Source organism: Lichenostomus cassidix, chromosome 6, assembly GCF_008360975.1.
Source record: "Lichenostomus cassidix isolate B80296 chromosome 6, HeHo_3.0, whole genome shotgun sequence".
In the NCBI taxonomy this organism is placed as follows: Eukaryota; Metazoa; Chordata; class Aves; order Passeriformes; family Meliphagidae; genus Lichenostomus; species Lichenostomus cassidix.
In genome coordinates, this window is record NC_139487.1 from 24,916,961 (window position 1) to 24,989,049 (window position 72,089).

General features: G+C 37.0%; 1 long non-coding RNA gene across 4 annotated transcripts; it reads left to right on the forward strand.

The window, feature by feature from the left end:
* The first annotated feature begins 15,482 nt into the window (after nucleotides 1-15,482).
* On the forward strand, nucleotides 15,483-37,261 carry LOC146435502 (uncharacterized). Of its 4 annotated transcripts, none has more exons than XR_014852968.1 (5): nucleotides 15,483-15,531; nucleotides 15,820-15,900; nucleotides 16,791-16,854; nucleotides 35,298-35,363; nucleotides 35,787-37,261. It is a non-coding gene; the product is annotated as an uncharacterized LOC146435502 (long non-coding RNA). The 4 variants fall into 4 exon arrangements; XR_014852969.1 differs by having other exon boundaries at nucleotides 15,484-15,531; nucleotides 15,820-15,863; XR_014852970.1 differs by lacking the exons at nucleotides 35,298-35,363; nucleotides 35,787-37,261 and adding an exon at nucleotides 17,723-18,095.
* Nucleotides 37,262-72,089: the final 34,828 nt, after the last annotated feature.

Consider the following 72,089-nt stretch of genomic DNA (forward strand, 5'->3'; position numbering starts at 1 on the left):
AAGGTAGTAGGTTTTGAAAAAAGGTTGAGTTTTCAGATGCAGAATGTGCATCACTTTCACTTTTTGGTTTAAATGGTGAAGCAGCACCTGTAGCTGATAGTTCTGAGATATTTCATAAACTGCAAGACATAGAATAGAATAGAACTAGGACTAGTGGTGTTTCAAATTTGCTCTGCCTACTTTCAGCTATCTAACATTTTAGATCTAAAATTATGTTCTGCATGAATACTAAATACTCATAGCAGTGGGATCTACAAGATGTGGCTAAAAGCCTCTAAAATGTTTCTGTTTCTTCCTCTGTTAAGAACAAAAAGCTAAAGAAACCCCAACCTTCTAAACACAGCCTCCCTCCTGCTTCCCCACAATTACTTAGGACTTCCCATTTTGTTTCCAGGAGTACTGTAAAATTCAGTTCTTAACAATATTGTGCTTGCTCTCTCTACTGCAGTCTTGGTCAAACTCAGTTTTAACTCACAGAATTTAGTCAGAAAATTGTGTTGAAGATTGCATTAGTATGTGCTAGAGTCAGAAGAAAAGGAAATTCTAGCCTTTGTTTTCAAATCTTGCTGGGGTGACTTTGACTATGAAGACTGCACGTTGTTTAAGCCTGTTGATAGACTGTTAATGTAGCTCCCAGACTAAGGGAATCACAATGTTTCCTTCTGAAAAGCACTGCATTGCAGAGATGTGAGAATAAATATTTGTGGATGGTGATTTGCAGGTGCTATTAAAGAGATCTATTCAACATTACAGTTGCCATATACTTCTAAACTACCTTAGATTCCCAATGCCTGTTCTATTAATTTTATGTTAATCATGGAAACACTGTCTTCTGAAAGCTTTCCTGTTAGAATGGGATCAGCATAGACAGGACCATACTAATAGCTGTGACAGTGAGCAATTAGCACACAGGTATTTAGGTTTCCAGGCCCCTCTCTCTGCTTTGTTTCAGGAAGGTAGGGATGGAGGACATCCATGCGATCTGTTTTGGCCTTCATCCTTGACAATTGTGTGAAAATTTTGTCAGTGTGAGAGATAATTCATGAATAATAGGGAAGATGTTTGTTTATTAATATCCTTCTAAACAATTCTAGGGGGGAAGGAATGGGTGTTAATGCATTTGAAATAGGTCTTACTGTCTCTATTAACTTCGAGCAGCAGGTTTGTTACCAAGACCAGCGAGCCTAACTCCTGAAACAGACAAGTGGGTCTGCACAAGCCTGAGGTCCTGAGCTTTGTGGTAAAATGACAGCTTCAAGGGGGAATATGTGCTAGGCTGTTCGGGAAGGCTGTACCTTTCTAGTACCTCAGCCAGTGGGGAAAGGAAGAGGGCAACATGTGGCCTGGAATTTAGGATAAAAGGAGGCTGTGCCCTCCAAAACCTCAAGAGAGAAAACCCTGCGGGTTGGGGCCCCAGTGGACTCTCTCCCCTTATTCGAATAAAGTTGCAGGACTCTGTCTCCTTTATGGACACTGGCTCTTCATAGCATGATTTTCTGTACACATATATATAAACTTTGTCCAGCTGATATGTGAAATTATATTTCACAGAAATAAGATCTCATATTTCAAAGCAAATCAGGTTCAAAACACTTTATTGAATACTTAGCAATGTGTAATTAACAATCAGTGAACTATATACTAAGAATCAATATCAGATAAGCCACAAAACTAGGCACTTACAAAATGTTAACAAATGCCCACAAATTTTGAAACACCCTTTGTAACTAATCCTACACCCAGTGATGGGCTCAGAGCCCCTTGCCCCACAAGCTTCCCACCCTCCCTGAGTGATGTGTACCCCTTCCAGGTTTGGGTGCCTACTTGGGGCACCCCAAGGTCTCAGCCTCCTGGTTGGAGTGTGAGTGCTCATCATGTCTGATGATGAAGATGCTCTGTGAGATCTTGACAGAAGCTGTGACGCTTGTGCAACAACTTGCGACACCATCAAAATCCATTTTGACCACCTCTGTGTCAACCTCCAGGTCTCCCCTCTCTTACAAATGTTTGTGCTTCAATAATTCTTTTCAGGCTGGCCTCTTTGTTTCAGCAGTCTCTAATTTCTCAGTTATTTAATCCGAATGATGATTCTCTTTCATTTTAACATGAACAATTTGGGGCAAATGTCCTCCCATATAGTTCTGTGTAATTTGATTCACTCACGCTGTTTACACTTGCTTTTATGTCATTGCAAGTGTTATTCAGGCCATTTGCCAAAGGTGGACCATGTAGCACTCACATATCATGGAGTTGAAAAGAAATATTTACAGTAAGTGTTTTGAAAGCTTTTGGTTAGTTTTCAGCTGTGGGTGGATGGAAACATTGGTGTTGAAAATGTAAATTTAGATGTTAAAAAACAAATGCGAACGCTTTGGAAATTTTCACCCTGTGTCAGAGCTTTGTCGTGCACTTGCCCGTGCTTGTCTGTCTGTTGGCGCAGTTCATCTTTCTGCCCTTAATAGAACAGAACCATATTGAAAAATCAAGGATAGATCTAAGTGATTTTGTGTGTCCTTGATTACAAATACATATATATGGCTCCCCTCATAACTATTATGCTAGATCTTATGTAACATACTTCCTTCCCAGTTTGGTCTTTATATTCATTTATATTTTACAGTGCATTAGGGCACTTCAAGTCTTGCATTATGCTCACATAATAAGCTGCTGATAAGATGAATTATGCTCCATTCTTTGGCTTATATGAATTAATGAACATTGTGTTTTCTGCTGGAAAGGACATTTGCTCCCTGTTCTATTATATCCTTGCTGTGTCTGATTTGTAGTGATATTTTGTAAAAGCTTGAAAATTGAATCTTACCTATATGTTCAGACATAGGTGTTATGGTGATATCAAAGTCTTTTTCCACCTCTCAGTGGGGTTCCTCTTAAATCACATTTGAATTAGTGAAGGCAGATGAGGGTATTTTAATGCTTGGTCAAGATAACTTTGCACTTCTGTTTTACAATTTTGTTTATATGTAAATGTTAAATGGTAAATAGAAAAGAGCAAGTAAAAATCACGAGAACATTGCTTTCTTTCTAGCTTACCTGCAGTGAACACTTTAAAGGGTATAAACACATGAACAGAAATTCCATTTCTGTGGAGTTTTTATCTCCAAGCCTTTACTGCTTTACGTAGAGGAGAATTTAGGTTATTTGCACTGTCAGTATTCTGTAGGAGTGAACAAACTTCTCATGTTTAACACAAGGCTGAGTACATTCAACACTCATGACAATGTTATAGCTAAAAGTATTACAGGACTTGATGAAAGTGATTTGCAGTGTTTCAGTTGAAGACTGAAAAATTGTGCCTGGAAAGATATTGGCTCCAAATTCATGTGGAGAGGAAAACATAGTCATGGTCTCCACAATCCAGGGCAGTGATCCTTTCTCTTCTCTATAGCCAAAAAAGCAGAGCATAAGAGGAATGTATTTGTTCTGCAAAAGTAATTGAAGTACCTTGGTATTAAAGAAAACTGCTCTCTCCAGTCCTGTCAGAAGAGGGAATCATTAACCTTGCTACAACAAGGTAAGTACTTCTTTCCTTTTCCTTCATGGCTGGCATTTTTCAGCAGTGTGTATATCATTGACAGAGACTTGATTATGGTACCAAAGCAGATTCACACATTCTAGCAGGAATGATAACTTTCTGGCTTCTGGAGGCCAGTCACTATTATTGCTGTGTATTTCTTGTTTTACTGTAGGTAAAGCCACTGTTATCTTTATACCTCATTCTGTAAAAGAGATTTTACAGTATGTCTTTTGTCCTTTTATGTTATTAACTGGTATACATGTACAGGTGAGCTGTTTGGTTTGGATTCTGATCTTTATTTTAGTTAATATAATTAATATAATTTTATAAATTATATTAAAAACCCAGGAGGAAAGGAACAATCTTTATTACTTTGATTTAGATTTTTTTTAATACAGCAAATCTTTGGGGACCAAAGGTTGTCTTCATCAGCTTCTAGAAAATGTAATGCAGTGGGTCTCTATGCATCACTGCCCAGCACTGGGCTCATTATAAAGTCTTTTTATAGAAAATAGCTTATCTTTAACAAGGAAATCCGCTAGAGTTCACCGAGTATATACATGATTGCAGCAGGAGTTACAGTAGATATTAAAAGCTGAGGTAGATAATACCAATACTATACTCTTGCATTACCAATCTAAAAATGATAATCCAAGAGGTATAGCTCAAAATGCTATTGCAATCCTCATACTGCAATTGGAGTTGATACAGGAAGAACTTACCCTTTGTCACAGGAACAAGCACTGACAAAGATATGTTTGTCAAATTTTCTTCTTTAAAAAAATATGATCTATGACAGCTAACAATCACAGGTGCAAAAGTTTCCGTGATCTAAAGTGAATACAAAATATCTCCTCAGAAATTATGGAGAAGAGTAAGTACAGTAAATAGTAATCTGAGCAGGACATAACTGAGAAAAGAATTTTTTAAGTATTGTGTGAGCCAAGGAGATGTTGCATAGTTTTCACTATTGTATGTACACTTGCAATCCAGTACTGCATTCTGTATGTCCCAAATTCTTGTTCAGAATGCCCACAATCATAGATTAGTTTGGGGTGGAAGTGACCTTTTGAGGTGATCTATCTTTTACCACACATACAGTAATTGATTTTGTTAAGCTTCTGTTTGGGATGTATACTTGAAAGCTCAAACAACATCAAAATGCTCCATTTATTTTAATGTTTTGAAATGTATTTTTATGTTCTTTATTTTTGGTATTAGATATTAACAATCCTATGTAAACACAGGGTTTTTTATTGCTTCAAGAATTCTGAAGATTTCAGTCCTCACAATTTGAATGAATATGTATTTTTAAATCTCACTTTTTTAGTGAAACTGCCATTTTACCTCCTGTACATTTCTAGTTATGCTCCTCTCGAGGCTATGAAGTGCAGAGTGGTTCTTGATTATACTGTTTGAAACAGTGCTTAGTTTGTATACAGAGGTCTGTAAATGTGGCAGTTTCAGCCCTTGTAACTGCTGAAATTAAAGAACTCCTTTCTTCTTGCTTGTGAACCTCTTTTTCTTTCATCAAGCATCATTACTTTTTCCATGACCATGTATTAACTTTCTCGGATCCATTTTTTTTTCTCCACACTTTTTCTGTACTTCCTGATTGTACTATAACCATGGCAATTTGCTCCAGTGTAAACAGAACATGTACAGGCAGTTTATATTTTGGAGCCACTAAAATTCAAGGCCGCTCCAAAGACAATGTCAGATATGAGCAATGTATTCAAGACAAAACCGTGAATCATTGCAACTGGAGGAATGGCCCATTTTCAGAGCTCACCACTCTTTTCTTCCCTGTTATTATTGCTCTGGAGATGTGGGATGTATTTTGGATGATGGTGTTTATTCAAAAGCCTCATCTCCTTGTTCAGGATGGAGTCTGAATTTCAATTCTGGTACACTGGCTGACAATAGAAACAGATGGCTGTGAAGCCACTGGAGTAAAATAGCTGCTGAGAGAGGTTAACTGAGTTTGTGTCATGTGTTTTGAAAACAGAAATGTCAAGAGCCGAGGAGATTTATATCTATTTCCTAAACTGAAAGATCTAGTATCTTGCATTGCTTGTTTTGATCACAATCTACATTTTAAAGTCATTTAGACAATTCCTTCTAGTGGCATTTCTCTAAGTAACAGTCTGGAAGAGGTGGAAAACTGATGCCTTGTCTTATGGCAATCAATACATCCTCAGAATTTTCAGAATGGTTTGAATTTAAAAGCTCTGACTTAAATCTAATTTGAATCAGAAAAAAGAATGTGATGTCATTTCAATATAGATAGTGATAAACATTGGGAATTCAGCAATATAAATAATACAGCAACTAAACTGGAGGTCAAGGACCGGAAAACCTTGATTTATACCATAAATCTTTGTAAAGTGTTATTGGGTAATTTTTCTATGTTCAACATTTATATATTTATTTAATAATTTGTTGTTAAAAGGAACTAGGATGTATTTGAAACACACAGTGCAAAACTCATTTCCAGGGACAAAATGATACTGGGAATTTATACCAGGGCAATAATCATTTTTCAGAACTGTCTGTAAGCCTCACCTACCATCAAGATTTCAGCACCTATGAAAAAAAGTATAATAAGAAGGAGTCTCTCCCTCAAAAACTGCATGTCCTACAGAAACACAGAGAACCCTGTTAGGATACTCCTATCTCAGCCTTAGTCTCCAATGGAAGTAAAGTTAACATCCTGTAGGAGACCTTGCTAGCTAAGAAACTTGCTGCTAATGGCCTTGCTAGGCTGCACAATTTATTAACAACAGAGCGGATTATGTAAAGGGAGTGGATTCTTTGTAAAAGGATGTGCTGTCTGGAGGTTTTCAGTTGCTCATGTCAATTATCATACTCAGTTTATCTGACTGAATTTTGGTGAGGGTGTTGAAGACTTCTATAAATTCTGCAACTGCCCCATTTTGGCAGAATTCTAATCATCAGAGTCTGTCACTCTGTTTCCCAGTGTTCTCTTCTATGGCTATAGTGATAAGCTGCTTATTTTTTGACCTGATCTTAATTGTAATTCTGGTTACTTTTTTTATGACACCACTACGAAAAAAAAGGTGAGACTGTGCGTCAGTGGAAATTCATTGAGTTTCTTCCAGTTTTGTTACTTGCCTCTGTTGAAATGATCATGCTAACTGGATTGAAATGAAGTTCCAAATATGTCTTCCAAATATGTCCAAATATGGATGTGCTTCCAAGTACCTGCAAAGCTCCAGCATTCACTGCTGTCTGTTGGCCACAAAGTCCCAGTGAGCCCTTACTGCCAGAGTGCAAATAACACACCTACCCTGGTTATTTCCTTCTTGAAGGCATGTGCTTACTGAATGTATGTTGCCATGTATTAAATAAAGCCCTCCAAAATACTGAAATGGAAATAAAAAGGGCTAAAACCAAAATGAAAAGTGGCTTAAGTATAAAAGAATTCAGCAGCGACTGTATTAATTCCCAAGGAATGTACTGTTTTTCTACAGGTCCTAATAACAGTTAAACAGTGGTAAAAGCACAACCTTGTTTCATACAATCATGCCTTTAACAAGGTTATTCTTCTCCTTTATCTTTATTTAACAGAGCCTATTGTGTTCTTATGTATGGTTTGATGCAAAACCAATGTATTCTTTAATAGCTTTTGAAGGAAATTTCTTTAACAGCTTTTCAAGAAAATTTCTTTAACAGGTGTCCACAGAAACACTTGTGGAATCAATATATTTGCATTTCAATACAACTCTGTTTAACTGGCTCGAGATGAGGTTGACTGTCCCACAACTTGTATCTCTGTAGAAAGGCTATTTTTAATTGCTTCTTTGGGCAATTCTTTCTACTTTGCAGTGCATGAACACTCTTAGACGCTGACCCATGGCTGTGTATACATTATGTTATTAATTTTATGAGGGAAATGGACATTAGTGAGAAGCAAAGGATGATGAAAACATTAGTGTAAGTCTCTGAAAATATTTTATTCTTTTTTAAGACATTTTTGATTCAGAAAATCTTAAAAGCTCTAATTTTCATAAAGGCATTAGAATGCTTTATTATTTCTTCACACACATGTGCACAAGTGCACACCACACACACATTACACAGAGTAATATCAGTAGCAGCAGTTGCCTCACATAACTAGTACCTGCTTTAGTGTTGGCAGAAGGAGCAGAAAATGTGGGGCTTGTGAGAGCAAGGAGTGATGATACCAGAATGTCTTGTCAGCCCTAGGCAACTGCTTATTTCTCTTAGAACTAGACACAGCAAAAACCAGACAGTGCTGCAATGCTGCTTGGTGGATATTTACCTCCTCTGATAATTTTTTAGATGGTAACATAACTTTCTCTACATTTGGTCTGTTAGATATGCAGGCAGTCTTCCCACAAGTGTTGGGTGGTTTGGGGGTTTTTGAGGGAGCGTTTTTAGTTTGTTTTTTTAATCTATGTCTATTCTTGAGTTTAGAAATTCAGAAAATACTCCCTGTCCTTTCCAGAAGCTTTTTTAGTTATGGAAACACTACAGTTCTGGTATAAGGAATCATTGAAACATTGCTTTACTTTAATCATGCATGGGAACAACAACGGGGATTTGAAACCCTCATGGTAGTTTTTCAGAAGTAAAAATCACTCTGCAAAAAAAAATTACTAGCTTTGTACTACATTTAGAAGGACTCCAACCTGTTAGGCCTTGTAGTAATGGAACATTTGATTCAAAGTTGCTAAACTTCAGCTTTTGTTTTATGGAAAGTTTATAACCTAGGCATGGCTTAAATGATAAAAGTGATAAAATGATGAAGAGACACCTTTGTTCATGTGCTTATATAAACAAAAAAACACCTTAAAAGGAATGTGAGCTGACAAATCAAAGCTAAAGAAAAAAATTAGCATCACATTGGCTTTGGATGGAAAGAAAAACACCAGGTATAAATTTAATGGTGCAGAGATACATGCGTGTTTGAGTTTTGTACAAGTGGTTATAGCAGATTAAAGAAAAAGATCAAAAGGAATTAAGACAAAAAGTAGGCAATTTGAGCCGAATGCTGAGTGCTTCCTCTATTTATAGTTTGTAATGCCGGAGAGATCATTGCAGTTGCCCAGTCTAACTACTTGTGGAACTTCCAGTTTGAAACTTTGTGAATGGAAGGAATTGTTACAGACCTGACTGACTGTAAATTGTCCCTTCCTGGGACTAGCAGTGCTCTCACTCACTTGCTGTTCCACTGAACATGTCAGGGTGTACAGGGACCTCTCCATTCGAGTACATCAGCATTACCCAGCTGCTTATTCCTGGTTGTGACAGGCAGCTGAACTCATGTTTGTATGTTTTCATGAATGTTATTTAATCCAAAAAGCTTTTACCTGATTTAAAATGAGCTATACCTGTCAGAGATACTGGAAACTTTTGCGAATGAGTTTCTTTTTTTTTATAACAGAAAGTTGCCTTTGATTTATAAGCACATATAAGTATATGCATACATGTGGACACAAATGAGAAGCATTAACTCAGCTGGTCAGAGCGTGGTGCTGGTAATACCAATCACACTCTAAGTAGCTTTACTTTTTATCTCAGCCTGAAATTGTATGGATGCGTGGTTCAATCCAGTTCAAGTTTTATGGAACTTTAAAGGAAAAATACTTCTCCATGAGCATTTAAAAATAGTTTTCTCCTTTAAAGTGTTTCCTTACTATTGAATTTGCATAGCATATAGGCATCTCGATGTGTACCATTCCCCCTTTTCTTTCCTAGTGCTTCACACTTCTGATCTTCTAGTCTAAATTTTCTTGCAGTTCCTACCCTTGAGAATCCCATGTTATTGTGTAGTATCTTTGTTGAATGTTTCTCTCTCTTGTTCTGAGCATACCTTTCTCCTCATCACTTAAAGAGCAGGACAAAGCGTAGCTTCTCCCAGAGCTCCTAGCTCACAAGAGATCAAATCTCAGCATTACAGGAGAAGAATACAATATCTGTTCTCTGTGGCAAAGTGTTCACAGGCCAAAGTCCATATGTTGTCCTTTTTTAATTTCAGAGTGTTTAGAAAGAGCATCCAGCAGTTTGTGCTTGCAGGCCTTGCTCTTGTATTTGGCCCTGCTAAAAATGGCAAGTGAGGGAGAGAAGTGTCTGTGGTCATCCTCTCAGAGCCTTGTTCTGCTTTGCAATTCATCCCAGTGCTGGGCAGCCTGTTTGGCTGGTTCTGGTGTAGGTATCATAACCTGGCACTCTGCAAGTGAGCATGATCTGTGCCCCACGGTGAAGGCAAGGGGTTTTCTTTTCATGCCTCATTTATCTATGTGTCACTGTGCCTGTGATGTAGAAGCAGATACTTAGAAAATGAAACACAGTTAATGAGCAGAAGAACCTTTATCTATTTATTTTGGGTTCTCAGTACAAGGAAACACACAGGGAAGTATGTTCACTTTTGTATATTTTTTTGACTCTTTTAATGAAGACAACAAAAACATGAAAGTTACAGGCTGTAGCCTGTGATGAAGATGACTGAATTTTTCAAATAAAAGTATGATCAATGTGCACTTCAGGACTTGTCTAATGAAGTGTTACTTGTATCACTGGGTAAGTATTCTTATTATATTCTTAGCTGAGCTATGATTGGCACTGCTGCCATCACTGGGAATTCTGCTGATGGCCTGATTGGGAACAAGACTCTCCTTTTGCTCCTTGCATCCTGTGATGTGCTGCAGACGGATCACATCCTGTGTGCAGACAGCAGCACATTTTCTCTGACTGCAGAGATTGCCTCTATTCTGCTCCAGGGCAACAACAATTTGCAGATTAAAATGCCCAAAAGTTGCACTTGTATCTTATCAGCGATAGGAAGATCAGCATACTCAAGGCAAAGCCAGTGACATTTTTGTGCTGTTTTGTGAATTGCTGTGATATGTGGCAAAACACAGACTAGTAGGCTTGAGCTGCTCTACAGCCTCTAATTACACCCATTTTTAATGGTCACTTTCCATAAAACAATTCATTTGAAGAAATCAGAAGGTACAACTCAAGGTTTCCCTTCTAGAAAATGTTCCCTAACCATGACCCTGGCTTCATTAACCCTCCTGACCTCCTCAATACACACCTCATCTTCTGTCTCTGTTTTATAAAAGTGGAGGGAGAAACTGACTTTCAGAAGAGGATTCTGTGCTCTGATTCTGTGTTGGAGGAAGCATCTGCTTTCGGCCCTCAATTAGCCTTTATCAATGGCCTCACTGGAGAATTTTCAGCAGAATAAGTAGGAAAAAGGTCAAACTGTTTTGTGATTACTATGTGTATAGATCTTTACATTTCTGGCACAGAGTCCCATTCAGTTGTTACTTTTTAAAAGAAGTGGCTGTGCTATGCTTTCCATGGAAGTTCACTGTTGTTCAGATAATGCAGGAAGAAATCCCTTCTAAAATGTCATACCTCTCCCCCATAATAAAGTGCAAGTCTGCTGTTTAGTTTTAGATAAGTAAACTAGTAGAAAAAATGTATGTAGAGAAGGCAAGACAAAACGATTTAACTATGAAAGTTACCCTTTTAAATTAAGGTCTGTTTTCCTAGAAAATGAAAAAAAAAAAATACTGCCCCATGGATTTGTTTCTAAAAGTCTTCTATCTCCTGTTATTGTAATCTATATTTTCCTTCAGTAGTGTGTGTAAGGGAAAATAAAACTGAGCATCTTTCAGATACCCATTAGAAGCAGCAATCACTTTTTTAACCTTTGACAGTTAAAGCTGTGGGATTTCATCTCAGATGTGGGCTTTAGAACAATAAAGGTTAATAAAACCTTATTGTCAAGGCTGTATTATTTTCTGTGGTGAAATCATTGGAACTTGAAAATTGAGTTCTACAACAGAAGGAAAGTAAGGGAGGGAGAAAAACATTACATCCAGATGAAACATAATTCAAAGGCAAGAGCAATTTATAAAGTCATACCCAGTTGAGCTGTCCTAGTCTATTTATTGATTTATTAGGCAAAATAGTTAACTTGGAAATGGTTATGGAAGATGTAATTTTTACAGATATTCTCAGTCATGAGTAAACATTTGTTATGCTCAGCTCTCAAAAGCCAAATCTCTAATACAATGCAAACATTTTGAGGAAGAGGAATATCTTAGCATTTAATATATTTAGTCCAACAGCTCAGAGCTTTTGTATTTTCTGTGTGTATATGTAAATATGCAAACTAATATACAAACTTTGTAATTTATGTGTTGTGCAATGCAAAACTTGTGTGGTCACAAAGTCACTAATTTTGAAGAAAGCTGAAAAACCTTTCTAAGTGATGAATGAGATGATATGAATGAGACACTTGTAATAGCAGAGAAAACCAACTGACATGGGAAAGATTGTTCCATCCTTAAATTTGCAGTGAGATAACACAGCTTTACAGTTTCTGAACAGAGTTACATTGTGACTGTAATAATGTCAGAGCTGTGCTGTGACACTGATTCCTGAAAAACTGTACAGGGTGTAAACAAACATGAAAGTCTGAACCATCAAATTAGACACCTATATTAGTGTTTCCATGGAGAATTGAAATACATTTACACAAACTAGAACTCTTGGGATGGTTAGTTACAAAATCATAATATAATTAATTGCATGTATTTATGTTATGTTCTGTGTATCCATATCTGTCTTTTTGAAGATAGCCTAAGACTGAAGTACCAGGGTTTTGACTAATGGGATATCATTGCTGCTACTGGCAGCAGAGGTTATCTTTTTACATAAATGTAGGATGATATTTTGATAAATATATTTGCAAACACAGAACAAATGTATGCAGTTGTGGTCAAGACCTTTGCTCAGGGAGCAATTTCACCTACTCCATTTTCTTAACCACTCCTTGGAAAATTTTCTGTTTCCTTTTTTTTCTCCCTCCATTCATTCAAGGGCTGTTATAATTTTTTTTTCCTTATTACATGCCTGCTAATCATGAAAAATATGTAAATAAGACACAATTAATATTCAGATGCACTCTATGAGCTAAATTAACCTATTTTGTTTTGAAGATGAAATTGATTATCTTTTAGCAATGGTTAAAATCAAGGTTAGCTAATTAAGAGTTTCCTGTAGACTCAGGAAATAATTTTAGTAAAACCCTCATGAAAACAGTCCCCTGAGTGAAGAAAGCTGGAGTTAAAAACACAGACAACCTGAAGATGATTACTGCATTGCTAATAGTACAGCTTGTTTTTCAAGTTTTAATTAAAACATTTACTGTGATGGTTCAACTACATGCCACAGTCAGTGATGCAATAGAGCTGATATTTATTTCCTCATTTTAAGTCAATTTTAAAAGGTAGAGAGAAGTATAGCTCAGTTAAAACAAACAATTGATAATTGTAGTAAATCTGGTCGTTTCGATACTGTATAGCAATAAGGAATAAAACAAGGTTCCTACTGAGAGCTCATCATGGGGACTTGTTTACTACAAGAAGAGAATATTTATTGTTCTTGGGTTTTTTTCCCCAAAAACCTCCCCTTTTTGAAAAAAAACCTAACCACCTTCTTTTTTTGTGCCCTTTCCCCCATCCTAGTTTTATAATTTTCTTTTTTTTTTCTTTATACTCTTTTTTTCCTGGAAGGGATCCCCAGATCCTTAATAGGGGAATTAAAAGAACTGGTAAAACTGTGCTCAACTTTCCATATTAGAGCAGATGGGACTCACACGGCTCTTGCATCTAAGTGTAAATAGGAGTAATCACCAACATAAGATCATCTACCTTCACTATAGGATCTGTACTCTTTTTATGGTGATAATCAGAATTTTAGCAAACATTTTCGTTCACATTTCTGAAATCAAGTGTCTTTGAAGCACAAGAAAAGCCTTGATTTTCAGAAGCCTTCAGAAGATCATAGTGCAGCTTGTTGTTTGCTTGAAAAGTGGAAATTTCTTTCTAATAACAAAAGGTAACTTACCAGTTTTCCCAGAGTAGGATATTCAGTTTTGGTTGTGTTACAATGAAAGGTAAAAGAAGCATTCCATGACAATTTTTTGTATATATGATAGAGATTACACAGCATTTCTTTCCTAAAATATATATGTCTTCTTAAGATGCAACAATGTGTCAGCTGCTAAAGGTAGTAGAGGTGAAATTAATGTTAAATTCTATATGTCCCAAGAGTGCTCAAGTGCCATGGGATCATTTAATATCACCTCCTATGAGTTAATTAGACCTCCAGTTAGAGAAACATTCTGCAGTTCAGTGTTCATTAGCCTGACAGCTGCAAATGAAGTGCTTACAGTTTATGCACTGTTTAATCCCAGAGCTATGAAAATGTAGGAGAACGTGGAGGAAGGCTCTTTGCCTGTATGTGTTTAGAACTTTGATACAGAAACAGTACTGTAGGAATATTTTTACTTTAGTAACAAAAGTTGCCAAATCTTGCTTTTCTGCAGTGAATAAGGTTACTTGATTTGTGGACATTTAATTGAACTTTTTATTTATTTTGTACAAAATATAATATATATTCCAGGAAGATCATTAATACCCTTGCTTCCAAGTTATTTTCCTGATAAATGAGGTATCTTTCTTCCCTTCAGGAGTAAGCTACAGTTTGGATCCTAAAAGAGCAAAAGTGTAAGCTTTGAAAAGTTGATGCTATGTCTTGGGAACTGTATTGGGATTTGAAATGTCCAAATGTCCCTTCCGAATTCAGTCACACCTGATCACATGTTATGACCTTGGGAAAAGACATTTCAGTCTCCTTTATTTGAAAATGCAGGAATATTTTAGTTTCAATACTTAGATGAGTCAAGCCATTATTGTTTCAGCTGAATTTCTCACAAGGTCATTGACACAATGAAGGTCAGCATATTGCCTGCTGTCAGACATGCCAAGTGTAGTACTTTGACAGAGCAGTTGACATTGACAGTATCTCTGAATGGGTTTTTGCTGGGGAATTCATAAAAGATAACGGTGGTGAGCAGATGTCAGAAGCATATAGGCTTTCCTGGGAAAGGAAGAAGAAATGCTAGGAGAAATGAGGAATACATGAGAACAGGTGATCACGAAATTAGAATGTCTGCAGGCTGACAGTCACGGGAACAGATGGAAACCTTGTTCAGACTGAAGTTGAAAGGAAATGCAGAAAAAGCACAGAGATTCTTAGAGTATAGCACATATATGATCTGCTGTACTATACATATGTAGGTATGAATGCAAAAATAAAAGGCAAAACCATGCTCTATACATGTGAATAAACCTGTGGATTTAAATGTTGAAGAGCTCTACAATGCTAAAGTCAATTGGCCCAATTCTTACCTGTTTCCCACTTTCCAAAGTGAAGCTAAAGCATTACTATACTGATTTGATCCAGAAAAAAAATTACTTCCAAAAGGGCAAACAACGGAGCAATAAAAAATTCAACAAAATGACAACATGAGTGAGATTTGCATAATTAGAATTTTGTACAGTTCCTAGTTCTGTGAGGAAAGTTCTCTTGAGCTGAAAAGTTACGTTTCAGGGATGTTAAATGATGTAACTAAGGAGGAGGAAGGGAGAGGTTTGCCATCCTCCTTACAGTAATGGTTGTGTGGGTATGAAACATTGGCCGAGTTGCTGTGTTAGTGGACTCAGCTGTAAGAAGAGAGCTGAAGGATGCAGGCTATCAGAAAGACTTCACTGCCACAACGTTCTGATTCTCCATGAGAAAGTCTCCCAGCTCAGCTAAATTTGTGATATCAGTGCCTAACTGATATAGGTGCCCAACTGCCTCTGGATCTGCAGGATAGCAGGATGAGAAAAATGGGCTCTTCTGGTAAATGAAAAGCATGGGGAGGTTATGTTCATTACAGGCTGCAAGGTGTGGGGACAATCTGGTAATGGGAGCCATGTGAGTGCTTTTCTTACACAGATTGTTACCACCTGGAAATTAAGAGGGGAACTCATGATCCTCTGATTTCTCATGGCCTATTTAAGTGAGTTTGCAGCTCCTAGTGCATACTATTACAAAACCTTGTAATAATTAGTGAGTGGCTACCCTGAAGACTCAACAGAAAGGTAAGGCTTCTTGTTTCTCACATTAAAATAATCTACTTTTTTTTTTCTGCTAGAAGTGTACTAACATTGAATTCTGTGAGCAGATTTAGTTTCACTAATCCAGTATGAAAATGTCTCTGTGTTAGCTGATTTTATGTGTGTCTCCAAAACTGTTCTTCCCCATTGTCCCCCCTCTCCCCCTGAATCTTTGAGTCTCTGTTAGCACAATATGACTAATCCTATGTAGGTCATCGGTGTTTCAGCCAGTTGTTCTCAGCACAAGCACATGGATATTTTATATTGTTACAGAAAATGGGTTTTGCTATCCCCTTCAACACAGGCACAGGAAAACGGTGAGGACACATCTTTGGCTATGTCTGCAATATTCAGGTTAATAACCTATTAATAAAACCCATTCAGGCTGGTGTGCTGCCTCTGAGACAGCAGAGTGTGATATTTAATAGCAGTTACTCTTACTGGCAGATATGATCAAATTCCAGGATGTTCCTTTGTTAGTGACTGTCTCTTTCACACAGCCCCTTTCCTGATCTACTGCATCTGCTTACTAAAAGTAGCTATTTATAACTTTGCATTTCAAGGTTAAAACAATTCACAAAGGTCCCTGTATTTTCTACATAAGGCGGGACTGAAGACAGGTACATCCTGAGTACCCTCTTTTCTTGTATTTAATATTACAGTGCAGTGTGAAAAGTACACTATTGTTGCATGAATGTTATGTGCATAGAACTAACTAAAAACACAGAGAATGAGAAAGATTTTAAGGACAGTTATTGGGGGTGGATGTCTTTTGTGGTTTGTGCTTATGAGACAGTATTTAATTTTATTTTATTGTTACAAGGATCACCTGAAATTTCTGCAAAACTTCTATAGTAGCAGATACATCATGCTTATTTGAAATTACAATTAAATGTGTCCAGTATTATTTTGTTGTGAGATGAAAATGGAGGAGTTTATTGCAATTATTCAGCATTTTCCTACCTAAATAGTGGCAGTACAAATTGCTTCTGTGAATGAAATCAAGGTACACACACACATATCAGTTATAGCAACTACTTACAAAGCAAGGGAGACAACTTTTTTTTCTCTCTAGTAAAACAAACTACATTGAATACTGCATGGGAATTCATTCAATTCCTGCAGTTCTGTGCTTTGGTGTGAGCGTGGTTAGTGGTAGAAGCTGCAGAGCCAGATTGTTCCACGTTGTAGTCAAAGTGTACATTAAATACAGAGGGTTATAATATATATCTAAAATCTTCCAGGATAAAGTTGGCAAATGTAATTCTCTCACCTAGGGAATGGTGTATTCAGAAAGAGACTTTTAAGGTATGTAGCAGAATATATATATTTTTGCCACTTGACAGTAGCATTGTTTTCCTGTGTGAGTTCTCTTATATCATGGGTTCCTTGCAGTGTTTTTCATTATCTCAGAATGTTATCAGATGAGGAAAGAGACACCTTATTTTAGCATGTGTCTTTTGGGGAAAAGGATAGTGACAGAACTAACTTCCTGTACAGGGAGTAGAATAGCCTTCCTCAGCCTTTCTCAAAATTTACAGGCCATTTTCTAAAGGGATCTTTAAAGTAGCTAGAGAATAAAAAGCAGATTTTCAGGGGCACTTTGAAGGGCATACGTGCTTATATTCTATATTGTACTGTTCACTGTTACTGCTCTGATTTCTGGTATCTGGCACTCTGAATTGACTGCTACCCAAATTCCTTTTTCACAAAAAGAATGCCTACAGTCATACCTGCCAATATAAAATGCTCCTTGCTAATGGCCCTCCAGAAACCCTTCTCCACCTGGTTGCTGATAATCCAGACAAGGAAATATCAACCTTTAGTTTTTCACGAGCTATGGTGTCAGTCTACTGCCCCTACCGCCTCCTAGTTTTCTGCCTTTATTTTTCTGACTGCTCTCCACCACTGCTCTATAAACTTGGTAGGTTAAAAAAGCTCTTAGATACCAACTTTTCCTTTAATTTGTTAAATATAATCTGTATTAGACTATGGAATTGTATTAGGGAGAAATCAGATGAGCAGATCTGTGTGGGCAGCAGCCTTCAGGAGATGCAAAGGCTCCCAGGATGAAGACATTGTCAACCAGATTAGCTACACGTGAAATGAATTTCTTTACTGTGTCATATCTGTTTCTAAAGATTTAGCTACCCTCTCCTGCTTTTTACAATTCCAGCCCACCTCTGGCTGCTCTTGCAGCACATGTAGCACTGCTTTCTGCATAGACACCCAAGTAGCAGATGATTATTTGGATGGAAAGGTAAAAAATGAGGGAGTAAGCAGGAGGAGAGAGAGAGTTTGGGGGAAGGGAAGGAATCACAGTGGATCAAGTGAAGATGCAGTGAAGGATGATGAAAGAGGAGGAAACAGCAGGGAGAAAATCCTCACAGAATGAATTAGCCACTCCACACCATGGCAATCCCAGGAATGCCATTAGATTGCTGTGCAAGTGAAACACTTCTGTCAGAGTGGGTGGGACAGCCATGATCCACAGTGATCTAAGAGTCAGGACATCTCACGCAACTACTGTGTCAGCTTACTTTAGACTAAATGCCACTGAAAGTATTGGGGAAAAACCACAAAAAAATTAAAGTCAGATTTATTTATTTTTTTAAATGACAGGATGTGAATACATTATAAAACTAACTTAACTGTAACTGAGGGATAGAAGTCTTGCTGCCGAGCATGCTGGCATCCAGTCAGTTTAATTAGGCCTGTTTAATATTGTTTGGAATTCCCAGTTGGATGATAAGTACTGCATGAAAATCACTGTTCTTTACATCTTGTATAGGTACCCAAAATTCAGTTACCATTGGAGTTCTGTAGAAAAAGTAATGAAAACAAAGCAGAAAGAAAATGTAGTCTATGAAAGGATGTTTAACAATGGAAAGAAATATCCCTTAGAACTTTTTTTAAATACTCACTTGCTCATTTAGATTATCCAGTTTCTTGAAAGTGTTTGCCAATATATTTTTCATAAAAGAAATGGGAAACAAGCACATTAAATGAATCTATGTATATTAGTGAAGGGATGTGTAATATATCCTATATAATTATGTATAATAATATGCATATATTAATACCAGTATATTTAAAATATTGAACAACTGTATGTGAGTCTCACTGATGCAGGGAGGAAGTTTAGAGAGTTGTTCCAAGAAGGAAATGTGCCTTTTTTATGTGTCAAGATGATTTAAAGAATGTGGTTTATTACTAAAGTATGGTTGTCTACAATGCTGAAAATGCACAGGCGTCTCCATACCAAAATTAATATTAAAGTTATAACAAATACAGTTGTGGCAAGGCTGTCAAATAATATTTAATTTATCTGATAAAATGTGAATGCAGATTTTCAGGGACTGAAAAGTACCACTTTTAATATATGTGTGTGATTTGGGTTTTTTGTTTTGGTTCTGCTTTTTCCTCCTAATTGGTACTTGTAAAAGATCTACTGCATTAAGAGACAAGGCATGGATGATACACTGAATTTCCCTTGGTAAAGATCATGCAAAATGTATCTAAGTTTTAATCAGCTTTATTCAGGGAAAGAGTTGTGCTAGCCTGGAGAAATGACATAACTTGGTCTAGATATTGACATTCTGTTTTCCAGTATCTCTGCACTCATTAAGAACCAAAATGCAACAAAACCCACATATACAAAACCCTTCACTCTAAATTCATAAATAAAACCGTCAAGAAAACCTGTCCAGTGCTGGCAGTCTCACCCTGCAGATTTTCCTGAAAAAAATAAACCCCTTCATTTTGATGTTGTCTCATTCCGTGATATTTATGGAATTTGTATGGTCCCGAAGATGACTGGGTAAATGGCAGCAGATGCAGTCTTTTGCTGATAGTTGGTCCTCTTACATTTTTTTACCCTCAGTGGAAAATTGGGGAAAAATGGGGAAAGGATGATTTCTGTAACTAATGCTACAAAATATTCAGTAAATTACCTTCTTTTTGCCCTGATTTTTGGAAAAAGACATTTTTGATAACTGGAAATGACAGACATCTTCCCCAAAACTTCCATGGGAATTTGAATACATTATACGATTAAGTTCTCATCCCACATTTTCCTATGGATTTTCAAAGAAATTAAACTAATCTATACCCTGACAGCTACTTTTGAGATAAGCTGATTCTCTGAGGTTAGGAGTATTTGGGTTGTCTTTTCTTGTATCTACTGGACCTGCCATGCAATTCACCTACAGTTTTAATCCATATTTGAATAATGTATTTTGTTTTTCACTTGTAAAATGCATTCTGTTGCATCATGAGAACTGAGTTAATACTGTTTCCATAGTCCGTAACCACTTTTCAAGAATAAAGTATCTTGAATAAGTATAAAAAAGAGTCAGAGCCTCCTAGGGTGTTCTCAGTCATATTGTGAGTGAAATGCTGGAATGCAATTCCTGTCTATTCTAGGGAGTGTTTTTTGCAAATGGGTCTTGGGTTGTGTGGGAATGTGTGTTTTGTATAGTTAAACAATGGGAAATGATATTAAAAAGTGTGTTTATGGTTTTTAGATTAGGATCTCTCTATGTTCTGAAATTTAAGGACACATTTCTGCAGCTGTTTAGTCTTGAAGAATACAAATACATCTCTTTATGCATTCTCCAAAGCTTATTTGCATCTAACTATGTTTGACTTCTCACTGAGCATTGAGAATGTTTTCATTCTACTTACCAGCTCTGTAAACTGTCAGGCATGCATACACTTTAAAGTACACAGACCAAATATTTTTCAGGGAGAGATATTAATTGAAATTTAGAGGAAAAGAATGAACAAAGAAATGAGTGCCTGTACTGGAAAAAAAATGCAATATGAATTTCAGGGGTTTGAAGCATACACAGGTTTGTTTGGTATCAGTGGTAGCTGAGGTTCCTCAGCATCTCTAAAAATGAAGCAAAAGAACAGTTACCATGGAAATGTTATTTTTGAAAGTGCTAACTTAGGTGGAAGACAAGTCAAGATAAAATGTTTTGGAAAAAAAGCAAGGTGAGTTTTCCTTTATAAAAATTTTTTTAAAGCCAATTTTTGCTCTAAAGTAGTCCTTGTGTGTAATTTGAGTTGAAAACACCCCACTTTTGCATTAATCACAATCATTCTACGTGTTCAGGTAGTTTTTGGACTGATCTGGAGGCACACCTATTTTAAAAGCAAATGGTACATGGTAGTTTCTTAATTAAAGAGAAGATATCACGAATGAACTAGAAATGAAAAATGGAAGTAATTTTAATTGGAAATATATCTGCCATGAAGGGTGACCTTGAGCTGTGTTTCTAATTACTTGTGTTTTATATATACACAGATAAGATATTAATATAAAACATGTAAAGCATCCTATTTACATGAACTTTTGTGAATGCTTTTTACAGATGTGTAAATTGCCTAAAGTGTAAATGGAGAAAAATACCCCAGTAATTAACATAGAATACTTGTGTGACTCTTTCTTGTTTTGGATATGTTTATACAATCTATATCTGTTAAGGGGAAAAGAAACTTAGTCAGATGAACAATATAAAAGAATTGTTTGGTGGGCACCTACCTCAGGAATTGTCTTTATCAGCTAATAAAGAACAGATTACAGAATTTAGGGGGAAGTGCACAGGAGGCTCCCAGAATCTCGTGTCCAGTCTGAAGTCAGTGAGGCTGGGAAGTCACTGCTGCCCAGCCCTGCTGTGAGCTGTGCCTGCCTCAAGCACTCATTGCCTTTTGCTTCCTTAAACTGGTCTGAGTGGGGAGCATCACAGGAGCATTGCAGATTTACCCAGTGTTAAATCACAGCCTGTGACAGAACTGGGGCTGCTTTGTCAGAGAGGGCCTGCAAATTACAAAGCTAACAGTGGGAACACTTCTAGGATGGACAACTTAGTAGAGAGTCCCATTTCTCTTTGTATATTCAGAAGTTCAGATTGTTATCTTTTTCATTTCTGGGGGAAACTGGAAAGCTTTATTTTCAGTAAGTTTATTATAGTGTCACAAAGGATATGCCTGAAGTTTCTTCAGTAGCTGGGCTTGAGTTCAGAGGGTGAATATCTCAAGCTGGCTGAGTTGATGCTCTTGCTAGTGTGGCTTATGGCAGAGTTTGTGAATGAGCCTCATGTTTGCTGCTGACAAATTGGAGTGAGAGTCAAACTGTAGGCAGCAGGAGCCATCAAGAGGATTGGGGTTCAATAGAAAGCAACTCTCATGGTGAAAATGAAATTATGAGGGTACCAATGCCACATCTGTCCTGCAGGAAGGAAGAACAAACAGGAGTTTACTGTCTCCCCCAGTTTTGTGATCTAATTTTCTTGCCAAGGTTACTTGCTAATTTATGACAGCTTGAAAAGCAACCATAACTAGTACATTATGGATGGCAGGAATCTGGAATGTGATAGGAGCTACAAAACTGTCAATACAGATTAATATGCAAAACAGAGGGACCCAGGAGCATCAAGCAGTACAGAAGATTCACCATTTTCATGAATTCAGTTCTTTGCTCTTTGAGCAACCTGTTTTTGCTACCAGCCAAGTTTCTAGAGCTTGTTGGCAGCTTGTGTGCACCAGGCAGGCATTGGCTTCTGCCAGGACTTGCTATGCCAGGAGATTATTCCCACATGTTGCAAGGAGAAGGAAGACAAAGAAGCATCTTGTTCTGTATACATTGTGGTGTGTTCTTCATCCACAATGAAGAGCTAAAACTTTAGCCTCTATTTGCTTACACTATCAACTTGGCAATGCATGTTTGAACAGATGAAAAAAGGACGTGATTGCAGCAGGAGAGCCTATCTGTGCAGGCACTCAAGAAACCACTGGCAATTTATAGTCCCATTAATAAAGTCCCATTTCCCAAATATTCCTCATGCAAACTCACATTTGTAAAAGGAAGCCACGATTCCTCTCCAGCTGACCTACAAATCTGCCTCTTCTTTTCTGTTCTCTTTTCATTAGGCTTTTTTCTTTTTTTTTGCTGTTGTTTCAGTGCTGCTTTGTCACATATAGAAAAAGGCATTTGAATAATATTTTGCAGTGCATCTATCCATCAGCTCCCTTTTTGCTTGTAAAGGGAAGTAAACATGACACAAAAGGGATTCTGGTTGCATTTTAAAAAGCTAAGGCTTTGTGGGATTCTGCTACTCAGATGCAGCCTACATAATGTGCTGGAGAGGTTGCAGAAATAAATGTTCTCTCTCATTAAACATGTAACTTGTTGGGGAGATTCTTTTCCTAAGTAAAAGCTTCCTAGCCAACAAACATGGAGAAAAAGAACTTTCTTTAATCTTTTAACTTGACAAATAAGATGAATCAGCTGTCATTGTATAGTGACAAAAGAGGTTTCCCACTAATAAAGAGCATTTGTATGACACAAAATATTTAAAAAGTGCTTCAGTAAAGTAGGTGAGGATATAATTCCAGACCCTGAGTATTTTTCTTGCTTTGAAAGACAGAAGAAACAAACAGGTAGAAAGCCCAGGGACAGCACCAGTTAGCAAGGCTTGGGTGTGTGCTCCTGTCTAATCCTGGCACCCTGCTCTGGCAGTACTAATTCCTGGGCAGGCAGGTGCACACTTGCTCAGTGTGCCTGGTGTTCAGGATCTTCTGCTATTCTTGCCACTCCGCTCTTCCTAGAGTCTACTATATAGATTTGAAATAAGGATTTGTGGAGAGCTTAGTTGGAGCAAGGCAGTGCCTGGGATACAGAGGGCAGCATTATATGAGCAGCTCATTTCAGGGAGGATGAGGAGAAGATCTGATGAAGCTGTTTACGGAAAACATGATTCTTGTTTTAAGCTGTAAATGTGTCAAGTGATAGATTTAGGAGGAAGGGGTTTGTTTAGAGGAATAAATAAGATTTGGACAGCCTCAAGCAGAGGCAAGAGGGGAGTTTAGAGAAATCAGTCTGTTGAAAAATATGTGCAAACTACCCAGGAAAAATATTTCTTTATCATATTTTTTAATTCCCTATTTCAACTATACCTGTAAGAAACATGCTATTTAATGTGCACATGTTCTCCCAAAACTGTAGTTGGAAGCTACCTCTGCAAGGGAAGGCTGTGACGGGTTCCTTCCACTGCTAGTCATTGCCATGTCTAAAATTAGTTCTGGCAGAGTACCAGTTTGTGTTCTGTTTTGGGGAGGGGAGCATGGTAAGCTCAGTTTTGGGTGCTGTTGAATAAATAAGAATACATCAAATAATAAACCACTAATTCTAATTAGTATTATTTTACCTACAATTCTGTTTAATTACAACTGGAGGAAAAGACTGTTTTGCAGCCATAAATTATAGGAGTTCCTGGGTTGCCCCAATGTACTCCAAAATATTAAAAATTGTTCTTTTGGCTGTGAAATTATTACCAGAGTATTTCTGCAGTACTTCATACTGTCAATAGGAGTATTTAGAATCAAAACAAAACAAACATTCAAAAGGCTCAAGTGGGGCTACAGTTAAAGTTTTATCATTTTTCTTTCTAGTTAATTGCAATATATATATCTGCAAATTATTGTGTAAACACTTTCTCTTCATTTTTTCAGGAAACTTAACACCTCGTGCCTTGAGTCTGTGAATTTCCATCATTCTTACATGTCATAGCACAATAAAAGCAAAGTTTGTCAATAGAGAATCCCTATTGAAATAATTTGCTCCTTGTACAATGCACTTATTCTGCCATGTAAATAATATTAAAGGAGTTTTGCCTGCTAATTCTTTAATCTGCTAAGTTAATTGTGTGATCATCTAATCAAAAACCAGCACAACAAATCAAACCACAAACTCAGTCTATGTACAAGCAATGTAAGCTATATCTGCAAAAGCCTGGCATCACTCTGTAGGGTGTAATTTTTAGAAATGCCCAACTGATTTCAGGAGCACAAGTTTCCATGAAAGAATTAAGCATATGCAAGAGTAGTATCTTCAAAATGTGTTAAATATTTCAGTCTTGCTGAAATATAACAAAAATAATGCTTTTGATGCAAGGCCAGTTGTATTAATGAGACTTTACATAATCTTTTGAAAACTTGACTTTCACTATTTCTGTGGGAATTTCATGTAGGTCTGAATTCAATAAGTTGTGAGAGGAAGATTGGATTCAGGGCACTATATCCTTTTCTGAGCATCTCCTGCAGTCCCTTTTGTAGGTGCAAAGTGTGTGTCAAGTACAAGTAGATTAGGATTGGAATGAAATAACTTTCTGCAGAGTCAGTAACAATATTTCGGAGAAAGACACCAACATCTAAGATATAAAATAATATTTAATATTGTCCTAAGCAATAGGCTCTGAGGTAGACATTTACTCCAGGCTCAGACTGTGGGATCCAAATTATGTGAAAAAATCAAATTTTGCATGTCTAAAGTGGGGGGATCACCAGTAAGTCCAATAAGGGTTTTTTTTTTCCTCTGATTTTCAATGCATTACTATAGTATTTCAGTAGTTTTTATGACTTTATTAGTTTTTAGCAGTTTCCAACAACCTGCTCTGGATTTTCCTTTGGAGTATTACGATGTAGTACTTCTGAAATATATAGAGACAAGCTAGGCTTGGGATACGTAAGAAGGAACATCCATACCATTAGAAAAAAATTACACAACTGCTTTTTCTCTGGCATCTTGTGTTTTCCCAGTGTCTGGTACTTACTTGGCCTAGGAAATAGTAGGAACTCTATAATTTAGCATATTCATTCTAGTATATCAGTCATGGGCACATCAGAATCTTGAATGAGGAGTATCAAAAGCAATTTTCAAATGACTGCAGGATAAAATGCTGATTCAGAGCAGCTACACCAGACATCCTGTTCCCTCAAGTCGAGATTTCTTTCTCATTGCTTTTTGTTTCTGTAAGACCTATAAAAACAGTGCTGGCAAATCTGCAAACAAAGAATTGCTGTAATCCGATCTGGACACAACAAAAAACCCCAATCTGGCTGTAAGAAAGCATTGCCTAAATCCTCTGAGGTTGAGCAAGATGTAATCCTTGTTATTTTTGTCAGATGACAAGATGTTTTAAAATGCAATTGCAATGAGATAGCGGCTGGCAAAGTTGGAATGGGTGCGTTTGTTTTTGAATCCTTGCATAACAGAACAAGGCGCTGCTTTTAGGCAATGAAACTACAGGCACTGAGAATCTTTAGGTTTCTCTGGATTAGTGTTTCCTTCCATATATTTTCCAGCAAAAGGGCACATGTGCGCCTTGATTTGTGTGGGGTGCTTTATTTGCATGGAACCTCTCTCTTTTTACCAGCCCTATATATAAAATAGAATTACCTGTTATAAAAGCAAATTCACGACTGTTTGCTGTCATTGGCATCTGAGAAGCTGGGGGAATTTATATATCAGTTATTACGAATGAATTCAAGGGAGAGCATGTGCATATATAGAGAAGAGCATAAACAGAAGGAGGCTGGAGCCTTGTGGCATTGATTTGCAAAAATGCTTTCACCAAGGGTCATCAAAATTGAAATGGTCACATTCATACTCAGACTAAAACAGCAAGTTCAGGTCCTTCAGTATTCAGTGAGTAAGCATTGCAAGGCAGACTATTGTTCTTACTCGCGGAGCTGGGATGAAGAAAACCCTTATCTCAAGTGACCAGGAAGGCACTTCCTCCAACACAAGCTTGGTACCTGCTCTTGAATAGAGTACAAAGAGGAGACTGCACCTCATCTATTCCTTTATATATGAAAAATTCAAAACCTGAACATTTGTAGAGAAAGTCCATAGCCTTAGTTTTCACATAATCACTTTTTTTTATGACTAAGAATTTTTGTGTTTGATTTTGTGGTTGCTGGTTGCGGTTAGTTTGTTTGCTTTGTCTTGGGGTGGGTTTTTGGGGTTTAGTTGGTTTTTGGTTGGTGGGGTTTTTGTTTAGTTTTTTTGGTTTGTTTTTTTTTTTTTTAGCACAAGAATTTAATTCAGAGAAGCAGTCTTGGTGAAAAGACAAACTTGCAAAAAGCCCTCCATCAGATTACTTGCAGTGCATTTTTGTTCTTCCCCTCCAACCCCACCCCCATCTTCTGCCCTTCTCTTAGAATCTAAAAAACCCCACTCATATTTTAGGTTTATGGGTTTGTAATTCTCTGTCCCTGACCCCACCCTTTTCTAACTTCTTCCTTTTCTGTTAGGATACAAGATCAACACATACTGTTTGGAATGGTTACTGAGTGTAGTAGTTCTGAAATACAGACAAGACATGACATGGTGTGTTATGTGCAGCTTTGTCATCACTGCCTATTGGGTGTTACAGCAAACTAAGAAAGCCATTGGTATCGTTATGGAAGGAGACTGCAACACATTTGGTGTAAATGTGTATGGGTTAATGAAATCCTAATTATAGTAAATGGAAGGAACATTCGCAGCCTTCGCTGGAGGAAATGAATTAGAAATGACCAGCTAGAGGAGGCTATAAAGAAAACAATCAATAGTATTAAAGTGGAGAAAATGGCTAATTCTGATTCTTAAAAGAGCAAAAAAAGAAAAAAAGTTATGTTACTGTTGGAAATTACATGCTAGTCAGATGATAAATTCTATTTTCAAACTTTATAGTGGACAACAAGATCTGAGTCCTCATTTAGTTTCTAATCTTTGACGTAAAGATTTCAGTTTAGCAGTGTACTAGTGACCCACAGTGATCTAATTTAAGTGTTATTAGAATTACAGCACTGTAACGTGGGAGTATAAATAATACAAGAAAGAGAACAATTACAGAAATTAACCATGGCATGCACCACAGAAAAAAATCACCCTGCAGCAACTTAGAATTCATTAAAGTAGCAGAGAAATTACTGAGTTCTCAAAACCTGGTACTGTACTGCTATAGAGGAGAAGTCCTGATAGATTTAGATGAAAGCTATCAGAATCTTTTGTGATCAGAGAGAGGGGCATAAAAAAATTAAAAAAGGCATTTGGCAAGAATAAAATTAAGTCTGTGGAAAATGTAATAATATTTTCATGGACTCAAGTAAGTAATAACATGCAGATTCTGAATTGGAGACCTCTTGATGCAAAGGTGAGACTAGATAAGCCAAATGTAATGGAAGATTGTGAATGAGTCTGACATTTCTGGTGACTTATGATGCAGTGAAAGTAAATACTGTCTGAAAAGAAATCTCACAGACAGCGTGCAGATTGGGTTTGGTTTTGTTTTTTGCAGAATCTGTCACAAGACAACTTTCTAGTATAGCAGATTTTAACTACAGTTAGACTGGTACCTGCTAATGATGGGGAAAAATAAGCAGGAAATAAAATTGTCCACATCACCTTCCCTGGAGTCAGATCAGAATTAACTCAATGGGTACAGCCTTGATCTTTTTTATGGAATCAGGAAACTCCCATGTGGATGATAAAGATGACCATGCGGGTATTTCAAAAGGTGCCGTTTCCCTCAGGATCAAGGAGCTCCTCAGTGGATGGTTATTGTACCTGTTTTAACCAGGTCTTAGTAACAGAATGATTAAAAAATTGCTTGTGTCCTAGTTGAAGCTGTGTTGCACTTTTCCTCCTGCCCTCTTGATGCCGTTTTAGAATTTCACTGAGCCAGCATGGCAGAAGTAAGGCTCAGGAAACAGATCAGTGATAGGAGACTGTGAATATGAAAAGTATGCTCCAAAGTCATGTTAGGCATTCCAAACGGAACTACTGGTTTGGGACTAGGGCAAGGACAAAATAAAAATTAATATGGTAATAAGCTGTTCCAGTGAATTCACTATGTGTGCTGAATGCAGCTGGTTAATACCCTGTGGAAACACATTAAGTGATGCTTTAGACAGCAAGAAAACCATGATGTAGAATGTATATTAAATAGTGAGGGAAGCAATGTATGGACAGGCACTCCTTTGTATTAGCAATAGTGGTGGTAAAGACAGGGAAGCAGACCTGTGTGTGGCAGGAAGGTCAAAACATGGAACACTTGGCTGCGGGGCTGATGTGATTTCACTGCTGTTACTCCATTCATATAATGCCATTGCCTGAGACCAACACACAGTTTTTATACCCCCTGGGTACAAAGTGGGATATAACCCTTCCAGACAGGTGAATGTTTGGCCAGAGCCTTCATTTCCTTACCACCCAAAAAAGAAAATATGCACTTGGAGAGGTTTGTAAGTTTTATTAAAACAGAGCAACCTAGGCTTTAGTATGTAAGAATATCTAAAAAATACAGGGCTGCTAACCAGAGACATCGTTTCAGTGGGGCTACTCAAGTGTGCTAGAAGATCTGTTTGTTTCAGTGCTGTTATAGGTTGAGGTGTAAAACCAATAAGCTTTAATGTCTCTTCAAATAATGCTATTAAGGTCAGACTGCTCTAAGTTACATAAGATTCTTTCCCTGATGATGTTTCAGCCCTTGTTTCCTCTATGACATTTTTGGCATCTCACCTCCCTGTGGGCCTTCTCTTAATTTTTCCCTTACCAAGATCATTTGGGTTGACAATTCTTTTATAATAAAACTCACAATTATGGGCTGTTTTTCTTAACTCTTCAGGTCTCAGAAGAAGGGGATGACTTGAGAACCTTACTTCCTCTTAGAAAACCACAAATAGTTGAAATTTTAGCCTAGATGATTTCAAAGTGAGGCTTTAAATTTTAAGGAGGAGATTCAATAACTGGAAAAATCAATAGAACCATTTTAAAAGTTGTTAAAATTTTTAAGCCCATAGCATGATAATTTTGGGGCTTATGCATTTCAATATAAGCAATGTTATTTTCCTCATATGTTTTACATATGGGAGGCTTTCATGAAATAAATCTGTACATTTCCTCTGCAACAGGTATTTTAGCAGGTGTGGTCTACCTTGATCCTGTCTAACATTTTGTGGATGCATCATATACTTGAATATCTAAGAAATTGTGGATGTAGATTTGATTTTAAGGACAGAGTATTCAAGGAGAAATGGTGCAGTCATTCATATTTGCTTTAATGAGAAGTTGTGCTCCAAATTTTGAAATTCTTTCAGGGCTGAAGTAGTAAAGAACATCTCTTGGCATCCATTCCTTGCCAGAGGAGCACTATTCCATATTTGTAGTACTAATTTTTGTTACAGCCTTGTGTAGTAATACCATGCTTTCAACACTGGCCTCTAGATCTTGGAAGGAAAGACTCCTTATGTTCACATTGCTCAAAAAAAAAAAAAAAGGCTGTAATATGCTTATTGTGGGAGTGTATGCTCACACTGGACTTCACTGACATTACAGCAAGGTAAATCCATTTGCTAGTGTCACAGAAACTCACCTTGCTGAAACATTAGACACAGTAACTCAGAAATTAACTTTACTGTTAAACTTTACAGGGCTAAGGCTGATTTTGACATAAGCTCCACAGGTGGTTCCCTACTTGAGTAGTTTGTCTTGCTCGAAGTCTGTAAGTCAGTAAAGTGGCATAATTTGAAAAGTTTTAAATTATGTAGCAACACATTTTCTGCTCTGTTCTGTATAGCTGGTGTATCAAAATACAAGAGCATGTAATTTTTGGATTACCTTTCGCACTGCAAATACAATTGTTTATGATGACTCTCTGTAAAGTTCTTGTGCAGTTAAATTCAATTTCCTTGTCCTGGTTTGTGCTTAGGTAATAGAAAGTGAATACTAGTAATAGGTCTGTTTGATCACATTGGTCTTGAAAATGTAAGGGTCATTTCTCCTTTGGCTTTAGCCAAGTTTCCATTCAGCATCTCTTATAGAGTCTTTTACAACAGTGCTAAACTTTTCTATATGAATTTTCATTCATCATAGCAGCAAATCTCTCTGAAACTCACCTTCTAAAGTTTGTTCCAGCTTTAAGAGATTAGGTGTTTCCTGGAGGACCTGAGCCCAAAAAATTGCCTGATTTTAATTGTATTGATACTTCAACTGACTGATACTTATGTGACCTATTGTTGTTCATTAATCACATACTATTAATATCAGCAAGGAGTCAAACCTGTGTGTCACTGCACTGCCTGAGAATACTGGAATGATAATGGTACAGAATTTTCAGCACAAAGTTGTGTGTAAATGAGTATAAATTCCTCTGTAGAATAAATAGTCTTGATAAATGCAGTCTCAGCTTAAAAATTGTATTTTTTTTAATTCCTGAAAAATAAATACTGTATTCACTGCACACAGTACATACATGCTACCAATGGAAGAATATGCAGTTCTGAAGAAAAGTGTTGGCATTGCAACAAATTCTAAAAATCCTTACATCTACCTCTTTTAAATGGATTTTGAGTGATACTTTGCATTATGATACTGTTGAGGAGGGTTTATAGCCACCTATTTGACTGTAAATTAACTTCTCAAATATTCTTTAAAAATTTTAAATAGTTAGATGATTTACTATTCTTTGAAGTTTGTTGCAGCAGTTACAATATATTTTATATCACTCAGGAGATTTCCCTCAGAGAGCAGATCATATTTCTTTGCTTTCCATTGGCACATATAAAAAATATAAGAGAAGAAACTGCCTAGTCATAAAACACCAACTGTTCAAGACTGGCTCAGGGAAGAATCACAATAAATGTTAATTGATAGGGAAAAGCCAGAGGAATTAACAATCTGCAATATTGTCCTGGAATACAATAAAAAGCCAGCCTGTATAGCACAAATTTTCAATATCATACTTACTATAATCCATTAGGAAATGATAGACCAGGAATTTATAATCTCTATTATTACAGAAATTGTTCTGCAAATAACAAATATTCTCAGAAACAAAAAATTCTGACCACATAGGAGCAAATGATTCGAGGGTGGAATGGGAGTAAGCTGGTGCAGAACGGCAGCCAGCGCCTTGATTTGCCTTGAAATCCTGTGCCCCCTTAGCCTGGTGCTGAGCTTATTCATGTCTCCTGTAATCCTGATTTTGTGATTTGCAGTTGGCTCCAAGCAGACCATCTTGTCCTATACCTGTGTGTAATTCACATCAGCTTTACCTACCTCACCCTTCTGTTAAGAAGAAACAAAGTATCAATGGTGACCAAAACGTAATGTGTGCATGTGTGTAAATATTTAAAAATAGGCAAAAGGATGAGCATAAATATTTTTTTGATTCTGCAATGGGTGGGAAAACAAATTTTGGTAATTTAGTGACTAATGAGAGCCTGGAAAATGGCTGAGATCAAATTATAGTAGAACAACAATCTAATAGTTTTAGTTTTGTGCCAGGTAGAATGAAAATTGTACTGTATTTTATCTCTTGTGCTTTAGCAGTGAAGTGAATCACTAACTCTAACTGGCATTGCTTAAAGGAGATGGTGTGTGCTGCCAAGTGCTGCAAGAGGCTAAGGAAGTAAATAGCCTTGGTTTTGGCAGCAGGGTAAGGTGCTATTTATTGGCTCCTCAAGAATCATAAAGATGGGGGAAGCACTCATGAGAAGCACATACTAACTATGTTATGAGTACTCTCTATCCATAGTGTCATGCAACACTGAAGGACTGAATTAATTCTGTGATACACTGTGGATTTCCAGTACCATCTTCATACATGTTTTAGATAAATTTCCTCATTGTTTCATTTTTTGGTCACAGTGTTGCTGCTTGTGGAGGTCATAGGAGCAGTGGATCCTGCTGTATCTTGTTGTGGCTGATGGTGTACAAGGGGAAGGAGACAGAACTGTCACTAAATGCAAAAGTAGGGATTAAATTCCAAGCGATTAACTGACAACACAGCAATAGAAACACCACAGAGAGCAAATGAGCTGGGGGAGTTGTGAAAAGAGCCATCCAGCACATATCAGGCACTGTACAGAATCCACCTGTAGGAAACACTGGATGATTCCATTGGACTCACACATTCCTTGCTTCACATTCCCAGCAGTTCTCCTTAGCAAAACACGTGTGAGGGGTGAGGCAGAGTGAAGGGAATGCCGTGAGATGGGTGATTCCTGGTTGGGAACAGACACCATGATGCACACAGCAGGCAGCCTTCGGAGCTTTTTCCTGTTGTTATGCACTGCCTGGCCCTAAAACAATCCCTTTTGTGGGACAAAGCAGGGCTCTGTGCAGGGAAACCCCAAAGCCATGATGGCTACCAGATGCAAACTGGACTTTTGAAAAGGTTCATCTCTTGATAGAAATGCTTGTATGATCATCTCCAATGTGTTGCCTGCTGACAGTAGCAATAGCCCTGCCTTTTCACATGAAAAAATGTTAACAATTATTAGAGTAAATAAGCACATCAAATGTTATGGTCAGCTCACCACTAATGGGTTTTGGATTTGTGGCATCAGTAAGACCTGCATATGTAAAAAATAGCTGTAGAGAGGTTATCCTTGATTCTTAGCACATAAAGATCATCAAACAGAAGACTTTTATTTACTATTTGGATGGAACAAAAAGCATAGCGACAAGATCTGTTTGAAAACTGTGCACTATGGGAGCCTTTTTCAGGATTTTTTTTTTCCCCTTACCAGCAATGTGTGAAAAATATTGGTGTGGGTTCTGCCCCCCCCCCCCCCCACCCCCCCAGTCAGGAAAACTGCTACTGACTTTTAAAATCTGTAAAATGAGCAATGCTAGCTTTAATTTAGTTATGAGATGTAATAATTTTCCTTTGAATGTATTTATAATTTCTAGAACTTTATCATCCTTACCCTCTCAAGCAGCACTTGATTAGATAACTCAAAGCCACTGAATTACTGAATCAATGAATAATATGCTATTCCACTTAAAAGGGGAATGAAACACTAATTCAGTTCACTATAGTTAAAACAGAAAGTGTTACAGTCATCATCATGGCAATAAAGAGCACTTTAGCTGTTAAATTCTGATGGAATAATTATTAGATTTGGATGAATAATGGATCCCTCAGCTTATTGGGTGAACTGGAAAATGAAGGCAAATCTTGAGGGAAATAGAATTTTTTTTTTTTTGTTCAGGTCAGTTTGTTAATGAAGCTTACTGTTTCAAATAGCAAAGTCTAAAGGTTCAGTTTAAAAAGTATCAAAATCAAATGTGTCAGTGTTGTACCAAAAATAGTTTAATAAATCTTGGCTCAGAACTTATTTTTAACTCCATGAAAATTATTAGTTATTCTCCCAAAGTTGTTTTCATGTGAATTTAGATTCTTACAAATTATAAAAATTATCTCCTGGCTGTTCATTAACTTTCAGCTTCAGTTTTCATACAATCACAGGACACTGTGAAATGCTGCTGTTGTGTGCACTTAAATTTGGACTCTGTAAGTATGTCAAGTATAGGCTAATCTTTTGCTTCCCTGTTTTATCTTTTTCTGTCTGTCACATTGCATAAATAATTAAGAATAGAAATAATTTTCTTCACACACTTCTTTCTTTCTCCACATCCTCTGGAGCCCCATTTGTTGAAATACAATTAGCAGCTTGCTAATTTTGGCAGATATTTTTCATTTTGAATTGTAAATGATGGAAACCCAGGATTCAGGAGCTGTTTTGTTTGCAAAACCCCTCAGCACAGCATAGGTTGTAGAGTGGAATTTTACTGGTTGTTTTCAAGAATAAGGCCAACTGAATATAAAGTGTGTTGAAAGTAGGACTGCTTGAGAATTTTGACTGCAAAAGATTTATGAATTTTTAACCAAGAGACTGCATGCAATACAAGATATTCAGTAAATAAAAAGAAAAATTATTTCCTTTCTCCTGTTCAAAGTTTTCTGTTGCAAGTGTACAGCACAATATCCTCTGAGAGCATACTCTGAAGACATAAAGCAAGTGTCCCTTTAGGCTTAATTACACTGATAGCCTTGTTTGAGTTCACTTCTCAGTTGTCTTCCAAGGTTCTGGTTGCTTCATGTAACAACAGTTCCTCTGCCCTATAGTAGGCAGGACTGTGTGCCCAGTGCAGAAAGCACCGGCTCTCCTTGTGCTTCTGCTGTGGCACCTTTGTCTGTCCTGCTGAGACTGCAGGGGTACAAATATTCCATGGAATGGTCACTGAACTGCCAAGTGCTGCTGCTTTTCACAGGGCTTGTTTGCATTCACAGCTCTATTTTGCCAACTTAATGCTTCATCTTTATATCACTCCAGTTACTTTTAATGTCTTGTATGTATTTCGTTTGGTGTTTTTTTTTCAAACTCAGTGAACTTTTGAGGACTTTGTTCAGTTATGCTCAGACTCAGACTGAAACTGGCAAAATAAGAGTGATCAGAGTACTAGGGATAGGTGCCTATTTGGTATAGGTGTGCTGTTAGGTATAATGTTAGATTTTCTTAGAATAACATTTGAGCTCACCAGTGGAAAAAGGATTGCTGATATTCCTTTGCAAGGGGATGGTGAGCTGGAAAAGAACCCTTGAGAGTGGTAGCTGCCATTTGCCAGTAAACTGAATCAGTGATCTAAATAAGCTGGTAAAATCTGTGTATCATGTCTGTAAAATCTGATATTACAAGAACTGCTTATTATGGCAACAAGAAATAATATTCTTGTTTGTATGGTAATGGTGTAAAACCTGCTGTGCTCTTCTTGTGCATCTTGTGTTTCATTAGCACAGCAGTGTGGGAAAGCACTAGCAAGTGATTACACAGCAAAGTTAACTCAGCCTTAATCTCTTTCATAAATTACCATGGACGAGAGACATCTTTTATGCATAACTATGAGAAATGTCCGACTCCTAGCGTGAAATGACATGTTTTAAGTGAAATATGGCACTCGGACATTCAGATGGCATAAAAAGTAGGATTTTGTGATTTAAAAGCAATCCCAGCCAATTCTAGTATGTGCATTCTAACTTGGAAATTATTTGCTTTAACCATTATTTGGAGCAGTTTTCTGTGTCTTTGGCCCCTCATATGTCTAGATCTTGTAATTATATTTTTGGTTTTAGGTTGCTGTGGCTGCCATAGATTTTGTGACATGAAAACCTGCAGGAAACAAACTATTTCACAGATGGGTAGGAAGCAATTTAATCGTGTGTAGCATAAATGTTTACTTACTCTAACTATTGTCCAGGAAAAGTAGATGCAAACACCATTTTATCCACTTAAATGAAGGGCTTCAGAAAGGAAGGAGAAAATGTAATTATCAAGATTATTGCCAAATCTTAAATGTTTACTTTCACTGACTGTTGCAGTGTTCACCTGTGGCTCCTTTATGTAGGAGACATCTGTGCTGTACTAAAAATATAGTGTCAAAAGTATTGCCTACAGGGCAAAATTAAGATTATGGACAATGTTATCAGTAAGATGGAAGTGAACAGCTGTTGCAGTCACTTCTAGAAAGACAGGCTATCCGTTTTCAATTAAATAATTCCCTTTGCTTTTAGTTTTCATTAGGCATGGGTTTTGGAAATGTGATCTAGAATCTCTCTTTACAGCACTCCAGGGAACTTCCATCATTATTGATAGTCTCTATCTCTTCCATGCCCTGTGCCAAGCGACTTGTGTGTGGGAAGGTGAAGCCTTGGCAAGGCAGAGAAGCTGTGGAGCTGGGACATACCCCATATTCCATACCTAGGAGCTTAGCTGCAGCCCCTCTCTGTGACATGGCTTGATACCCAGCATGGGACAGGAGTGCCTAGTGGGGGATCTGTCTGGGCTGCTTTTATCAGATTTCAACTGCATTCTTTCCTTTACTTCTTTTTAATTCCTAGTTGGACCCATGAATTATTACAGTGAAGACCTCCCTTTTTCTAGGACATCACTCAATGTTTTCACTTTCTCTTTTCCTGTGGGTAAATGGTGGTAGTGCCAAGCTCTAGAAATTTTCTAGTGTAGACTTAACTCATGTGGACTTTTCCTGCTTTCCACCTGCCACCTTTTCCAAGGAAAAGAGAATGTTCTCTGAGAAACTGCAGATGGAAGTCTCATGTCCCAAACATTGGGTGCATATGATGCAAACAGCTTTGAAAACAGAAATGAAAGATTGGTGATGTTGAATACATGTGAAAATTTATTCCACCTGAGTTTTCTTGCTAACTTGGGAAATGCCAAAGAAATTACAGATACTTTGAGACACCAGATCTATACAATCTACTAGTAGCCACCTAACTCAGACTGAACAGATTTTATCACTGAAGTATCTGCCTCATTTTACCCTTTTGTTAGTCGTGGACTGTGTTAACAAATGTGTACTGAGTTTGAACATGGCTGAGATTAAATACTGTGTTAAATGTAGTCTTGCTGCACAAGAGTAGAACAAAGATTCCTTAACATGCTGGAATTTTTCTCCTATGTGGGGCTCAATACAGCAAATGAATATTTTTATATATATATGTATACCTACAGTTTGCCAGTAAGCTTTATGCCAATTCTCAAAAACCCTAGTATGCAGACATAGTAACAATAGAGACCAGGCCTTCTGTGAATGAAATACTTTTTACCTTTGGGAGATGTTGTAAAATTTAATCATTTGACAATTATGAAGTGCTTTATGTTCTTCAGATGAAATGTGCTATGTAAGTGTGAATTAGTATTATTGATGAGCTTAAGCCACAAGATTGAATGCAAATGAGAACTTCTCAAGATAATAAATACCCATTATTCATCATGAAGGATGAGGAAAAAATTAAATACTTTTCACAGAAGGTAGGAAAAGTGTGCAGTTTGGCTGTGAACTGAATCAAGCACAATTGTTGAATTAGCCTGAGACTACTGCTACCATGAAATGGATGTGGACCTAAAAACACAGGAAAATCTCCTGCGCAGTGGGATAGAGCAGCACAGAAACTCATGTCAAGGGGCATTCGTGACTGTGTTGCATCCTTTACTGGTGGCCTCAGAGAAAAGCAGGCATGTTGGAGAGATGACAAACTGGCAGCCTGCAGTAGTGGAAGCCACTGCCTTAAGTGAAAGGGGGATTCACCTGAATAAATATGAATGTGTATCACAAGTATGACATTTGCACATCTAAGAAAGTCACCCTGGGCAGCCCCTGTTTTCAGTGGTGCAGGTCAGATGATGAAAAGTAAATGGCTGCATTAAAATGAGTTAGAATTGAACCCCTGATACTTTTTTATTGTCTAGATCAATCAGTATAAGGGACCCTGAGATGACCAGCTTAAAGGTACCCATACACTAGGCTCCAGAAGTTAAATAACAAAATCCGTGCACATGATCCTCTGAGAGCCTGTCTTTGGCTGCTCTTTGAGAGGGTTGGTAGCTATCCAAGATAACACAAAACAACTATTCCCTTCCTCTACTGACTTAACATCTCCTCACAACCAGGATCATTGAATATGCAGCAAATCATGAAGTGTAATTCCAACTTTTTGTGCAGGAGCTTCATGCCTTTGTGCTGTGAAGTGCTCTGGATTCTGGTCTAAGTTGTCAGAGAAATTAAACAAATGCACAACTTCAAATGTGTTAGTAGTAAAGCTGCAGTCAGTCTAGTGCTGCTCAATTTGTGCACAGTTTTAAACTAGAGCTCAGTATCTTTCTGGATACAGGGGTAGATGCACTCCAGGCAGCCATTCTTTACCTGATCCAAGTGGAGTACAGGTGTAAATGACCCACGTGTTCTTGCTCCTAACATCATAATCTATGCTTCTTGCCATTAATCAGAAGCACTGAAATCCATATTTAGTGGAATAAAACTGCTGCTAGAAATATTGAAATTCACAAAGCCTTGACATAGTAAAGTCTGGCAGAATTGTTTCCTCTCATTTATTTTAAAAAAAGTCCAATTCAAATACTGTACCTTGTTATTACTAGAAAATTTCTGTGGTTTGGGTTCATTGTGTCATGTAGTTACCCTGTTAACAGGAATTCATTTTCTGGCATAAGGCCTACATCTTAACAGCATCAGGAGTATTAAAAGCAAAACTAAAATGAACTAGGGCTTCATGAACATCATTTTAAATAGAAAGAAGTCCCTTTAATCTTAAATTCTATACAAGTAAGAAACATTTAAAATGGGACTACATCAATGTTGCTATTCAGTTAGACTCCATATCAAGGGTTCCAAATGGAGAAAAGCCTTGTAGTGGTATTGCACATGAAAGAATAGAATAATTCTTAATAGAGAGATTTTCTCCCTCAAAGGAAAAAAACAAAAGCAAATAAAAACCCCCTTAGGAATGGAAACATTATGCAGCTATTCTTTAATAACTGTGTGTGTTTATGCAGGGCTGTTTGAAGTATAGAATCATACACAAATCAGCCATGGTATCTAGACTGCTTTTCTGTTTGAACCAGCCTCTTGAAAGTGGGCTGTCTTTCAGCATGGGAATATTATCCTTTTTGCAAATACTTCCACCCTCAATTAGCAGATGTTCTAAGCAAATGGCTCTCTGAATTCGGATGGGTGTCTGTTTATAAGGCCCCAATACACAAGATAGATTTTGCCCTCTAGGAGAATGTTTCTAATCACATGATTTGAGTGAATGTACAAGATAATAATATGGTTTTCCATTCCCAGGTATTGAACTTGGGGAAAATTCTTCTGCACTTTTCTGAACAACTCTGATTTCTCACATTAGTATTAAACATTTAGTTGGTCCTAAGCCAAGATGAAAGGACTCACAATATATTGATATAGCTCAGTGAGAGGCTGCAGCCGGGAACTTTTACTAAACTTTTTGCAACTTATCTTAATTCTATATAAATCACCTTATGTAAAATCAAAAAGGGCAATGGGAAGTTGAGAAGCTACCCTTAAGTAGGTAGCATGTGAGGATGGCTGTTTTTATGGTTTTGAACTGTTCACATGACAGAATTCATACATCATACTCTCCCCTTTACCAGTAATAACTTTTCCTTCATCTCTGAATTTTTATATTTGCTTCAGAAAACTGAACTGATCATTAGGAGTATTTTAGGATTATTTTTCATTATGATGTACTTGTTGGTGGCATTCATAGGTCCTATTGCAAAAAGAAGATGACCAGGATGAAAGAGGTCTACTCCTTTCCCTGCTTGTGTAAGTTTTGTTTTGAGGTTAGAACAGTCTGGAAATGGTGTCATGTGCTAATGATTTCTTTCCTGTTACAGAATGGGAGTTAATCTCTCATACTTTCCCCATCTGTGTTACTGATTCAGGCCACTGAAATTCCAAAAGCAGAATTTATCTAATGTAGTGGAGACATGTTGATTTCAATCTCTTCTTTCATTGTCTAAGCAGCAGAGTCTCTCCAAGTACATAGATTTTGAGGTCATGTGCATTTCTCTGCGTAAGGAATTCTGTTAGTGTCCTACAAGAATGGGAACAAATGAGTTAGTGTTATAACTTTTACATAGATATATATGCATTTGTGTATGGAATCATAAGGTAGTTGTATCAAAAATTAATTTTAATTGTGTGTATGCTGCAATGATCAGTTTGTATCTCTGCCTTCTGCATCCCAGATATTTTTAATTTTGTTTCTAAATTCACAGAATGGTGTTCTAGTCCAGTTAATATCAATGGGACTCAAACATACTGAAACTTCAGATGAGGGATAAGACATAATCAGTCTCCCATCAAAAAAAAAAATCACCTGACTGGATTGAGTATTTTGTATATGAGGACTCTTAGCTAATGGCATTGCTAAGCATTTTCATTCCAGGATTTTTCTTTGTCATCAGAAAATTTAACGGTCAGTAGGTATGTAGGCTTTATTTGCATCTTTCTAACTCTTACATGATACCTACTTTTTCCTTTTAAATAAGGTGGCATTCATCTGAAAAAAACCCCCAAAGACTGCTGTTCTCTTGTTCCTACAATCTTCTCTACTCTCTCTCTCACTGCTAAATTCACATTCAAGGTCGATTACCTTTAACTACTCTAGGCTTCGGGCTTTGTCCTTCACTCCTAATTCTCTTTGGTCTCTGCAAATTGCAAATGCTTTCAGATACCTTAGTGTTTAGTTGGGGAGAACAACTCTTTGTTGCTGCTTTTCTGTATTTCCCCTTCAGCCTGTGTATTACCTTTCATTTTTCCTCACTGCCATTTTGCAAACAGTGTAAATGTTAACAACAGTATTGAAGATGACCTGGCTATGACCCATTTTAAAGTAGGGGGAACTGTGCGTGTGGAAAATGGATGTGAACCAGCTGCCCAACCACAATGAAAGGATGCTGTGAGGGAAGTGCTATGAGATAATAAGCAGCCAAGAGCTTAAGGTATGTTGCTAGAGCCTACAGAGTCACTGCTGCATGAATAACACTTTTGAAAGACTGAAATGCACTTCTGACCTTTGCCCTTTGCCAAAAGATGTTTCAGTTCTCTCTTAATTATTAAGCAAATGGCTTTATTTGGAAAAGTGTAAAAGATCCATATCTTTTTGATAGACCCTTTACAGGCTGGAATTACATCCCTAAATGTACTGCATTGAATTAGGTCAAAATCTCAGTGCAGTAAGCATGTCTGTGGTGTATGACATTCTTGCCCCTTGTCTCTCTGCTAATTTTTCCCCTCCTATTTTCTAAGTCCATTTCACAAATAAAAAATGGAAGAGGTGAAAAGGTTTGAGATTTGATGGAAAGCTGTTGGAGCCTGAGATATGTGGCCAGCAGTTTCATTTGAAGGCCACTCCATTATAAATTCAGCAGGTATTCACCATTGCAGGGCAAGAGCTAATGAACTCATTTGGTATTCATGAGAATGTCAATATCTATCTATTGGTACAAGTTTCATTGAAATTCAGATGCATGCCCAGGAACATTCAAGAATTATATTAAATACTGCAAGCAGCCAACTCTTCATAAGTTAATTAGTAGTATAGTTTTTGAAGACAGATTCTCATCTGTTGTAAATCATTAAAAGTCAATGGAGTTATATTGAAGATCTGCCCAATTGCTTGTATTAAGGTCTTGGTGCATGTTAGAAAAAGAGCCTTCATTACATATAGAATTAATTAGTATTTAAGCAGAAAAAGAACATAAGGTAAAAGGGGAATTGGTATGGCTGTGGCTTCTGGAGGTTGAAGTTCATTAAGAAACTGAAGCAGAGCTTGAATTACCACTCCTTGTCTTTTATTTGTCAGGACAAGGTCCATGGAAGAAGTAACAATGGGGAACTTACTTGGTTCTTAAGTTTGCCATTGCAACATATCACTGTTGAGTAGTCGAGGCACTGAAAACAGTTTACATACAAAAGGTTCAAGGTTACATACAAAAGGCTCAATGAACTTCGTGTGAACTTGCAGGAATTTCTTAATTGAAAAATTTTGACTTCTGCATAACATATAGGAGCTAAATTGACAATAGCTTGCAATAGTTTCTCAGTTGTTTAAGAAAGTTATTGTTTGTGCTTATTTTCTATTAACACTATTCGTGCTATCCACCTTTCAATTTCTACTCAGAAATCTGATAAAATATTTGATAACATATGTCCACCCACTGTTGTGCCCTGGTTGACTCCAGCTATATCTACAGTTCATGAAACTAAGCTCAAGACCATGTGGTGTCATACCTTCTCTCAACTGGCCTTTTCAGAACAGTTTTAGTTTGAGGCAGTGCTAATTGTCTTAAACTATGTTTAAAAGCAGGTGTAGGCACTGCTGTAGTTCATGGTAATGGTTTAATGAAAGATCAGAAAGCTGTAATGTTCCCTGTGTTGTACTGACCTTGTGGCTAAATCAAAGTCTGCTATCAATTATGAAGGTAAGCCAGGCATTTTAACTTCACTTTCTTATTTACACTGACTTGGTGAGGGTAGATGTGCATTCTTTTGCAATACAGGAAATGTAAATTCCTCATAAAATCTCACCCTTTGCACATGGATATATGCTTAATGCATTTTCTAAAATCAGAGACTTGACAGTGTAGGCAAATATCTGCATACTTGTCTGTCAGAATAATTCAGATTAAGCAGTGATCGTTGCTAAAATAAACTTGCTGTAGGTCTCTCGGGTCCTGTAGTTCTGCTTCACAGATTCCTTCTTTTTTACAGCAACAGGGCGTGTTTGGATCACAAGGTAAATCTCTCTCTTGAAACAATGTGGATTGTAATCTGGTTTGTCACTGTGTAACACAGTTTAAGGCTGGTACTCAGCCTTAAACTATCAGTGTGCAAATCTTCCAGCAGATGCATTTTGGAACTATTTCTAAAAAGGCACAGAATAATTCCAATTGGAAGGGTCCTCAGAAAGTCTCCAGTCTAAATTCTCACTCCAAGAAAGGCCACGTGCCAAACCAGACCAGATTGCTCTGGTAATCCAGGTTATTCACTTTGGTCTTGAAATACACTGATAAAAATAATTTTAACTTTAACACTCTAAGACTTGATACCACAAGTAACTGTTTTTAGGCCAAGATTTTTAAATCTGCACAAGGAATTTGGATGTCTCAGTGTCCATCTGTGGAGTCTCTTTTTTTTTTTAATAGCACAATATCCAATAATATTAATTGTCAATTATCAATAATAATCATTGAGTCCCAGGGTTTCTAAAGCAAGAAAATTAAAGGTCAATCAACCCTTAAAGTGAAAATTATTAGAGTTCTTTACAAATATCCAGGCTTAACAAGAACTAATTTAGTAATTCATAAGCAGATATTTTGAAATTTCTTCTGATTAAGAATGCAGTCTGGATTAGCAAGCCAATAAGTGTTCTTGAATGACCCTTTCTTGTGTCTTAAAATGCTGTATGACATTAAAATAAATTCAAAGCAGTAGCAAAAAAATAAACAATGGGGCAAAATGAGAAATGCAGATGCTGCTGATCTTTTTTTTTAAGGTGTTGAATGTATCATTTCTAGAATTGTTTCCTTTATCATATTGAGCACAAACACATTTTTTAGGCCATGAACTAGTTTTAATATATGGGCTTAGTGCTTCTGTATTCTTGAAACCATAATAGGAGCAGGTTCTATCTGTAAATGGTACATGTGGGGCTGTGGACATCTATACAATGCTGATGAGGTGATGTCAGTTGTATGAACCCATTCTAAATTCATTTTATGGTTTGCTTTGCCTCTTCACTTTGGGAAATGTGTGTCACATTTCTATGTGAGCTGTAAAAAATGAAAGTCACTGGAGTTTTGGATTCAGCTGGTTGTGCTTTCAGTTCCTTGGAATTCTTCAAGCCTGATTTTTCATATGATCAAAACAGAAGCTTTGAAAGTGAACATAAAATATTGAAGTGTTGTAGATTTCGCTGCAAATCCTGCAAGTATGAAAATGTTTTCTTCTGGAGTGATGTTTCATTACTGGAGAATGTTGGTTCCCTTGTGATGTGATATTTTTGTTACTGTTCCACTGGGAAAGCAGTTCTAAAACAAATAATTTCAAATAACAAGAGAGATTATTTAAAAGAAATAAAGTAGCTATTCTTAATTTTCTGTATCTTCCACCATTCAAGGGTCACTCAGCCTTTTGTTAAGAGAATTAGTGAGGACGAGATGCCACTTGTTTGAAAGACACTCAATGTCTACATAAAACATTTATAAAACACATTCTTCTATATTGAATCCTGTCCAAGTTTGTTTGCTTTTGTTTGAGATTTCCTGCTTTATCCCTATAATACACAATGTAGTTAATGTTCTCAAGACTTTTCCTATTTGGTTGAAATTGCTCCAGTTTAGATCTGCAGAGCAAGTAGCTGCCTGTTCTGCATCTGCTTACAGCATAATGCTATGTACATACATTCACTGCATAGTCCATGGCACAGTTCAAAGCTGCTGAAAGGAAAATTACTGGTGATGTATGGCCAAGTTTAATTTCATTTTCAGCCTTCTGCCCTACTGTAGTTTAATAGTTTACAGTAAATGAAAGTTGCTCTATTATACCTTACCTGCTGTTATTCCACCAAGTGCACAGTAACTTTTCAGACTTTTTTTTCATTGCATCAGTTGACAGTGTTAACCTGTGTCCATAAACCCCTCACCTTTCCTTCTTTTGATTCCTTAATGAGTTGGAAAATCACACTTGAAGGGGGAACTAGAGAAGCATGAAATTTAGCTTTTCTGATCTTGCGTAGCACTGATGCAATAAAATTAGCACATATTTGCTTGATAATTAATTTTCTGTGTGCAACAAAGAATGGAGAATTATCCTATTATCTGCTTTATTTGAATACATCTGTAGACAGAACTAGCGTATGCATTTATACAGATAAATTTTTAAATTAATTGTTCCAGACAGTACCTCTGAGGTACATACAAAAATATAACATATATATTTAGGGATCAGCAGTTTGCTTGAGAAATAGTCGGTGCCCCTATCAAGTTAATTTTTTAAAAATCATTCAAATTTCTAAGGCATTTGTGAAATACGGATGGCTTGTGACTTTGTGAAAATGACAATGGAAAAACAAGTCCCTGTGACCTTGGGTGTATCATTTGCTGCTTTCTGAGAAGAGGCCATGTCTCTTGTCGTGTTCTGCCAGCAAATAGCGTTTTTTGAATGAGAGCTATGATTTTACCAAGATAGCATTTGTTGAATTTTGAATCTCACTTCATCTATACTGTAAAGTAAAACATCAGCCTAAAATAGAATTCTTAAAATTAATCTCTTTTCTGCATATAGGTGGAATAAGGTTTAATACTGAGAAATAGGTGTATTCTTTTGACTTGGAATGGAGGGAGATGATGAGAGTTTGTCACCCATGAGTAGTTTATGTCCACACACTCTTATCTCTGAACAATGGTTGTGCCTGACCTGAATCTGTCTTTGTGAGAGAGATGCACTTTCCATCTGAGTCCAGGCATTTAAAACTTTGATTTTATGGTGCTAATAGGATAACGGGGTGTGCATATGCACACTGTCAGGGCAAAGCCTGCAGTGAACCAGAAGGGACACAACTGACTATGTTTAAGATGCAAAGAAGACTTCTCGGCAAAAAAAGTAGTTTGTCAGAGTTGTTATAATCACTGCCACAGTCATTTGATTTGATTACACCATGTAATAATCAGAATAAATCCTCTCAAGTAGCTTTCTTTTATCAACAAAATGTGACATGTCATAAATTTGCAATTTTTTTGTCAAGGAAGGACTTCTTGTAACCACCTCTGATCTGGGTGGTTAAGAAAAGCTATTTAGCCTGGCACTTTATTGCCTATAAGGACAGGAAACTTCAACTCTACTGTTGAATCATTGTAATGTGTCATAAATAGACAGGATATGAAGAAGAATTTTGTTGCAGAGGAGAAAGAATTGTGTTTCAATTTCAACATCCATTATTAGTTTATTAATAATATTACTATATCATAATAATGTTTCACAGATCTTATAGTGTCCTCACCAGAAACTTCAAGGTGTATATTATAAAAGTTATTTTAAATAGGTCTGAAACGTGATCAGTAATTCAAACAGATTTAAACTTCATAATGGCTTCTAACCTTAGAACATTCTTTTTAGTTCAGAGGATATGAAGGTGGAATTAAGTTTAAATTAAAGTGCTATTAAAAAGCCCATGGTTCTGAGCCAAAGGTATTTCATAAGGAATGGAACAGAGCCGGTAAGGCAAAATCAGGAAGATCTAAACAACCTGCAGTATTTTTTTCTTATATTTTCAGCATTAAATCTAAGATTGGTTCTTGAGTTTCATTGTCTGAATAAGAGATTATATTTCATACATTTATTTGCCATGACAAATTTAAACCTCTCCCTTTTATAGTCTATGAAGTGAGGTACCAGTTGACTGCAGAGCTCTTCAGCATATGAAATAAATAAATAAATGCTAGCCTTCAGCTTCTTGCATAGTTAGAAATTGCCAGTGTCTGTTCATTTAAATTCAGGTTTTGTTGACATTTATGGGGCTTTTCTGTTTCTTTTATTTCTGCAAAAAGAGCTAGCAACTTACAGGCTATCACTTATGTTTAGCAGAAATGAATATTTACCGGAATGTTCAATGGGGGTATTTCATACATATCCAGCTGAATTATTACATGAATTTATTCCTAATAAGTTGACATCTCTTTGGGGGTTCTGCATGGAAAACATACACCTAATGACTTCATTTTGAGAAAAATCTGGAAAGCTCATTTCATCTTAAAGGAAAATGCCAAATATTTCTGCAAATAAATCCTAAATGTAGGAACTTGGTCTTGCCCCTCAAAAAAATCAAGGCATGCCATGTAGCCACAGAGCTTAATGAGCATAACTCAAATTTCAAATAGCAATTAACTGCCATGAATGAGAAATAGAATCATGAATAATGCTGCTGAACAGTTTTGATTAATGTATACGTAATAAAAGTTGCTCTATTTAAGAATAAATCCTGAACATTAGGGAGGTAGAATTCAGTAATTTATGATGTATATTGGTGTTAATGGTTGTATAGAACAGTACAATATGTAGCATTAACTAATTTTGGTTTTCATTAAAATAAATGCAAATCAGCTGTAGAACATTAATTTATGATGCAATGAGGCATCTGAAAAATTGCGATTATTATTCTGACTAGGAATGGCAAACTATTTTTGTTAACTGTTTCACTGGCTGTATGTACCTACAATTCACTTTCCATGTCTTCTCATCTCAGTTGCAAATGTGTGATCTTTCATTGAAGTCCTTGCTAGGGAATGGGGCTGCAACGTGAGTAGGATATGAACCTTAACAACAAAAAAAAGCAAAACCAAAAACCCTAAAAAACCCACCACCACGGAAAAACCCAAACCCCAAACAAATTATTACTTAAGTTCTTTATGAATTGTGACCATAATTAGGACTGGCTGAATAATCGGTTAACTTATCTTTTAAGATGCGAAGCATGACAACCTTGTTCTCCAAATTATTTCAGTGAAGCCAAGCCATTGCTGCTTCTTCCCTTTTTTCAGACCAGTTTTTCCATAAATCCTGAAAGCATTTTAATTCACTGCAGTTGCCTTAGATACTGTAACTGATGACAGCTCCTACCCAGTTGTGCTTACAAGTTTGCTGTATTTTTTTTGAATGCACAGTAGGTTTTTTTCATTTTGAAGGTTACATACCTATTATATTCAAGTGCAACTGTATCTTTAGGAGACCAAATTCATCTATGCCTTACAGTTTTAGCTAGACCAAGTATTAATGCTATTGCTGCTTGGGGACTTCTGCTTCAGGTCAGGCTCTGTCATGCTGTGTACTACAGAAAAACAGCAGCAATTCCTTATGATATGTAATTCTCTTCATTAAATTTTGTAGCAGCTGGAATTTAGCTACAGGGAAATGTTGGGATTTTTATTTTCTGTTTTTCTTGGAATTTTTAAAATATAACTATTATAGATGTCATGCTTGGGTTTATTTTTTAAAATTTTTTATAAGTTCATATAAATAATAAAATGTAAACCAAATTTTTCTAATAGGTTACTGGCATATGAAAATAGGGAAGAATATCCCTGTACACAATGGCACTTCCTCTCCATTGGCACTGCATGATCAAAAATATTGTAATTCCACTTTGATTTCTACTAGTATCACTTAGACTTGGGATTTTCTGTCACAGTCTTCCTTTTTCTGGCAAAAAGATATATGCCCAAGAGACTTGAACAGAGCAGTTTTATTCTGTTAGAGAATATCATAGCAGAAAATTCTCATGGGATATACATCTGAGGCCTTGAAACTTAGGTTGTCTTGGGAGAGTGCTGCATTGAAAGTCAAAATAATTTCAAAGTATCTATGCCATAACAAACTGCAGAAGTTAATTTCTGTGATTATGTTCTGAGTGTCGGAAGAGTGGTGGCTGGGTGCAGGAATACAAAAGTATTTCTGCACTAGAATAGCTGAAAGCCTCTGTGCTTGCCCCCAGACTGCTTGCTGTTTCCCCTCTGTGCTGGAGAGTGCAAGAGCAGCCGAGTGCTGAAAGCAGATCCACCCTGGCTCTCTGAGCAGCTGTGCAGTGAGCAGTGAGGGAGTTCTGCAGTGCTGGCTGAGAGAACACAGCCCAGTGCAGTGAATCAATGGAAACACAACTCACTGTGCAAAGGGCTTTGTTTCTTTTGATTGGGATTGGGTATTTTCCCACTTGATAACTAAGAATTCATCCCAGAGATTGCTCTGCCCCTAAGTGAGCAATATCAGTAGAATGACTGTGTAAGGCACTGGAAAGCCATTCTCAAAAAGATGATTCCTAATTGTCTGCTGTGACATTTGTAGGGGAAAACAGGTGGGTACTTGTTGCTATAAGAGGATATTATTGTGTTTATCTTTTAAAAGTGAAAGATTTATTACAATATTTTACCTCACAAGATGCAACATCCTTTAAAAAATATTCATTCAAATAAACCAAAGTGATAGTTAAAATAATTGAAAGCAATAGAGTTCAGAAAGAAGTCTGGGTGGCAGTAAGCAAGTTTATTTCTATTCACTGAAGAAATCAGAAAACCAAGATATGTGCAATGGTCTACATGGTTATCATTCTCTGCATATTTTTGTGCAGAGAATTAAAAATTGCTGTAATTCTTTTGATATCAAGAATACTTGTAGCCATAGGAAACCATGCTGAAGGAAAAGCAGGCTAAAAGGATCTGGGGCTTCATCATTAAGTGGTTTTGTAAATGCTAATGTGGCCACAAATTTTTTAGACTTTACATACTATGGTAGATAAATTGTGTGTGTGTATATAGTGCATATTATGTTTACAAATGTATTTATTTCACGTCTGTTTTAGTGAGCATTCAAATGAAATACATTCGTAAACCACAACATCATTTTTTCGACTCTCATCTGAGTATCCATTCTGTCTGGCCTCAAGGCAGAACTTATGCATATGTGAGGTCTTGATCTGCTGTCTGTATAAGTGCAGCATTTTATAGGACAGAAATATCTTTAAAAGTAATTGAGAAGTGGTGAGTCTGTTACTTACAATCTGTCTCTACAAAGAAGAAAGTCTAAGGGAGTCTAAATATGGGTAATGGACCAAAGACTAGAGTAAACTCTCAATTTAGGAAGATCATGTAAATAAGAAAGGACTTTGGTAATGAATAGAAGTGTGACATAATATTCAGTGGAAATTATGTGCACAGCTCTCCTCAGGTCTGCTGACTATTCAAGATGAAGAATTTAAATTATCAATTAATTCTTGCTCTGTCACACTACCCTGGAATAATCACCACCTGAACAGTAACAAAAGTGAAAAAGGACTTGGACTCTAAATTTAAAATAAAAATATTTCCTCTCACTGTTAACAATATTGCATGGAAACCACCAAACATAGTGATGGAAGGAAATTGAAACTGATCTGAGAGCGTTATCTGGAAGGATCTTTTTGTAAATGCTGAGTCTTAGGGGAGTTGTTTTTGATTCCTACATCTATTTTTCTTCTGTCACCTTCGTTCTTCCTTTCTGCCACTTGCCTTTTATCAACTTACTTTCCTTCCCTCTGGCTCTTCTTTGCACTACTTTGTCCTTTTTCTTGTATCTCTGCTTTTTCTTCATCCTTGCCCATTACTGTCTTGAGTCTGCTCTTCAATCTCCTCTTTATTTCTTTTAATTTTGTTCAGAAACTCTTCTCTAACCATAGCTTCTTAGTCTCATTTTAGTTATTACAACTGTATTCATTCCTAAATATAGGGGAAAATAGGGAAATTTCAAAAGTAAAAAAATATATATATAATAGCATAAATAAAGATGGAAGCCAAGTAACTATGTTTTGGAAGCAGAGAAAAGTACCCAGTTTGCTTTTAGTACATTCACAAATTGTACCTCCAGAGGATTTGGGTAGCTGCATATTCATGAGAATTGCAGTTGCCTGTGAACTAGGTGGTATATGTGAGGAATACACGTACAGTGCTGCAAAGCTTTGTGTTGGGAATACACTCACCCTTGCTTGCTGCTCAGAATTCTGAGGTTAAAGAGAGCAGGAAACAGGCACAGCACCACACACTTTGGGCTCTGAGTCCCTGTGCTGCCTCTGTGTGCTCTCAGATGTTAAAATAGGACAGGGATGACCCAGATAACTCCAGGCATGCAATGCATTTTCAGTGGGAGCACCCCAGGACACTGTCAGAGAGCTCATGCCGCCTGTGCTTTTACTGAAGGAAGACCAACTAACCCACATAGGATTAGAGTGCTGTTGACTAACAGAGCTGGGCTTGACTCACCCACTGAGTGTCACAGTAGACACAAAAATCCCCACAAGCTCTCAAAAACACTGCCTCTAAAGAATAGAAGGAGTTTACAGCAGATGGGCACTTACTATTCTGTGACTGTATCATTTTCAATCTGGTGCTAGGATTCTGCAAGTCACACTTGCTCTATTGTCAAACCATAGCTTAGATAAATCCCCAGCCAACAGAAGTAGTGATATATCATAAATGAGTCACTCATCAAAGAAATGCTAAAGCTATAACTGATTATGGACAAATAAATGATTTCACTGTGTTTACAGGTTAGTTGTCATGGTTGTCATTCTGCTCCCTCTTGTTTTGACATTCTGCCCACTTTGCTTTTATTCCATGCAGTTTTAAAAATTTCATTTGGAAAAAAAGCAACCAACCAAAGAGCCTCACTACCTCAACCCCAAAACCATTTATCTGCAAAAATAAATATAGCTAGGTAGGAACAGAAATCATCACTAAATGGCAGCTTCTGTTCCCCCTGGGAATCTTTGAGCATTGCTTATAAGAGAACAGAAGAACTGGGATAATGAGATAAGACTTCTGTTCTCTCCAACAGTGTAGTGTCAAAAAGTGCTTCCAAAGCTGATCACTTTCCCTGCTGTTTGTCAATGCAGAGAAAAAATACAGTTTGTAGGGTCTGCAAGAAATTCATTTGTCCTGTCATTAAAATGGCACTGAGAAGTCTAGCTAAAACTAAACTATTATATTATTATCTTAATATATATATTATTCATTTATCTACACAAACATATGGGCAATAACCATCTAGGTTTGTCATCTAAGAAAAAATACCTATCCAAAGAGAGTATATTGACACTTTCTAGAGTCAGTGATAATCTCTGAGTGTTGTAGGGTGATGTTTACAAAGTATTCCCCAATGTGCTTTCACTAGAAGAGACTGGTAAGGCTTCCAGCCTGTAGCCAATGTGGCTTTCCCAGAATATTATTTAGAGATAGTAGAATAGGTTTATTTACAAGGACTCACAAAATTCAAGATTTTAATGCAACATCTCTTCCCATAGAAGGTACTGTGTTTTTGCTAGTCTGGAAATGCTGCACACTTGCAATGAGCTTTAATTTAATTTACTTGATCTCTTTGGTTGAAAAGAGACTGAAAAGGAAAAATATACCTTGAAAATCCTCTGCTGCTTCTGGGTTTGAAGAGAGATATTCTAAAATATTTGCTTGATTAGTAATCCTGAAGACTGGGAATTAGTGAATGGTGCAGACAGAAGAATGGTTCAGGCTTTGCTGGCAACCATGATCGAGGGTCACAGGAAAGTCTTGTGTCAGCCCTGAATCAGTTCTGTGAATGTCTTCTGCAGATGTGCCTCACTCAGGCTTTGAGCACCTCAGTGCAATGCCATGGTCTGTGTTTGCCTGAAAGCACCAACATGATTCTTTACAAGTGAGACCCTTTCTTGATACCAAACCACACAAAAGGAGACTGAATATGTCTATAAATGTATTTGAATGCCTTTTAATAGAAGAAAAAAGAGCAAAGAGCACTTAATTCTACTAAAAATCAGATTCTGCTGTTAGTTACATAGCCACTGGATCATGAAACTTTCAATCTATTCTTAACATTGTCTTCTGAATGCTGCTAAATTCCCTATTGAATTACTTATTTTTAGTGGCTATGTGTCTAAAATGTCATTAAAATGAGATTTATATTTTTAGTTCAGATCAGTAGAGAACAGTTGTCTTTTTACAGCAAAACAATTGAAAGCAACATTCACATATTTTCAGATCTCCCACTCAAGACAGTGGAGAAATCTAACATTAAAGAAACTATTAATGCAATACAATGTAAATTAAGATCATGTCCAGAGCACAATGTGCTTAATAACTCCAAACTAATAACTCCAATAAATTAATAACTCCAAACTACCTTCTATGCCTTTGGATTTAACAACCAGATTCAAGAGCTGTAACTCAGAATATGCAATTTAGTTGGTCTTGACCAACAAAAAAATACAAAAAGAAATTACTTTAGCAGTGCATTCTTCAATGTTAATGTTAAAAAATTAGTGCTCAGGTACTTTGAGATTGCTCATGAAAAATCTAGGTATGTGCATATAGCATTAAGCAACCCACTTATTGTTACTTTCACTCTTGTATACAAGAGCCAAGCTCTTCAGTTACAAAAATATTTTCAGCTAAAGCACAGCAGACTCGTTAATGAGTGAGAAAGGAATGTATTTTAAAAAATTCTCATAGCTGGCTGAAATGTTTTGTCACTGTTCAGCCCTTGGAATAGAGCGAGAAACTTGTAATGATCCTTCAAATAGGATCAGTGCAGGAAATATGTAGAATAAGTCAGTAAAATGCAATATAGAAAATAAGTATTTCTAGAAATTGCTCACAAACTTTGCATAAAATGCTGGTGAAATTTGGCAATTTTAAGTTTCTCTGAATAATAGAAATTACCTTTTTAAAAACACTTAGAAATGTCTAATTGAGGGGGGTTTTTTTGGTTTTTTTTTTTTTTTTTTAATAAGCCTGAGCCTGCATGCAGTTCAGACCGAAATTGAGTTGAGAGGTACTCTCTACTGAAGTTTTCTTCAACTAAGCAACAATAGCAATTTTTGTTATGAAGTCCTTGGTTGTATTGAAGGAAAAATATGAACAAAACACAGACACAGTAGTGCACTTCTGAGTTACTCACAAACTGGCATAGTGAGAGAATAATATCCCTTATTTCTTGCAATTTGTTTCTTTGGTTGAGATCCCCAGAAAATATGTATCAGAAGAGCTGTAGTATGCTTCAGTGTTAGTTTTTAATGCCCTCCATTCCAGTTACATACCTCACCAGACTGCAAGTTCAAGAACCATTATGAGATTTACAAAATGCAGCATTGTCCCACACATTTAGAGCCCTTCAAAGAGAGCCCTGTATCTCAGATTAATGATATTCCTTGAAGGATGCTGAAAAGAGATTTTGCATTAACAAACTGGCTTAAGAAGAAAATAGCCCACTAAAGCCTGAAAACATGAAACTACTTTATTCTCAAACAGTGGAGGTTTACTCTGGTTTTAAACTTAAAGTAAATTTTCCTTTGTGTGCTCTGATCTCTTGTCAGTAAAAATCAGTGGACAAAAGACCTTGATTTCTTTCCTCTTTTCCAGTAGCACATTTTTAACAGCGAGCAGCTATTCATTAACTTAGGGAAGTCTTACTTTTGTCACATCTTGAGACCATCATAGTTTTCAGTAGATTATTTAATCCTCTGGCATTTTTTTTTGTCAATGAAAGTCCAAATAAAACCATCTGTGATTTTTGAGGAAATTTGAAAGAGTCAATTTAAAAAAAAACACTTAAAGATGTTTTCCATCAATAAAACAGCATTGGCTTTTAATTGGCATCAATATATTGAATCCTTCTGACATTTATTTAGGCAATCTATGACCATGACAGAGAGGCTTAAAGTTTTCAGGTAATAAATGACAGCAAAGGAGTAGTTGATTTGGAAAGCAACCTTTCACCTGAGTCCCAGATACAAAATAGGAGCATAGATGCATAATAATACTGACAAGTGAATTTCTATGATACTAACATAGACAGTTTTGAGGAAGTAATTAATGATATTTTAGAAAATTGGCAAAATTATAGACAGCTATCAGGTGATATTTGAAATTAACCGGCTATTTCCTTCCCAGCTGTAATCTGTGAATGTCAAGCTCAAATTAGGTGATGTACAGTCCAAAACAATAGTTATCTCAGCCCCAGAGAGTTAAAAAAAAAAACAAACCAAAAAAAAACCCGATGGAGATCAGAGGGACATAAACACAATCAAGGAACACAGCAAAGCACATCTGATAATGTTATCATGAAAGTCTTATTCTTCTTATTGTCTCAAGAAACCTATTTGTTGTCAAAACTTGTAGAAGTATTGTGGAAAGAGAAATCTGAAGTGTTTGAGTGAAAGCCATGAGCTCACTATGGGACTGGTTTTCCTAGCCAGAGGTGCAGCCTGGAAGAAACAGCAATACATTTGTTTGAAAACTGAATGAAGAGGTGGTGGGTATTGACCTTTCCAGGTTGCTCTGGTAGGAGCTGAATCTCCTGACGTGGAACTACAATAGGATGAGGATTCAAGTTCTGGACATGAAGACATATAACTATTATTTCTGTATGATGGAAAAGGCAATCTGGTAGAAGACTGCCAGGGGCTGTAATGAATTTGCTAAGAAAAAGATACTTGCAACAAGATTCAGAATGTCAGCTGATCAAATTATATTGACTAAGATGAAAGGCAGGGCCATTGTGGTTTTTAGTCCCAGGCTAGTGAAAGAGTGGGTGAGCTGTAACTCTGTTTCACTGCTGTTGTGTCAGTGCACCCCCAGGTAATGGAGTGTAGCTCTAAAGGATTCATACAAAATCAGCTTGACCTGCTGCCTGCATGAGCAGTGAAATGATTTGGTGGTATTTCTAGCCCAGGGACATTTCCCCTTCCTTCTGTCAGAATGTATTTGAGCTTAAATTATCCCTAATGTGTCTATTTATGTAGTAGAAGGGAAATTTACAAAAGCATTAGCAGCAGGATCCTCCCCCCCCCCCCAAAAAAAAAGGGGAAATTCCTAGAAAACATGTAGAGCATTCTTAAAAGGCATTTATGAGTGGGAGGGGTGGTATTCCTAGGATCTATTAAGTGATATCCTAGAAAGTAGTGGAAAGTAGATGAGAAATTCCTAGGGAGCAACATTAATGAATTCCTGTAAGGAATCAGTAATATGTCCAGAAAATCCTAGAGGAAATTCCTAGAGAATAACAGGAGTATTAGTGAAAAGCAACAGGAAAGAATCTAGGAAGCAGTTGGGCATTTCCTTGGAAGCCTGCAAAATTCCTAGTAATCATTGAGACACAATTCCCAGATAGTAATAGGGAGGATTCAAAAAAGCACACAGAAAATTCTCAGAGAGCAATATAAAAAGACCTGGAAAGCTTTGGGAAGATTCCTGGATGAAAGGACTGAGAAAATAATTTTAGAATGTAGTGGGCATAAGAAAGCAATTGAAAAATTCCTAGAAAGCACAGGATCTATTTCTGAAAGCCTGCTGTAAAAAATTCCCAGAAAGCAGCAGGAGCATTGCTAGAAATCATTTGAAAAATTCCTGGGAAGGAAGAACAAAATTTCCTGGAAAGCAGAGAACTGTGGGAAAGCATGAGCATAAATGAAATTCCTTGAAAGATGTTACAGAATGCTTTTATTGAATGTTTAAGGAAAAAAACCCAATCTTTGGGGATGCCAGCTAAGGAAACAGGCACTGTAAGAGTTTAAATGTGTTTGCTGTTGCTGTAGTTCTACCACGACTTGAATGTGCAAATTCCTGCATAGAATGTTTTCAAAGAGGTGTTCGGTGTTCTTGATGTCTGAATAGGTACTGTTGGCTGTTCCAGGGAAAAGAGATCCATGTTAACAGGGAGCTCCTTTCAGGATTCGGGTCCAAGCTAATATAGTATTTCTCCTCTAGCTGTTAAACATGCTGAGAAAAAAGAATTGCCTTACCTGGGAGTTTGAAGACTCCCTGATGGTATTGCATTAGCTCTCAAATTATTGCTGCTTTTCATGAAGTTCAAAAACTGCAGTTACTGGCAGATTGCTTCGACAGAGATCTCTTTCTTTCGCTATACCTCGAAGACATGCTCAAACTCCATGTGGGCATTAGTTCTCTGTTACCAGCAAGCAGTTACAAAAGCAGTACACCTTAGTATATGGGAGATACTGTAAGCTGATAGAGCTTATCTGTAATTCTCACACCAGACTCCTCAGAATATTGTCTAGGATTGGGTCCTGCTTTATGTATGACTTAGCAAGGGTTAAGAGAAAAAAAAAAATGTTTCTCAGTGGCCCAGAGTAGCTTTGCATTGTTAAAATGTGATCTTTGAAAGAAGCCTACAAGCTCAGAAAATGAGCTCACATGTGAGTAGTAAGAAGTGGATGTTAAGAATGTGTAATAAAGACTTTGTGCCCCTCTCACCTTAGATTATTCTTAGTTCATTCTCAAACCCCTTCCTGTGCTCTTTTGTACTCTTGTATTGTTAGGGTTCTTTCTGCCTCTGTGTGTCTCTCATTGCCACAGATGGGAGTTTCCATACCTGCTAGGAGTGACTCTTTTGTCCCTCGTTCCCTGTGCAATTTTCAATGCCTCATTCATCACGAATCCACTGTTTGCCTCACTTTGCCTGGGCTGATCCCAGCATGGCACAGCCCTTGAAGTTTCCCATCTGGATTTCTCTCACTTTGTGGTGATCAACGTCATTCTCTGTCTCTGACTGATGCTGAAGGTGTTGGCCTCGTCCATGTTTTAATAGAAAAACACAACCCCTACAGAATCATTAATGGTGTAATTTTGTAGATAGTTGCATGCTGCCTGTCTCTTACAAACATTCCGCGAAGAAAGGTTATAGGAGTGTTCCCTGCTGGTCATTTAGAAATGGCCAAACTCCCAGAGGTGCAGAAACCTTTCAAGTTAAAAAAAAAAAAAAAAAAGAAAAAGAATGTTATATTCACACAGAATCCTCACCAGGTTTTGTCAGTATATGAAAAATAGAGCTGCAAATTGTCAAACCATATTAGACAAGATAATTGCAGACTGCTGAGTAGCAACAGCTCCTTTATAGGTTGAAATTATGTGCTCATCTGTCCTCCAATGAAAAATGTTTTTTTATATCTACCAGGTAGATAACCTTAATTTTTACAGGTTACATCTTTCAAAGACTTCTAAAAATACTTCTCTATTTTGTGTATATTTGAAGAAGTGAAAAATATATTCTGTAAACAGTCATGGTAACTGACTATTAACAACTTTTGTTATTTTTTTTATTCAAATACAAACATATTCAGTCTTTGGTAAGTATAGAATTTCTCATTGTCTTTTTTCACCAAAGACTTTATTTTTAGAATTAAATGTGACTAAAACCAAATGTAAGAAAACATGAAATTAAAAACTTTCCAAGAGAAGTACCTTTCAGAGGAAGATGTGGGCTCTCTTTTCTTTAGTACTTCTTTAGCTCTTGCTTTTGGAATTGTCCAACATTTTTCTTCTGGATTCCTAAAAGCATTGGTGTAAATAATTACAAATTGTGGGGTCTATTTAAGTGGTGAGAGCTAGGAAAGGAAATGACTGCAAGAAATAGAAGGATAATTCTGCATTTTTTTCATTCTGATCCTTTATTGTGTGAGTTTCTGTTTACTTAACAGTGAGAGTGCAATGGGAAATCTGAGTGGAACCCATTACTGTAATTTAGTCTGAGTCAAAAGCATAATGATAGAATATCCAGGTATTTCTTAAAAAGTAATATCAGGGATAACAAACCCTAAACAAAAGCAGAATTTTGCTTGCACTTAGATAGGTCAACAAAGGACATGTAAAAGAAAAAGATGAAACACAGAGCTAATTAAGTATTAACAGGATATTTGCATTCAGTTTTCACAATACAGTAGCTTCCCATATAAAATAAAAATTTTAAAAGGATATGGCTATGCCTTTGAAAGAGAGAGTTTTGAGCTCCAGGGAATGGGCTTTTTTTCACCCTGTCTTATTACAGCCTGCCTTTCCCTGTGTGTTGTTTCTAACCTTAGTTCTGAGCTGAATCTCATTTAGTAACACTGGGACACAAGACAAATACAAATGATGGAAAGTTAGCTATATGAAAGTGCATTCCTTAAAAGTATTACAGACAAAAAATGCATCAGAAAAATCACCTCCAGCAAAAGGTGAAGCCAGACCAGTAGTTAAAGAACTCATTTCTTAATCTCGATATCAGTATCCTAGCATGACTAGGTCTCCAAATTGCAGTGCTTAAATTGCCAAAATTCCTACTAAAGTCATTCTATAAAATGGTGTGTGCACGAGGAGCAAAATTGACAGTATTGTGATCTGTGGCACTGTGGTTGACAAAACCACAGAACGATGGATATAAATTACTCACAGAAAACCAGCATATTCCTAATGAAAACAACAGAATGTCAGTCCCATGGAGTTTTATTTCAGATGGAAGCAATGATGAAAATCAGAGATCAATGTAACAAACTGTGAGGTGTCAAAGTAATATTTGGTATTGAGTGCTTGAAGTGGAATAGTCCACCCATAACCACGAGCTTTGAACCAACCAAGATAAGTTTCCTGCATAGGCATGCAAATAATTTCCTGGTTCTGTGACTTGTAAATGTAAGGCAATTAATGGCTTTTGTAGTCTATTTTAAGGGTCTTTTGGAAACACTTTCAAACACTGGAAAAGTTTGTTAGACTTCCATGATTAGCTATTAAATGGGGAGAATAATGGTGGGGTATTTTTGTCTAGGGTTGCTTGTTAGTTAGTTTTTAATTGCAAGGTGTCTTGAATCACAGGAAGGAATGAGAGCTAAAACCTTGATCACTTTCCCTTGGGTGTTCTGGTATCTGTTTCAACTGATCCCATTACCTGTTCAAATTTGGAGAAATTGCTCTGCCCTTCTGCATTTTGGTTTTTCCTCTGCTCTGTGTGCTATGTTCAGACTAGTGAGTTCTTTGGAGCTTGTAATGGCTCTGCAGCTTGGCTTTCTGGGCCAGGAAATTGACAGTGCTGAAACAGCTGAAAACAAACTGGGGACAGTGGAAACAAGTCTGTTTTACATTAAATTATTGGCAGAACTCATCTGATATAATAGGAAATAAGGTCCTTGATATTAAAAGAAGGTATGTGTACAGAGAAGTGGTATTATATTCCATAAAGCTTTTGTAAAGGGTTTTCTTTTTGCTTGTCCACAATCTTATAAGAGCTTTTTAGCACTTTTTTTTCCTTTTAAAATTCTAGATATTTTTATGAGTATGTATCAAAAATAACTCAGTTCAGACTACCTTTTTTCTATACAGTTTCACTGAAATAATGGACTTCATGAGCTCTAACTTGAGCTCTGGCTGTTCAGTCAGCTCTATCTGTCAGTTCAGCATCTGTACTGTTACAAGAAGATTTCCAAAATGTCATCCTGACCTGTTTTTTATTGTTGCTGGTGTTTTGGTTTGGGTTTTTTTTTCCTGGCATGGATATATACGAAAAGAAAAAGAGCTCATAATCCCTAGTGCTTCTATATCTGTTTCCAGAAGTCATCCATTACAGCCCTGACTGCTTCTGAATAGAAGCTGAGGGTGTTAATTAATTAGTTTGCACACTGAGAGCCGTCTGTAATTGCAGTTTTCAGGAGCAATGGTAAACAGCAAGGTGGGAACACAGTCAAGCTATGAAAAGAAAGAGTGAAGAGAGGTTACATCAATGTTGATCCAAATAAACCAGACTGCTTAGAAACAGGATAGTTTAAAGTGATTTGTCGAAACAAAACCGAACAAAGCTAAAAAAATCCAACCCCAAAATAAGAAATTGTGGAATGAAATAATGCTTCACTACTATGTTTTTCATGGAAAATATTCTGTTTTCATTAACAAGGATCTGAATTAGTTTCAGTGTTGTGTTGCCATGCCAACAGAAGAGTCGTCAGCCTGTTTGCTTCTGCTGTCAGAATAATACATTTTTGAGTTTAGTCCTCTGAGTAAGCCAACTGTAGCCTGAGTGAAACACTGCAGGCTTCTTTAAGAATTAAAAACAGTATCTTCAACTATACGCATATGGAATGATCAGAAGATAAAGATTAACTCATAGGTAGAATAGTTAGTAGGGGTTTGGGTTGTTTTTAAAAGTGTCTTCTTAATTATTAACGAAATGTGTAAACAATCAAATCATTTAAGGAAAAATTTATTTAATTTGGTATCACAGTGATGGATGTTAATTAACAAATAGATTGGGAATTCTCTGAAGGCTTGGCAGCTGGCACTAGACCAAGATGTGATTAATTACTCAGTGCAAGAGTTGATGAAGCCAAAATCTGTAGAGTTTCAGCACACATACAACAGTTGTCTGAATAGACTGAATGAAGAATTCTTGGCACAGGATAGATAATACCCAACGTGAGTCAGTCCATCCAGTGATACTCCTTGCTTCCTGTTACAAAACTGTACAGGCTAGAGACATCAATATTAATCTGCCTCTTGACATTGATATAATGCCCCTGGAACCTGGACATCAGCTCTTTTCCAACATTTATGATGGTAGCCACCAAGGTCTTTTTCTCATCTTCCTGACCATGAAAAACATTGATTTTACTGAGTTTTCAGATGGCTCCATTTTTACAATTCAGCTTAGGTTCTTTACCTGATTGGGCTTTTACTCCTGCTCACATCAGGTACATTTTAGACACTGGTTTTCATTGAGGACCATCATATTTCACTAACCCATTTATCTAGACAAACTGTTAGTGCATTTTGTAGCTGCATCCAGCATACAAATGAGGATGGGATAGCTGATGGTACCTCCACACAAGGAAGGTGGAGGTATAACAGTCCCTGGATTTTCAAAATTATCTGTGTTGCAACAGGACAAGGGACAGAATCCTGTCTCGACGCAACAAGGTGAGCATGGTGTGGGAATAAATACTTGGTGCTTGCTCACATAAGAGGTAGCTGATGTCCTCGGTGAGTACTGAACCAGAACAAACACTCCTGTGTTACAGCTACCTAGGGATGTAACTGAAGCTTGACTCAAGTTTCTACATTGTAAATTAAATGCTAAATTAGGGTAATTACATCTAAAGTGATAAAATTGAGAGCACTGCAGATTTGCTTTGGTCTAGGTGAATGTTGTTGCTCTCTGCCAGCCATTTATGTGGCAAATCCTGAATGCACACCAGTTCTTTGCCCTGCATATGCATGATTTTGATTTTAGAGGAAGAAAACCTAGAGCAGGGATCTGGAAAAAAGGTGTGGTAGGCCAGCAGAAGACTGGAAGCTTGACATGCCTTGTGGCACAGACTGGCAGCTCACTGCAAAGATAATTTGGAAGACTTTTCATTGAGTTTTGGGCTAGGCTAAAGGTTCAGAAAAGATCTGTGTATTTCTGTGACTGTAAGGAACATCTAGAGTTTTCATAGAAGTGACAATATATCTGAGTATTGGGGTAAAGCCAGTGTCTTAGGGATCAGAAAAAGGTTTATGTTTATAGGTTGTAGGGTTTTTTTAAGGCCTATTCCCTGGCTGTTTGCATCTATAGATACTATAGTATCCTGATCCAATATGACAATGCCTATACTTCAATTTAGTATTTGAATTGAGTAGGGATGCTGTGATGAGTAAGAGCATCCAGAATTAGGCTCCTAATAAATATAAATGATGTATTTTATTTGTTGTATAATTTATTGTTCATTTATACATTCTTCTTTGCATGAGTTAACCTTTCATGCTAATTTCTCTGACAGCTGGATTCATCAAAAGGATAACCAGGAGATATTTTTCATTTTAACAAATATAAATGGCAACCTGGTGCTTTCTTATCTGTTTTATGAAGCATGCAGAATAGCTTTTGGAATAATTACTAGGTGTTGTATTGGTTTAAAAAATAACAGAGGGGGGTTTAAAAAAGAGAAAAGCAACAATTTCATAAGTACTAGGTCATATAACTCAGATCTAGAGAAAACCAGTTAATTGATTGACTTTATCTCTTGTGCAAAATGAATATAGAGCAAATGGGTGTCCCGTTAAGGATAAATTGATTATGCATTTGATAGGAGTTTGGCAGTATTTGGTTTTAATACAGTTCATGCCTAATTCTGCCCAGGGAAGTCCCCCATAAAATTTAACATGGTTGAATCAAATCTATTGCAAATCAAAATGTTAATGTGATTTATGTGTATCATTAGCAGTGTTGGGGGGAATTGGTGTGTGTTAGCCCCTTGATATTGCATTGCAAAGGTGAGAACTTACTGGCTTTTAGGCTGAAAGTTGTAATGAGAAAACTGGCATGTGTTCTATTGCATTTTTAATCAAGAAAGAACATCACTTTTAGCTGAGGTGGGAGAGAAAACTTCTGCTAAAACTTCAGGTAAAACAATGTCCTATCTCTCTGAAAGAGAAGCAAGACATTCTCACTTGTCTAAGTCCTTGAGAGAAATAAGGAAATTAGATGACAAAAAATCTGAGAGACAAAAACCCCGACTATTTATTGCTGGTTTTCCTCAGAAGAGTACATCAGGATGATTAAATTTTATTTTGGGTAGGTTTTGTTTGTCTGCATGTGCTTTATGCAGCTCTTAGAAAAGTTCTGTTCTTTGTGATTCTTTGGCATTTTGTGCCAAACATACAAGATTTTACCAGGGGCAAACCATTCTGCTTTCTTAGAGGGCCTGGCTCTAAGGCACCAAGCTGAGTGCATTGTTTGGTCAGTCTGCTGGACTTGGAGTGCAAAAGGAGAGATGCAAAGGTATCAGGGTTTAGTTTTCCTTCCTAGCTATTCACTCAAGTCTTGGATCCATGTGCTCTCCATTGTGCTTCAGCTTCACAGTCACCTAAGGCAAACTTGCCTTGTCTGCCAGCTACAAGTGCAGTTTGGGGCCCATGGAAGGGCAAATCCTGAGTCAGGCACAGCCAAATCCTCACAGTGGGCATGGTGGGGCTCCTGTGCAGTGCCCAGCCAGCAACCAGGTATTCCATGTACTGCAGAGCCAGGATGTGAGGTACAACATCAGCTGCAGAGTGCTCACCTGATGTCTCACATTGGCCACATGTTGTTAGATGGCATTTCTCTAGTGCCAGGGGTGGCAGCTCAGTGCCAAGAGCCCTCTGCATGCAGACACTCAGGCACATCCCTTTGGGCTGTGCTTAGCCCTGGGGCCTGGTCTGCATCGCTAAATCACAACACCCAACACTGCAGGGCTGACAGTCTAAGAAGGAAATTCCACAGGCACAGCAGGTAAAGCTGTCTCCCATGCCCTCTCTGCATCCAAACGAAATGAATGCCTGCTAGGATGAATGTGTCATTCACACAAAGGAAAACCATGCATGAGAATTGTCCAGGGAATTCTGTGTTTAGCCTCGACAATGAAGAAAGCTATTTTTAGTATGAAGGATGCATTTTTTTACTAGAAATTAATTTCTTTTCCAGTTATATGCATCTATTTGATGATCTTAATCTATTTGAGTACAAATGTAATTATATGCCTTGAATATTTTTTTTCTTGGAGTAAGGGGAATTACATGTATTATTTAATCTGTATTTAAGTTTATTCTCGGAAGACTTAGTGTGGCATTTATGCTTTGACTTGTCTCTAGAATTTATAACATTTGTTCATGGAAGGAAAAAATCTACAGTTGGGTGAAGGAATAAAAAAATCAAGGCATGAGCAAGGAGGTTAATTTATAAATAAGTAAATAAATAGACAGGATCACTGTGCTATGTCTTAGTAGAAGGAATATGCTAATTTCTTCAAGTTCTGGGGTACCTAGCTGAGCAAAAGTTAAATACAATTACTTTAAAATTAATGCAAAAAACGAATGAGTTGGAACATTAAAGGAGATTGTATTTCCTGCTCTACATGTTTTAGTTTTAATTTGTTTCCAATTTAAAAATTAAAACCACGGATTTAATGAATAAAATTGGTATTTGTTAATCAGGCTTAAATTCTGTATCTTAATTAATTCTGCAAGGAATTTAATGTATCAGGTTATTAGAAAACTGACAAAGCAGACAAAAAAAGAATTTTCACTTTTAAATGCTAGTTTTCTGTTTCATAGTTAGAGCTTGTTAAAAGTGATTATATTGTAAGAAAAAGAGTAGACTTCAAATGTTAAAAGTAGCGCAACTTTGGCACCTGTTTCCTGTTTTGAAAGCTTCCCTCCTACACAATTCGTGCATTTCCATTCTACTCAGATTCACTGATCAAGTGTACATTCAGTACAGAATATATGCACCATATGTAGGGCAATTGATGGGATTATACCTCACAGAGTGTGATAGCACAGCCAAAATGATCCAGTGCCTTAGAGGGCATCTGCTTGGGCTCCTGATGCCCACGTCAGTCTGCCCAAAAGCAGCAGGAGACACTGGTGGAAGCCACCTTCCTCCTCTGGAGTACAGGGTGCCAAGGAAAGGCACTCCTGGAAATGCCCAAGTGTGGCACTTTTCACCTCTGTCACTTTTGAAACTCATTTCTATATTTTAGGAAATTTGACCTTCCATAGAAAACAGCCTAAGAGAATTCCTTGGAGTCCTTCAATGCATAACAAAGATTCAGCTTGGTCTGGCCATGAAGGAGAAACTGATGTTATGTTGGGAGTGAGGGGGAAGCAATCAAAGACCTTCTGGATATTTTTGTACATATCAAATAATTACTTATATGAAATCTCCTTATCTAGATGCATTTTATATAACCTATTAGAGCTGTGTGACTTGGAGCTTTCCCATGAATGCCTTGCAGTTTAGGGAATGAGAGTGTTGAAACCTCTAATCTGTCCTCAAAAGCTCAGCCAAACTGGAGCCATTAATAAATGCTATTCATTATCCATTGATGGTTTTTTAAAATGTTATGCCAAGGTCCCTGCTTTTTCAAGTCAGTAGGAAGAAGCTACACCTCTCTAAATACAGGTTACTATTTCATATGTGTTTTGCTGTAGCAATCAATCATCTGCTTGGAAATTCAGGCCCATGGAATCCTTTCTTTCAAGAAACTGGCCTAAAGCTTGTAGCGCTGAAAAAGCAGCTGTTGAAGGCAGCTTTTTTCCTGACAACCTGTTGTGATTTTGGAATGACAGATGGGAGAAATGGGAGGGAGATGGTGATCTTGTTTCCCAAGGAACCAGCTGTGTGCACACTCCTGTACTGGAGGTGCCACCGTGATATATTTCCCCTCCATCAGAGGCCTTTACTGGACAAATTGCGAGGGGTGTTGAAAGTGATAAAAGGAATGCATCACTGCATATTTGCTTTACAAGCAAGATGCATAAACAGAATGTTCTCTCACAGCCACTATGCAGAAGCATCCCCAGTGCCTTTATAAAAATTGATCTGCCCTTTGAAGCCGTGAGCAGTCTGAAATGACAGGATTTGGGTCTCCAAAAAGGGGATTAAGGACCTGGCCTCCTGATAATGCTGACAGCCCTCTAACACCACATTACTTGACTGTCACAACCAGTACCAAGATTTTGATGCTGTTACTAAACAGAGATATAGTAGCTTAAATCATCAACAACATCATCAACATGGTGATTTAAAATAAATATGCATGTATACATTTTAGAGCTGCGTAATTCATAATTAGGTCTAATTTTCTATAGAGTGTTAGAGAAAAGTTAAGTACATGGCAACTGAGCACCTATTGCACAAGGAGGAAGGAGCAAATCCTTTTAATGAAGAATGCCTTAGAGACACTGAACTAATACTGAAGCAGCACGAAGTCTGTGAAAAACTGAGTGATTTATCTGAAACTAAATTGTAACTCTATACAGGATACAGGTTTGCTCTCAGCACTCAATTTAATCCTACCCTTTCAAAAAGCTGAAGACTGGAGTTTTAGAATATGGGTGTGTTCAGCAGGATAGACACCAAGCACTGAAAGAACACCATAGCAATAAATGCTGGAATCTTTATTTCCTGGCAGGTGCTTGTGCCTTCCTGCTTTCACTTAGAGGCTTTTCTTTTATCTGCTGGAATGAACAAAAAAAAGATATATTCATCAAAGATTCTTAGGTAACTTTCATGATGCAAAGTCCAAATATCACTCCTGTTATTTTGGCAGATATAATTTTGAGTCTTGTTAAATGAAAAAGTAAATCTTACTTGAAAAAGCTGCTGGATAAGGATACCTACAGTAACAAAAGATCAGTGCAAACATTAAATTCCATTAAAATGTGTACTTAAGAAATAGTTTTAAATACCATTCTGAATATTTTAGCTTTAGATTTTTTAATTTGGAAGGAATATTAGACAGTATTTTGTTACAATAAAATCAAACATTGTAAACAACCTTTAGTGAAAATGTGGGGAAAAAAATATCAATGCAAAAAATTTTAGTAACAGATGGAAAGAACATGAAATAATATGTCAAGCAAACTTCCTGTGCTTTTGTGCCAAAATAGGATCTTTTAAACATTTAAAGATGTTACATGTTTAAACCCAAAAATTTTCTTTGAGTAAAATTTAGTTTACTATGTTTCAAAAAATCAAGTCCCCCTATTCTTTGCCTGTTTCCATTTTCCTAATGCCTACATAGTATGGTGGAAAAGTAATTATGGTAAAGATTTGACACATTTGAGAAACGTAACAAAAACTAAAACCTCAACTTGCTTGTTCTTTAAGGAACAGAAAAATCAGTAGCAGGGATATATGTTTATAGGTGGGTTTCCTCTTCAGAAACATATTGAGTTCCAAAGATGTTTTCTTGCTCATAAGTACTAGAGTATTAATAATAAACACTCTACTGAATGAGCCACAGGAGTAAAAAAGACAGATTTTTTTAGTTTTCAGATTTAAAAGCTGATCTCAATACAAAATGTTCCTGGAATGATATTTTATCTCTGAAACTGCTTTATCACATTGGAGAGCAATGGTTTTCTCAGAATTTCTCAAGCAACTTTTTGAACCATCTGAAATCTCACTATTTTTCAATGACAGAAAAAGTGTTAGTTAGAAAAGAAAAAGACAAAAAATTGTCCAATTGGCTTTGCAGATGTCACATTCAGGATTAAGAAATACCAGGCAGCCCAGCATACTCTACTTGAAGAAAGATGGTCCTATTTTCAAGGGTCATCTACTTTCCATTCTTTGAATAACTAGGTCATTGTGACTTTCTTTAGGGAGTTATCTCACAGTCATAGCAGATCCCATTATCAGCAAGTTTACTGTTATTTAACTTACTTTCTCAGCCTTATTTCATTTTTCCTGGTTTCTGTTATCTGTGACAGGATATGTAGGGCTTGCAGCAGACAACAATGCATCAAGAGATAAAATGATCTAAACTATTGTGACTCTACCTTGTCAGCAAAACTGCTGCTATAATTTCTTCAGATTTTTTTTTTTTTTTTTTTTGCTCACAATGCATGTCGTTTTATGTTTCTTCAGGGTCCTGTAGTTTAAATTCTGATAAGGACACTCAGGATATGAGTGGTGTTACTTCTCAGGATATTGGTAGAGTTTCTTCCTCTCCCTGTCCTTAAAAGTATAATCAGGAATATTAAACACTTTACATACAGACAGACATCACTAAGTAATTAAAAGCAGGTTTTGTACACTCTCTTTTTCTGGGTCTTCAGAGAGAAACAGACAGATGATCTTATGGTTTTGCTATTTGGACTATTTTCATTTGTTCCCAGCTTTTTGGCAAAACATATTTTATTTACTTCAATGCATGCAAGGGCAGGATCTGCAGGTAACTCCTGAACAACTTTGCAGCTGGCTTGTCAAACAAAACCAGCAGCAGTTTGGTGAACGTGTAATTAAGAGTATCAAGCCAATTTAGACCCTAATTGATGACCTAATGATGGAAGTACCACTTCTCATTGAGTGTTCCCCAGGACTGGTTGTGTTAGGTGACTGAATTTCCACTGATGTTCATGTAAAGGACAAAGAACAGCCATTACATCATAAGCTGAAACAATTGTACAATAAATTCATACAATTTGATTACTTTAGATTTATAGAGATAAGAATTCTGAAGTGAAAGTGATATGTACATGACAAGGTAATTATGGGGGGAAACCTTATCTAGCCTTATATATATCACTGGGAAGTAGGGGACACAGAAATGCTAACTCTCAAACTCAATTATTTTTTAGTCTCTAATCAGCCATAATGCTCATAGCAGCCAAGTCAAAACTATGCAAACACATCCATCTTGGGCTTATGTGACTTTGATAAAGCAACTGTATATGGCATTTTTTTTCTTACTGTATTGTCATAAAGCATATACAAAAAAAGGAAGCCAAATATTAACCTTTTCCTACTATCCAGCTGTTTCTTATGGAAAGTTGTCGCACAAAAAAGAATAAAGTGACATTTACAAGACAACCTCACCCACGAGGCCATCAACATTTGCTTATTTTTTTGCCTGCAAAACATGAACAATTTTGACACACATGCCTGTTCTGACTATATTTATAAGTATGGCCTTTGTGTCATTTAGTGCTTACTTATGTTCTGGAATTCCTTCAGCACCCAGCAGAAGTAAATCTGTGGAATAAGTTAGAGGTGCTCACTGCCTGCACAGAATGCTATTTTATAATCTTGAACCACAGATGTTTGTATCACTTCTGTGAAACACTGTACTCTGGCCATTAATTCCTTTAGTGATTCTGTTTTACAGAACATGGTTTTCATGATTTTGCCAGTCTTATTGCACTTACAACAATGTTACATGCATAATTACAGTAAATAGTTCATTATTTCAATCAAAAGGCTGTTAAATTAGCCCTAAAGATAAATTACACATGTAGATCACACATAAGGACCCAGTAGCTGTGCAGATCTTTTGAAGAATCTAAATTTATTCCCCTTTGAAAATGTGAGTAGCCTTCAAAGCTGCTAAGGAATTATGTGACATGGGAAGTTGCTTTGATTGTTTCCCACAGGAGAAGTGGGTGAGTCATTGAATTCAGTGAGGTTATTTGATATTATGCTTAATTTGATTAAGCATGACAGAATTTCTAAACAAATTAGTGTTAAGCATGACAAAACTGGTGTTCTAGCTGAGACATGCACTAAGATGTCCAGATTATTGTGATAAATCACTGAAATAATACTGTACCTATATTTAAAATTGCACTTGGTTCACATTGTATAGCCTGCATTCAGGACTCCCATACAAATATCCCGGAGTTTCCATGATGATCAGTGGCTATTTGCTTTGGGAAAGAGAACACTTGAATGTGAAGAAACAAAATGGTAAAAAAGAGCTTCTGATAAAGATAAAGGCTACTAAGAGAGTTCTCCATTTGAATCAGGATGGAGCACAAATTTAAATGATGCTTGGAATAGGGCAACTTGCGCTTTGCATTGAGGTTTTGTTACAGGGATTTGCCCAAGTTTTTAGGGTACAGATAAGATTTCTGAGCAAGCCAGAAAAACTGACATTATTTTGAAAGCCAAGTGGTGTGTTCAACATTGAAAGAGAAACAATAATCTTCACCACAAATCATTCAAAATTCAAAACTATTTTCATGAAATGAGAGATGCATAGAAAGAACTCTTAAACCAGAATTACCTCAGAGATTTTCAACCACCTGAAAACAATTTTTATTCCTAAAAATGTACCTTTTATGAGATTTGGAGCAGGCATGCAGGAAAAAAAAAACCTTTAGTGTGTAAACTATTTATTTAATAATCTTTAATTAACAAACTAATGAGCCTTACATTGTTTCATTGTAATTTACCTACAAAACTAGCAAGTCGTTCCAGCCATTGGAAGACCTCCATCCATTTATTTCTCATGTATTATTTGACAGATGACCCCATTTGATCCTAAGCCAATGCCAGGTGGAGCAGCAGGAGAGCTCCCAGCTGTTCCAGGGTGACTAACACGGTGGAAACTGGCAAAGAACAGCATGAGGATTGATTTGCACATTAAAGTGTGATAGAAAGTGAATAAGTTATCTTCTTGCTGTGGCAGGGTAATCCCTTTCTTTTATTCTTCATTTCTGCTTGCTTTTGCCAGAGAAGAAAACCACCAATTTCTCACAGCAGTTTGAGTTAAATGCATGCTGTGTGAACTTCCGACTCTCTATCCCTGGAGTCTGGACACTGTTGCACACTGCAGGGTAAAAAGAAAGTTGGCATGCAATGATGCTGTGTGCTGTTTTAATTTTAGGATTACTTTGAAATGTAAACTGGAGATTTGACAGCACAATGCAAATTTTTGCAATTCATTTTCATGTTCATCTCTTATCATCTACTGGTATTTATATGCTAATTTTTTATTAGCACACCAGTGCACTCTTTTAACTTATAAGTTAGGGAATTAGTGCCATCTCACAGAGAGGCATTTAAAGAGACACAGAGTTGAGTTTATATCACAAAGAAAACACAAAGCCAAATACTGCTCATGTATTTGCATTAGGTTGTATTAGAGAACTCCTTCTGTATCTCTGAAATTTTTGCAGCAGGCAATATAAGGGAGTCAGTAGTGAGGAATATTGTCTGCATCCTCACAGCTGGGCAGCCTGACCAAATTCATCCCCTGTGGGACTAAACAGAACCTCCATGGATTACACTGGAAGGGACAGGATGGATGGATATCTGAGACATTCCTTGTCTCTACAAACTACTAAAGACCAAGTAGGGGAAGAGAATAATGAAATGAGTTTAGCGGTATCTCATAGCAGAGCTGCGCAAAGGACTCAAAGCTCTTTAGCGTCCCAGGGGAGGAGATCTCCAGTGCAACTGTCTCTCTCAGATGTACTTGCCTTTCCATCCTCCAGCATTGTACCTGATGTATTTAACCTTTCTTTACTTGTAGGATTTCAGTTTGTTCTGGAGGAAGGAAATTGTCACAGATACAGATCCTCCCGGTGCTAGGTTTTTACAGAACTTGAGAAACCTTATTTGGTGTTATGGCTTTCCTATTTGCTAATCCTCTGTCCTGAAAAACGTTTATAGACTGGTATGTGCTCTGATCGTTTCACTATTGCCATACTTAGACTCTTGCTTTTCCTGTAGGGATCGGAGTGAATGTGTAAGACAGGATGGTGGGAGGTGAGAGTTTCACACACATCCCACCCAATACTCAGCCCTCCTGGGAGCTCTGCCATCGCACAGCTCCAAACACCGCCTGTGTCATTCCTGCTGGGGTTTGCCACGCATGATTCAGAAATATATATTTATAGTCAGCTGCAGCTACTTCTCATTTTCGTCTCCAAATATTTACTATGTCCAACACCATTACAAAACAGAGCTTCATAGAAGTTGTACATATATGGAAGAGAGTGCTGTGGCACAATGTATGAGTGATGTATCTGGTGGGGTGGCCCTGCAGGTCAGACTTCAGACTACAATTGACTTTAATCAAAAGCTGTCTTATTCTCCACATGCACCAGAGAAGCAGTCAGAAAACAGAAATTCTGTGCTACTGCTGAAAACATGAAAAAATGTGTGAGAGGTTCTGCTGGAATGAACTAGAAAGGCCAAGCACATTGACTTGCAGGACTAAGAAAAAACACTTTTGTACATTTTTAATGGCATCATAGTTTAAACTTGCGACCACTGGTCAGTAGAATAAAATGCATATTTCTCTACTGGGAAGGAGAGGAGAAAAGATACTTTAAGCAGTCTATTATGATATGATTTTTGCAATGATTTTTGAAGTCTTTGTTTGCATTTGTTCTGTGGGCTTGCAAAGACAGTTATTCTCCAGTCTGGGACTGAGAACTGTTCATAAGGATACTGGTTGTGAGGGGTGATTTTCTTTCATATGTGGTTCTGTTCGTATTCAATTAAGAATGCCAGTGAGCTTAGTCATTCAATATTACTGATGAGCTAAAGCAATTTATTTACTAAGTCAATTAAAAAAAAAATAAATTTCTCCACTGCTTTTGGAGCCAGAGAATTGAATTTCAGTTGGTTTTCAACCTCTAAATCCTTTCTATCAATTCTCAGCCATGCAGACTTGCCTCTCCCATTTCTTGGTTATTAAGAGATTTATCAAATCATAGCACTGAATACATATCCAGCTCAAAGACACACCTCTGTGTTCTTTTGCAGATTAGGGAATTCCTTCAGATGCTGCCTCACAGCGCAGAGATGCTGCAGTCCAATAAGGAGTGTGGACCCTTAATGGTTTGGTGAGAGTTTTGAAATTATTATCTCAAGCACTGATAATAACTACACAGTATTCAAAGATAGGATTATTTACTTCCTCCAAAACCCACTGAGG